General features: G+C 53.4%; 5 protein-coding genes across 9 annotated transcripts; 3 read left to right on the forward strand and 2 right to left on the reverse strand.

The window, feature by feature from the left end:
• Positions 1-227: 227 nt before the first annotated feature.
• LOC122394434 lies at positions 228-19,422 on the reverse strand. Of its 3 annotated transcripts, XM_043391307.1 has the most exons (12): positions 19,374-19,393; positions 17,371-17,556; positions 16,945-17,049; positions 16,573-16,646; positions 16,091-16,542; positions 4,621-4,763; positions 3,810-3,964; positions 3,291-3,465; positions 2,850-2,992; positions 2,361-2,477; positions 1,844-2,036; positions 228-1,382 (listed from the first exon to the last, which is right to left on the reverse strand). In XM_043391307.1, exons 2-12 carry the CDS (start codon positions 17,545-17,547, stop codon positions 915-917), a joined length of 2,202 nt encoding a protein of 733 aa, XP_043247242.1. In that variant the 5' UTR covers positions 17,548-17,556; positions 19,374-19,393; the 3' UTR covers positions 228-914. The 3 variants fall into 3 exon arrangements, with proteins under 3 accessions (XP_043247242.1, XP_043247244.1, XP_043247243.1); XM_043391309.1 differs by having other exon boundaries at positions 16,091-16,646; positions 19,374-19,422; XM_043391308.1 differs by having other exon boundaries at positions 16,091-16,646; positions 19,369-19,419.
• On the forward strand, positions 11,411-15,216 carry LOC122394435 (CLIP domain-containing serine protease 14D-like). The gene is made up of 7 exons (XM_043391310.1): positions 11,411-11,595; positions 11,853-12,067; positions 12,350-12,600; positions 12,955-13,133; positions 13,549-13,641; positions 14,031-14,248; positions 14,539-15,216. The coding sequence occupies exons 1-7, from the start codon at positions 11,523-11,525 to the stop codon at positions 14,722-14,724; spliced, it is 1,215 nt and encodes a 404-aa protein (XP_043247245.1). The 5' UTR covers positions 11,411-11,522; the 3' UTR covers positions 14,725-15,216.
• A 343-nt stretch (positions 19,423-19,765) lies between the features above and the next one.
• LOC122394436 (zinc finger MYND domain-containing protein 19-like) lies at positions 19,766-42,113 on the forward strand. Of its 2 annotated transcripts, XM_043391311.1 has the most exons (6): positions 19,774-20,139; positions 37,765-37,931; positions 38,266-38,497; positions 39,623-39,766; positions 39,962-40,081; positions 40,224-42,113. In XM_043391311.1, the coding sequence occupies exons 1-5, from the start codon at positions 20,041-20,043 to the stop codon at positions 40,070-40,072; spliced, it is 753 nt and encodes a 250-aa protein (XP_043247246.1). In that variant the 5' UTR covers positions 19,774-20,040; the 3' UTR covers positions 40,073-40,081; positions 40,224-42,113. The 2 variants fall into 2 exon arrangements, with proteins under 2 accessions (XP_043247247.1, XP_043247246.1); XM_043391312.1 differs by having other exon boundaries at positions 19,766-20,139; positions 39,962-42,113.
• A 608-nt stretch (positions 42,114-42,721) lies between these two features.
• Positions 42,722-47,166, forward strand: LOC122394437 (protein disulfide-isomerase A6 homolog). Its single transcript, XM_043391313.1, has 6 exons — positions 42,722-42,886; positions 43,875-44,074; positions 44,581-44,787; positions 45,223-45,426; positions 45,745-45,954; positions 46,209-47,166. The coding sequence occupies exons 1-6, from the start codon at positions 42,874-42,876 to the stop codon at positions 46,695-46,697; spliced, it is 1,323 nt and encodes a 440-aa protein (XP_043247248.1). The 5' UTR covers positions 42,722-42,873; the 3' UTR covers positions 46,698-47,166.
• Positions 47,167-48,244: 1,078 nt separating this feature from the next.
• Positions 48,245-51,949, reverse strand: LOC122394438 (pyroglutamyl-peptidase 1-like). Of its 2 annotated transcripts, XR_006258865.1 has the most exons (4): positions 51,743-51,909; positions 50,417-50,818; positions 49,112-50,141; positions 48,245-48,957 (listed from the first exon to the last, which is right to left on the reverse strand). XR_006258865.1 is itself a non-coding variant. In XM_043391314.1 (3 exons), the coding sequence occupies exons 2-3, from the start codon at positions 50,804-50,806 to the stop codon at positions 49,626-49,628; spliced, it is 906 nt and encodes a 301-aa protein (XP_043247249.1). In that variant the 5' UTR covers positions 50,807-50,818; positions 51,743-51,949; the 3' UTR covers positions 48,245-49,625. The 2 variants fall into 2 exon arrangements, 1 of the variants encoding a protein (XP_043247249.1); XM_043391314.1 differs by having other exon boundaries at positions 48,245-50,141; positions 51,743-51,949.
• Positions 51,950-53,816: the final 1,867 nt, after the last annotated feature.

The following is a 53,816-nucleotide window of genomic DNA, read 5'->3' on the forward strand; positions in this document are numbered from 1 at the left end:
TTTTTCGGGACGAGAAATAGAATATCTTTGCCTAGGGTGATCGTTGGGCTGTAAAAGCTCCTGATTTATGCTCGTCTCAGCCCAAGCTACGGAACTGCTATTCCAGTTCAAAACCCATGTTAAAAAGTGAACTATTTCCTTTAAGGTAAGGTAAGGTAAGGAGTGCTGAACCTAAGCCAGCACGTGCCCTCCCGTTGTGGGCATCACGCTGCACACTGAAAAGATACTTAATATCGGTGCAGTTTATTACCAAAACGAGGCGGGATGATGGTGATGCCGTATAAATGTCTGCAGTAATGTTTTACATCAATGATTAAATTACACAAAAGCTAGCTAAATGTCAGGCTCCAGTCGCCAGCTAACCTTGAAATGCAACCTGAAAATGCAGCTGCAACCACAGTCTTGGCAAAAGCCAGACGAATCGCAACCACGGCAGGTTCCATAACCTCCATATCCTAGGAACACCGCAACCTATACTAAAATTCGTTGAACAAGTATGCCAGTCCACCATTTCATGAATGCTGTCATCAAAGTTCAAAACAGCAATCGTTGGTTCAATGAAGTTCACGCTCAAATTAACTTATCGACATCGATCAATCACGCAATCAAAGTCAATAATGCACCCTGACGTACTCACGTCCTGCACCAAGTCCAATTCATTCATAAAACGCAGGGCAATCAGTAAACATCGTTGGTCAGATTTTGTGCATAGCCCACGAGTCGGATTGTATGGTCCGGGATCGGCCGCTGATACGATTACGAACCCGAGCAATTATCGCTCAAATCGACACACGACATGTCCTACAGGCTACAAGCAACATAAAGCTTACCTAACAAGTCACTTTCTAACTAAGCACTACCGCACAAATTACTTTGGTCCTATGTTCCGCGTCCAACGCTGAGCAAACATCGCATCATATCCTGAAGAAATCCCTAATGCTCTTCTGGCCCTGAACCTGTTTGATCTGCTTCCCCTTAGCCTTCTTCTCTGCTATAGCTGACGCCTTGCGTCCCGGGGCCGGGTGCTGAGACTTTGGTTTGGTGACGTCAGACGAAACGGAGACATTCTCCTGATCCAGCGCGGCCTCAGTTTTCCGCTTCTTTGCCGCTGGCTTGGTGTTTTTACTGTCATCTTCAAGGATCAGCGTTTTGGCTGCTAGTGGCTGATCAGACGCTGATTTGGAAGGCGCATTTTCTTGGTCCTGGGCTGCTTCAGTCTTCCTCTTCCTCGCAGTTGCTTTGGTTGCGTCGCTCTTTGTCTTAGACGCGTCGCTCGCCTTGGTTTTCGGCCCGCTGGTCTTAGCGTTTTGTGCCGAGTCAAAGAGGGAGCGCTTGGGCTTCTTCGGAGCCCTAGAGGTCTTCGGAGACATAATCTCACTTTCCTGAAAAGTCGAGAGTTTCAGGAAATTCAAAAATGATACGTTTTCCTTGCGCCTGTTTCGAAATCGTGAACAAGGAAAACTTTTCTATGGAACCCTTGACATGCAAAAAATTAACTTCCCAGATTTCCACGTTTCATCAAATATCATCACCTATTTTTCCCCGGTGAAAACATGGCTGTGCACTACAACCCATGGCATCCGAACAAATAATTTCATCAACGCAATCTGCAATTGTTAAAATTAATGAAAGCCAAGTTACATTGTATGATGCACTAACAAAAGAACCACCCAATCCACATCATAAAGTGCTACCCGGACAGATCAGAGACCTGTCTTTCATACTGCACAAATCACACCAATCAACTTTAGTTCCCCCGTCATTCTCCTCTGCGGTACCCCGTCCCCTCTCCGCCCTCCCGAATAACCCCCGTCCCTTCCCTTCTGCCCGCTCTCAGCGTTACCTTCTGCCTGGCCCGGTCGGCGGCCTGCAGCTCCCGGAGCGCGCGCACCCCCTCTCCCTCGGCGTACTTGGTGCCCGACCGAGAGCAGACCAGGGTGGGCCCGGCCACCAGGGGCGGGGTGGGCTCCAGGGGCGAGCCGCCGCCTCCGGCCGGCCGGTCCTCCGCCGCCAGCCAGCCCAGCGAGGCGCCGAACCTGCGGCAGGGCGGGGAACAAGGTCAGAGGCGAATCAGCAATTCGGCGGACCAGGAGGCCCAGTTTAAGACACATTCACTAGTGGAACAGAGATTTATTACAAAGTCAGTACCAGGGACAGACCTGATGCCGATTCAAATGAGAAGCAATGCGATCGACAATATTCGGCGATGTCTGAGACTCTGATTACTGATATAGTTCGCGTATGAGATGCGGTGCTCATGTGCAAGCTATCTTAAATCCATTAACTACGGTCCATGGAACATGGCCCTTATCGTTTGGCGTCTCAACCTACCGTTTGGCGTTTTTAACTCTCCAACCTACCGTTTGGTGGAGGTGGGCGTCTCGCCGGTGCGCGAGATGCCCTTCCTTCTGAGTCGCTCCTCGAGCGAGAGGCCGACGCCGTCATTACTCTCATCCCCGTCCACCTCCGGCGGAGTCCTGACACAGAGAGATGAATGAATGAATGAAAAATAAAGTAATTCATGGACTAATTCATGAATGAAGTAGTTGATTACTGAATTCATTCATTCTTTCATTGAAATAATACCTAACCAAATGAATGAATGAATGAATGAATGAATGAATGAATGAATGAATGAATGAATGAATGAATGAATGAATACAATAACGAAAACAAACGAGCAGTTCAGCGTCCAGAGGAAGGACGTTAAAATTACACAATGGCTACGATCCATTGCTCTTAATTGCTGTATCGTTAGATTGACACTCCGGAAAATATCAGCTCATTATAATAAAAACATATATGGCTGTTGACCCCATTAAGCATGCCTCCAAACGGGCAGCACTGACCTGAAGAGGGACACGACTGAGGGCAGTGCGGCGGGCCGCCGTCCGGGGGTACCCGGACTGGTGACACCGTCCTCCAGAACGCTGAGGTAGTCGGTGACGGGGGGAGCGGCGCACGACAGACGGTCACACAGCCGGCGCACCAGCTGTGAAGAGAGGGTCACACGGGGAGTTAGAGACGCTGAGAGTGGCGGGCAGATAGCACAATTGGTGAGTGATCGCTGCCGATCGCCTGTTGGAAACTGGGCTTAAAATCCAATTGGCAAATGATGCTTCAGACACATTATTGTCCATGGTTGTGTAGAATAGCCCATAGATCTTACAAATAACGCATGCAGGATATCCGATATAATGCATGGAAGAACATTCTATACGTACTACCTAATTCGGTCTGTCCGTAGTCGCCGCCCACCCGCCCAGCACTCTGTCCGTGCTCCTACACACCTGCACGGCCGGTCCTCCGACCACGGCGGTGTCCGTGTCGCCGCTGCCGTCCGCGGCCAGCCGTCCGACCAGCTCCTTCAGTTCAGCGGCCGCCCGGTCCACGGCAGACTGTCTGAGGCGCGCGCCGCGGGACACGCAACCCTTCATGGCGGAGAGCAGACGCTGGCAGCACTTACTGCCGGTGGGCGGAGAGACGGGGGGGGGAGGAGTTCAGGGTCAGTGGTGGGGGCGGTAAACAGTACCAGCAGAGTGACAGCAGAAAATACAGCAGCTCAAAATCAGAAGAGGAAAAACAGTAGCTGGAGGCCCAGCTGCATGAAAATGGAATCGGAATCGATAATGCACATCCCTTTAAAAATGGGCTCCAAGCAAGCGGATGTCTTCTTTATAAGGCTCAACAGCATAAGGCGCAAAGAGCGCAAAACACGAGCTTAACCAGGCGTCCCCGCCTCATCCAGGGATCGGCCAATGTGTCTATCGGTCCGCCCGCCGACCCGCCTCCCCTCTGACCGCCCTGACCTCGGGTCGGCCTCCTCCTCCAGCAGGTCGTGCAGTTTGTGTACGAGCCGCACGAGCGCCTTCAGAGGCGGTGTGCAGCCGTGCAGAGGACAGTCGGCCGGCGGCTGGTAGTTGGCGCCGCCCAGCTCCACACGACGCACGTGAGACACCACCGTCTGACGGGGAGGGGGGGGGGGGGGCGAGACGTTAGAGGAATAATACCTCTCCGGGCGCAGTGAGCACCTCCCCCTGACAACGACATCCATCACTCTCACTGCCGTCCCATGTCCCACCCTATAGATAGATGAATTTGATACCTGGTACATGGGCAGGGCTCTGATACCTTATGCATAGACGAGCTCTGCGATACCTGATGCACAGACAGTCGCTGAAATCCGATACTATGACCCCTGTTACATGGAGTCGCTAATATCTGATACTATGATACCTGATACACGGGAACTGGGAAGTCGCTGATCTTTGATACTATGATACGTGATACCTAGAAAGTCGCTGATATCCGATGCTGTGATGCCTGATACATGGACAGAACGTTGATATCTGATACATTGGTTGAGCTCTACTGATAAAAGGACAGGACGATGATACATGGACTGGAGAGGTATCCACGGGCATAGGAACGTCATGAAGTGGGTGGGCCACCCAGTCAAGGGGCCTCCTTTTCCAGGGGGCCACCTATTTTCAGGGGTCTCTAACCTTTTCCAGAGGTCTCTAACTTTTACCTTGCAATACGCCCCCCGGAAAAGGAGGCCCCTTGACAGGCTGGCCCACCCACTTCATGACGTCCCTACGCCCGTGGAGGCATCTGTACCTGATACATGGGCAGCGCCCTGTGCCGCGCCGTGCGTCGGATGGCCAGGAAGTCGGGCGCGGCCAGCTCGAGCCCCGGAGCCTGGCAGACGGCCGCCAGAGCCAGCTCGTCCCGAGAGTTGATCAGCAGGCGGAACATGGCGCCTGCCGGTACGGAGACATGGGTTATCGGTGGGCTGCGGCACAGACGGTCAGCAACACAGCGGGTCAGCACCCTACGCAGTTCCGCACATGCAGGGCTCACTTTGTCGCTCGCTCGTTTGTCGCCCCAGAAGGCGTCTTACTGTTACATATCAATGTCTTACCTTTGCACCATACAGGCAAATAGATCAAGTTTATAATCAAGTTTATAATTTGATTAGAGAATTACGATGCTTCGAAATAAAGAGCCCTTCAAAACCTAAGGAACTTATCACGGTAACAACTATCTCAACAATCTTAATCAACCACTCACCAACTTGCATAATGGGTGCCGTCCGAAACCTCGGACCAAAGATCAACAGAAATATTATGCCGGCTCCCTTGGATGCTAAAGAAATGAGCGAATCAGTTACCAACAGCCCAGGGTGAGACGATGGTGCATGTATCACAGGTATTCTTCCCGACTGCCCCCCACTGGTATTACTCATCTGAATGACGCCAGCAACTAACGTAAGCGGCTTCACCATACTCCGAATAGCAAATATAGGTACCCTATCACCTGACGTGTTCGCTACAAATATGTCATACCACACACTCAACACACAGTAAATCCTTTCCATCAGCTATACTCTTTTCCGTCAGATACTGCACTGCAGGCCTCATCATTGTTTTCCCCTGAGTCACGTATTATAGGATGACGTTATGTCAGCACAACGACCCCATGTGAGCACGTTTAGTGGCGGGATTTCCCGCCTCCCGGGCGCGTGTCACGAGCTGCTGGCCGCATTAATGACCGCCCGGGGCACCTTTGGCAGGTGTGGGTATCTGAACTCCAGCGGCCTGCCCCACAGCTGGCAGCTGCTCAGACCGACGGAAAACAAGGCTGAGCGCAGGCAGACAGACAGCCAGGCAGACGGACGGACGAGAGACATGACGTATGTCCATGTGGCCGCGGATTTTCCTGACCCCCCCCCCCCCCCCGGTGAAGTCGAGGGGAGTCACCACCTTGTTATAGCTAACCGCAGTTTGTGGTGCAGGGTGTGCAACCGTTCCGGGTGGAACGCCACGGCGGCACTGCCCTTCTTGTACTCTCTGCAGGAACACGGCGGGCAGGGTAATCGCTCGGATTTTTCGGAGGGGGAGACAGCGCGGTTGGCCAACAGAGCTGCGCAAACATGAGGTGCCAGGAGGTGGTCATGGTCAGATAAATATGTATTTGTATTTGTATTTGACAGTTAAAACACTCTCCACAGTAAAGTGGCTATTCCGAGTGTCGCGTCACGGTTAAAAGGAAAAACAAGTTAAGATACACTCATCAATCACATCAAACAGAACACAATTCAAATCACACATTCATCCTTAAACACGCAGATACAACTCGGAAACAGAGCGTTTAAAAGCTCCCAGAGGGAGATGTCTAATGTCATGGGGCAGACGGTTGTACAACTGGGCTATGCTGTAGAGCAGGCGCCGCCTCCCTGCTTCGGTTCTCACGCGTGGGAGAGACAGATCAGTGTCCCGCCGGGTTGAGCGTGAGCGAAGGGAAGAGTTGGCCAGGATTTGGGAGAACATAGTATCCGGCTCTTCGGTGCAGCGTATTTTGTGGAGGAAGTTAAGAGAGTGGATTTCGTACAACTGACGGGCGGTAGGCCAGCCCAGTTCCTCTCGCACGTCCGATATGTGGTCAAATTTTCTTCGGCCGGACACAACGCGCAGCGCAAAATTGAGAACTTTTTGGAGGCGTTGTGTGTTTTTGTCCGACCCGTTTCCATAGACCGAGAGACAATATCGGACGTGCGAGAGGACCAAGGCGCTGACCACAGTAGGCAGAAGTTCACAAGGGATGTGGTGACGCACGTGGGACAGCCCAATGAGGATACCGTTGCATTTTTGGACGAGGGCCGATACGTGAGCGTCCCAGGTGAGGTGCTTGTCGAAAACCACGCCAAGGTTCCTCACCGTGGGGCCCTCACGGATCGTGTCCTCACGGAACCGAATTGAGATGGGATCCAGGCTGCGGCAATTTTGGCGCGAGCCAAAAACTATGAGCTCAGTTTTAGCTGTGTTAACTTTTAAGCCGTTGGTATGAAACCAGGCATCAAAAGAGTCCAAAATTTGTTCTAAAGTGGCGATGAGATGAGGGAGGGAATCTTTTTTGCCAGAAAGTAGAATTTGGGTATCATCAGCGTACTGCACCACGTGCGCCCCGGGAGCGAAAAGAGGGAGGTCATTGGCAAATATTTGGAACAGGAGCGGGCCCAGCGAGGATCCTTGGAACACGCCGATAGGATTGGGTAGAGGATCGGAGAGGACTCGGTTTCCTCGCCCGTCAGTTGTGCAAACTGATTGGGAATGGCCACGGAGGTAAGAGGAAAACCAGGTCGGATCGATAGAATAGGTTTGAAGTTTGGATAGTAGCTTTGAGTGGTCGATGACGTCAAAGCATTTGGAGAGATCGAGGAGACATAGGAGAGTGAGTTCCTGACGGTCGGTGGCAGAGAGGATGTGATCGGATACGGTGGCGAGCGCGGTTTCTGTGGAGAGACAAGAGCGGAAACCGTGCTGGGATGAGGAAAATAGATGGTTGCCAGACATGTAGGTGTACAGCTGCTGCTGAGCAACTTTTTCTACAAGTTTGGCAAAGGCAGGAACAATTGAGATAGGTCGATAGTTGGATGGATCAGTAGGATTGCCCGCTTTGTGGATGGGGTGGACGATAGAGTGCTTCCAGGACGCGGGAAATTCACAGGTTGTGAGACAGGTGTTGACAAAGTAGAGAAAGACGTGACCGATGGAGTCGAAACAGAGGCGTAGGATCCGGATGCTGACACCGTCGGAGCCGGAAGAAGAGGAATTTTTCATGGAAAAAAGGACACATCGGAGAGAGTGAAGGGAAATAGGTTGTAAGGTGAGTGCACAGGCGCCTACTCTAGGTAGTCTGCAAGGAAGAGGAAGGGGCTCCCCCCTGTCTCGGACCTCAGCCGCGACCCGAGGGCCGACCCCCACAAAGTAATCGTTCAGCTCGTTGGGGGTGGCCTCAGGCACGACTCGCTGAGTGGACCTCTTGCCCTCGATCACCTGCCGAAGGTTGCGGAAGGTGGAGGCCGGACCCTGCCTCCTCACCCGGCTAGCAATGTCGTTTTTAACGTCACGACGTATAGCAGATTTTACTTGTTTGTCCAGGGTGAGGAAGGCAGGAGTCCGGCCCTCTCGGGCAAGAAGTCCACGGCGCCGTGCCATGAGTCGCAGGGTGGTGTCCGAGGCAGGGGGTGCAGAGGGGTTGCGAAATTTGAGACACCGTAAGGGAGCATGAAAGTCCAGGATAGGTAAGAGTAGCTCAGTAAAGGCAGCCCACTGATCCGTCAATCCCACACGCGAGAAAACCGGGCTCCAGTCGGTGTGACAGAGCGGATATGAAGTGGATGTCTCAGACGGGTAATCCCCCGTCGGCCGTCGGGTGCTTTCAACATATTTACCACAAAGAAGGTAGGAAGGTACATAAAAACAGCTAAAATAGAGCAAGTGAAACTTCGGAGATTTCAGAGATAACCTGCGTTTTATTATTATCCCGGACCGTTGCCATTTTTCCTTGACCTTGACACACGGAAAGGCATATCTTCTTAGGTTGGTAACTATTCTCACGCTTTTATATTTTGCTGTTGAATTCGATACCTAACGGTTTCAAAATATATTTACGCGTCCTCTTTCATGCATTGCGTTGTTGTTACTTGTCGTACATGTCTCCTGCCAATTTTAGTGCGTTTGACCCCACTAATAATTGAACTGGAAGATCTCTGTCTCGAACCAAGGCCATATATAGTTCTCGAACGGTATGCACGGAGAAAAGTGGACGGGGCAAAGTGGACACTCAGGACAGCATCCACCATAAGCTCTTTCCCCCTGGACAACAAACATTATTTGATGTTAAAATGTATCGTCATCCGTTCATTTCGGGCACTTTTTGGTTACCCGAAAATGCAATTCAATGTTTTTCCATGATTGTCCTTGCATTGCTTATCGGTGGGAAGATGACAAAATGAGAATCTATCCTCGTTTAAACCTCTTTACCATCAAAAACTCTAGTTGTACATGAGACAAGTATCCTGTTCCTCATATCGAGGTAAGTGGTTACCAGTGTCCGCTTTGCCCCGGGGTTGAGGCAAAGTGAACAAAATACACATGCTTTAAGTTTTGTCAATATCTCCTATACATGAACGTCTTCAGAAATGAAACGAAGTTTAACCCGCGCCCTGATGGGGGGGGCCATTTTGGCCCCCCCTGTGGTTTTTCTTAAATAGCGAGAAAACGGCGGCGCGCAGCGCCGCCAAATTTTGGGTACCTTACCGGGCATCAATTTGACACCTTCACACAAAATTTCAAGTCACAGGTCACCTCAGGTCAGGAGTTATTGAGGTCAAACTGAGGTCATGTTTGAGCAAAAATGAGCAAAAAACATGACATCTTGAAACGCTCACCAATTCTACAGTTAACAAGCAATTTTAAAGTTCTTTATGTGGTTGTGTAGAGAAAAGACGGCGCTACAAAACTGCTATCTCTGATTTTCGAAATTTTGGGATTTTGACCCCCAAAAATAAAAAAACTGATTTTTTAGAAAAACTCAAAAAATTTCCAAAACATTTTCGAATTTCGAAAAAACCGGAACATATGTGATAGTCCCTGCGCTCTTTGATATACATACCAAATTTCAGATCGATACCTCTTTTTTTGGCCAAGTTATAGCGAAAAAACTGTTAAAAATTGATGACGTCAAATTTTTGAACTCAATTTTTAGCAGTTCTAGACCTCGTAGCGCAAAACGGAGACCACCATTGAACTCCCCGTGACGAGCTGCATCGAATCGATACCCATTTTATGCAAAAATATCAACTTTGAAATTTGACCTAATTTGACCTGAGCTTGACCTGACCTTGACCAAAACGTGACCTAAGCTGGCCCTAAAGTCTGTCTGACCCACATAATCGCATTTGTCATGTAAAATGGACCATAAAACATGTATCACACGACACTTTCATATTGTGACCCCCCAGTGACCTGACCTCTGTGACCTGACCTGGTATCAGTGACCTCAAATAGCAAAATATGTGTTTGAAGAACATTTCTCCATCGATGATTTTCAATGAAATGCATTTTACTCGATTTTACAACGCATTTCTTGAAATGCCTGTAAACGGTGAAAATTCGACCTTTGACCTGACCTGTGACGTCATCGGTTTGACCGAGGTCAATGAAATTGGGTCACAAGGTAGTTCCCCGCTGGGGCTATCCAACACCGTTTACCGCTTGTCGCTATGTTGCGTGGTTCTCGAGATCTGAGGGGGGGGGGCAAAATGCCCCCCCCCCCATCAGACCGCGTTGCTCGGCAGACCCCATCTGGGCGCGGGTTAAATGAAAGACAATTTAACAGAGATCATATTGGCATTGAAGGAATCTTTCCAAGTTAAAAAATGAAGAGTCAGCACCGAAGTGTTAGGGTGAAGTGTCAGGATGTCCACTTTGCCCTACTCTCCCTGCACCACGTACACACGTCATTCATCCCCTTTGAGTTCGGTGCCGCCGGCGAACCCCCCCCCCCCCCCCGTGGGGGAAGTGTGACGTCACGGCGCTGATATCACATCCGCCGGCTATTGCTGCTCCGGCGGTACGTATGTATGTGTGTCTGTGTACTGTGTATGTATAGACGGCGCCGGTACCGGTAGCGCGAAATCTGTCTGCGCAGTTTGTCCGTCTGGACAGGCCGGGCTCTGCAGCGCAGTGAAGGGGTCAGTTTCTAGGTACCGCGGCGGTCTGAAAAGGAACAGGAAGGGAGATGATGGGTGAATTCACGGAATGTGTTTCGTGGGGACGACACGGCCTGGGGTGTCCTGGTGATAACTACTAATTCCACGATTCGTTATGGTTCAGTTACATGAGAAAATGGATGGCAAGAATTTGTGTCATGTGCGCCTATACGTCCGGTGGACTTCCATAGCTCGACCCGCCCCCTCCGGGGTATTCAGCAGAACACGCCGTTGTGAGAGGGCAGGCGGTTTTACCTCCGAACGATGATCGTAAAGAGACGGAGAAAACGGTAATCGAATGCTCTCAACAAAACAAATCTTGATAGCTCAAAACTTTTCGGAATCTTGGTCAAAGGTCAGATCAAGGTCAGGTCAATCAAAACCACACGCTTCAACATTGTTGACTTCAGTATCCAGTCCAGCTGGCGAGGTTGATCACAAAAAGTCCGTTTGCAGGCTACCAGGACAGGCTGCTTGCAGGAGTATATGCAATTACGAATACAATACTACGTTTCAGTATTCAATAGGCATTGAACTTTGAATAGGCAATAGGCAAATTTTATCAACATATGCGAAACAGGTGGATCATAAGGCGAATAAAAAACTTGAGATACATAGGTATATCGGAAAATAAGGGGAGTAAAAACGTCTTGCGCCACGGCGCGCGATGGGTATCGTTGTCCGTGTATCGGCTATTTTCCCTGATGTCTACCTGCGTACCCGTGCACTGTGGAGTGTGGACGCACTCGGTTACGTGGGGCGTGTATCCGAGCCTCTCTGTCTGTGACGTGAATCACCCACCGCTCGCTAGCAGAGCGTCACGGCTGGGCGGGGGCGGGGGCGGGGGCGGCTATATACGTCGGCCGGGGCGGCGGCCACCTCACACAGTCGCTCCAGCGAGCAGCGGAAGGCAGTCTGATAGTGCTATTACAGGGCGACAGACGTGAGACGGTACAGGGACGGGATGACGACTGCACGGAGGCTGGTGGCGTGTCTCGCCGTGCTACTGTGTGCTGCAGCCGACACACGAGCCAACAGTGAGTGCCTCTGCTCGACTGGGCGCTATTTCTAAACAGTCTCAATTTACCTATTTATCGATGCTTAATGATTTGAGTAATGAGATACGCTTGCAGCAAAAACCGTAAACATCAGTTTGACTTTCGCGTGCATGTAAGAACGAATATAATCATTTCGGCTTTTGTCTGCTCATGTTATCTAAATAGCGATTCAATTTTAATGAAGTACGAAACAATTATGCTCCCTCTCTATCTGAATTTTGCCCGGTCTCTGGCAGTCGTTTTCGGCGGACCTCAGACGCCTCGGCAGCCGCCCCGAGGACTAGGCCCGCCGCACTCTGCCCTGGGAGCACACTGCTCCATGCCGGCTGGAGCGCCGGGCCTCTGCAAAAGGATCCAGGATTGTCCCTCGCTGATGGGCCATCTCAGGAGCGGCAACATCCAGCTCCTAAAGCAGCTGGTGTGCGGCAAGGCCAGGTCACAGACCTTGCTGGTAAGAGATCTGCCAACGTTTTCGATAGGGATGTGTGGACTGCTCACTTGTGGCATGTTGTGGTAACGCAGTCTTTTATGCATGTTCCAAACAATGAGTTAAGATGGAATTTATGCGTTCATATTTATACCAAATATGGTGAAATTGACGAAGAGTAAATTTTTTATGAAACGAGACACTAATTAGTGAAAGGCGACATTACCAACATCTATGAATTTTATGTCTCTCTGGACTCTCACGTCCCTCTCCCCGCGTCTGACCCCCCCTCCCGTTCACCCCCAGTGCTGTCCGGACGGGGTGGCCCCTCCCCCTCCCACTGCCGCGCCGTCCCCCACTGCGGACACATGCGGCATCACGACCAAGTACCAGCCGCCGCGCGTGGTGGGCGGGGAGCCGGTGCAGGCGGTCGGCACGTTCCCCTGGATGGTGGCCCTGAGGTACGACCTGCGCAAGATGTTCCAGTGCGGCGCGGCAGTGATCGGCAGGAGGTGGCTGCTCACCGCGGCACACTGTGTCAACATCCCCGGAGGACCGTGAGTTCGGGGGGGGGGGTGAGTTGGGGGTGAGTTGGGGAGGGGTAGGCTGGGCTTGGAACAGTAGGCTGGGTGGGAAGGGGAACGTTTTATTAGTTCAGTTTATGCAGTCCATTATCAGCTGTCTTCCTAAACTTGCCTGCCGCATCCTCATCAAATGGCATGCTCCTTTCACAACTCCTCTCCTCTCCTTCTCTCCAGGCTCCAGCATGCCTCCTCTTTGCTCCTCTACGCAGTTCCTTTTTCGCACATCCACCATCATTCCCCTTTTTGTTCAAATATTATCCCCGGACACACGACCTCCAAACCTCGTCACCGTCTCTGTCTAAACGGCGTCTGGTGTCACCGTTTCAGGGTGGGGGCTCGTATCGGCGACCTCAACTTGTACACGACCACCGACGACGACGTGGCGCACCCGCCTCAGGACATAGAGGTGGAGCGGCTGATCCGGCACCCGGGCTACCGCCGCACCTTCCGCGGCCTCAACAACGACGTGGCGCTCGTCAAGCTCAGGAGCGACATCGAGTACTCCGGTGAGCGGCGGGCTTTTGTGACGCCCTTTCGTCTTTCATGGTTCATTGCTGCATTAGGTGTTTGGTGCTTAAGAAAAATGGAAAAGGTACGAAGACATCAGTCATCAATAATAGTGAAACATTTTCAATTCTGCAGACACAGCGTGACTTGAGCTTGATTACAATTTGTACTTGATAATAAGCAATGCATTTCCCTAAACAGGGATGGATTTGGTCAGAAATAGCGCATATAACACCAATGACTACTTTTAGGTATTTACTAGTCGATATTAAATCACCGATCATCAAATTAATCCATCGGTCAATCACTTGGTCAAAACATTTGAGTCATGGGGTTTCTTTAATTTCCAGCCTTGCATCTACATAAAATTTCAGACCGACTGCTCCTTTTTCACGTCTGACTACTCCGTTACAGATATTGTCCGGCCCATCTGTTTGCCCACCAAGAAGTCGGAGGTTCAGCCATCGGGAAAGACGGTGATCGCCGGATGGGGCCTGACCGAACATGGTGGGTTTATAGGACGGTATCGAGCTCACTGCTCAGCAAGGATTACAAATGATTTCAACATACCTGAGCTTCACCCTGAACCAATTTGTCATAGCAAATAAAGGAAAGCATGCATAAAAATCGCTGTAGGCCTCGCGTTTGTATGAGGCGTAAATAGACATAACCACCTTCCGCCTGCGCAATGCACATAAACGTTCAACTTGTTAGTGTTAGATGCATCCAGAACTATAAGCCCGCGCACTAATAGGTACTAATTCATAAAAAAATGTTCACTTACCAATCATTAAACCAAAAAGGCATTATTCACTTATACCGACTGAGGAATAGCTCGTCGTTTGTGCGCCAGAATTGTCTGTTTGCCGCTACCAGTTGCGCACATCTCTCCACAGGTGGAAGGGACGGCACCAACGTGATGCACTACGCGGAGCTGAACATCACCGACGTCCGCACGTGTCAGAGCAACTACCTGAGGTCGCGCAACCACCACGTGGACCCGGAGCAGCACCTGTGTGCCACGGGCAATGTGACCGCCAGGGGACACGTGCTGTCCGGCTGCCAGCCCGGAGACGACAGCCTAGACTGCCAGGGAGGCGTCGATACATGCAAGGTGCGAATACCGGCCGGTTGGGGAGATGGATTAGCTGCGGGTGGCTTATGGTACCGTAATCCACGCCATTTAACTACAGATGCACTGCCATCATAATGTTATTTGTGAAAGATTGATGCAACACCTTAGGGGAACATGGCAATTTGGGGTCAAAGTGATAAATTACTGTGGATTTATTCACACTGTTTGGCGCTTGTGGATATCCTTTCCTCCGTTCATCACTACGAGTGTCTTGCACTGCTGGTAGACGCAACACCTCGCCCCTGACCGCCCCCGTTCGCTGGTTTCAGGGTGACAGCGGCGGACCGCTGATGAGCTACGAGAAGCTGCCGCAGGGGGTGGTGCGTCTCACTGCTGTGGGCGTGGTCTCGTTCGCCATCGGCTGCGGCAGCCCGCTGCTGCCGGGGGTGTACACCCGCGTGGACTCGTACATCGACTGGATACAGGAGACGATGGCTGCGCACGGCGGCCGGTAGGGGGCGGAGCGGAGCGAAGGGAGGGAGAGGGGGCAGATCGTGAAGGAAAGCTTGATATTAGGAAATTGACTGAAGACTCTGAGAGAAGAAGACTATAAGTTTAAGTGAGTTTGAATAATGGTGAATGAAAGAATGAAGGGGCCAGTAGAGGTGAAAGAGAGAGTGTAAGAAAGACAGAGGCTGGCCTGTTACTTATTGTCAAGAAATAAGTGTTGTTTCAGACGACGGTTGATTACGAGCAAGCGAAGTCTTACGCAGAGTAGCAGAAATTCCTGAGCATGAGCGGCCGGCCGGCCAGCCGTGCGGACGCTTTTGCGAAACCTATGTCTCCGCAACCACTAGACCGGTTTACTTGCGGTAATGTTTTTTTTTTTTTTTAGGGTAGCTTCATTCCTTCGACCATGTGTTGGACTATTTCCCATGCATGTGGGTGGCCCCTTATGCACGTGCCACGTGGAAAATGAAAAGGTGTGTAATATAGTTCGTTTGATAGTCTAGTGTTTGCGTTGTAAAAAAAAAAAAAAACGCTGTTGACCACTTCACGGTACATTGTCCAAACCAGAGCTGCGGAATCGATGGATTTTCGGTGGAAACGTGACTGCATTGCCGGGGACTGCACCCGCTCCGGCTCGGACGGCGCTTAGACACACAGGGGGTTTTTGGGCGCCCGGACTACAGTGGTCATCGGCGGCTTAGGCACACAGTACGTCAAGCATACATATACGTCATATCCCACAGGCTAATGGAAATTATAGGACCATTTAAGGAAACGAAGTAGGGAGCTCTGTGACAAGCAGATCGAACAAGGAAGCGAAAGGGTCGGGCTCATTTTAAACTTCATTACAAGGTATCAGTTTTGTAGCAACTGCAATATATCGGTAATTACTGGGCCGATTGCGCTGTAACTTGGCAAGTAGGTAGGCATCCACCAGGTAATACATTCCCATGTGTCACGGTTGGGGTGCTGCTGCACGCGCGCACGTGCAGGGGTCGCTTCCAGATCTCGAGAACGGCTGAACCGATTGCGCCTAAATTTGGTACACGGTTAGGGACCGATTAGTAAGGTGCCGTGCAAAAGTCAGTTGGGATTCAGTTTGCACGTCCGCACGTGCAGGGTGCAGCTATCAGATCTCGAGAACGGCTGGGCCGATTGCACAAAAATTTGGCATACCGATAGAGACCGGTTGGGTAGGGTGCCGTGCACAAGTCAGTTTAAAGAATCCCTCGCAATACGAGACTCTCGCTCGCACATTTGTCGCCCCCAAAAGGCGTTTTACTGGTTTCTAATAATCAATTAAACATGTTAAGCCGAATAGCCAGCAAACAGTGAGCGAGCCGCACTAGCTCAGTGGCTGTCGGTACTCACCGATCATGTTCCTGACGTGGCCGTCGGTAGCCGAGGCCGGCTCCTGCTCCTGCCGCGCCGGCTGCACGTCCACACAGTGCCACACGGTCCGCACCAGCTCCAGCTGCCCAGTCCGCCCGGCTGCGCTCGGCTCCCCCTCCGCCGGCTCTCGGCTCTCTCCACCCTCCTCCTCCGGCCCGGCTGTCGATTCCTCCCCTCCCGTCACCGGCCGGACGGCCACCGGCTCCTCACCAGTCAGCAGGGCGGCCAGGGCGCGCTCCAGCAGGCTGGGCGGACGGCCGAGCACCACCGCCGGCCGCTGCCAGTCGGGCACACCGTCCGCCGCGGCGCGGAGTCGGCGCAACGCGCGCACCACCGCCGGTCCGTCCACCAGGTGACTGGCGGCCAGGTAGCGCGCGTAGGCGGCCGAGTCGGGGTCGCCGCCGGAGGGCTCGGCCGAGTCGGGGTCGCCGCCGGAGGGCTCGGCCGAGTCGGAGCCGTCGTAGATGGCGTTGTTGTTGAGCCGCTGGTGGACGGCCAGCACGTCGCTGGCCTGGGCGCAGAACTCGCCGCACTCCTGAGAGGAGAACGGGGTGGTAATGGTGAGGATCCACAGCTCATACGACGACACATGTCGCAAAAATGGACAATGCCGTGCCCGACGAGGTCACTCTACGATTAACTCAAGAAACTGTCAACACAAGGTGACCTTAAACTTACACTCAGACACTCATGCAGCTGGGGGTGCCAGAGAATCGCAATATGCTCAACATTTATGAAACGTTTGCCACATTCTGAAGAATCTCACTGCACCCAAAAGACGCTTTTTTATATATGTGGTAGCTGTAGGTGCGCACGGGACGTTGGAGACCGACCTGCTTCATCCGTTCGCCGATGCAGAGCTGTATTGTCCTGAGCGAGTCTGCCTCACTAATATGGAGCACATTCCACTTAGCAAACGATCCGTGCTGACGGCAAATCTGTAAAAAGAGGTTGCATCAGATGGCAGAAATTGCAGGATTACAATCAACATCACCATTCTGAAAACTAGATGCCTATTCACAAAACCATACGAGAAACCCCGTAAAAAGTATGCTTTTAAATGCCACCCAATGGCTTTGCAATGTTATTTTGATGTCTGCCAGTACTTGCCATGTCAATGCCATGTCAAAATGAAGACAGCCAGGATTCCTTCCTGGAGCTCATTCTAAATCTCAGCTGTATGATGCTTCAGGTATAAGTGCTGATGTGTCAGCATCAGTGTGATAAACTGGGCCACAGCAAAATTATCCAGTACCCACCTGCAGAGCTCTCTCCATGACCGTCGGAAAACTGCTGGTGGGACATGTGGAGAACCTGAACTGGAGCAGGGGCTGCTCTCCACTGTGCTGCAATTCTCCTGCCTCCGTTGACAGAATGTGTTCCACAGCAGCTTCACTGATACTCTCATCCTCAACTAGGTAACACAGTGGTGACATAGTTGAGGTCTGAAAACAGGAAAGAGAACACCTTCAAACATTCATCGTTTTATTTTGATTTGGGTTAATATATGATGATAATGTTGCAAAGGATAGCTATTTCTATTCCTAGGTACAGAACAGCTCCAGCCCAGCCTGGAAAAATACATGTTATGCCGAATATGTCCGGCGTACTGGCGGGATTGCCCCGATTGCGCTGGTGTAACTTCACGTGCGCCAAATTCAGCGCATGGCGGCGGCTGAATTTTTCGGCGCAGGGCGGCCACATAATTTTTTTTCGCGAAAGACGGTCACCGAATAGTCGGCACACTAGTCAATCTAGCGGCAGATTCCCCTTGGGTTTTGGGATGAGACGTCCCCCCCCCCCCGACCCGATCGTCGCGTGCTCGAACTGACGAGCCGCCATGGCCCATGAGTCTACTCATCGGAGGAGCGGCCGCCAGGTGAGGCCTCAACCCTCGGCCTCGGCGTGGAAACAGGTATGGAAGACCTTGTTGAACATCGCCGAGCGTCATGAAATAATACTGCAGTGGATTCCTGCCCACTGCGGTATCGAGGGGAAAGAGGGCGCGGACGACCTGGCAAAACAAGCGGCCGCCCTGCCCTCAAACGCCCGCTTGCTGACCATGGCCATTAATTATGCGGCCTCGCATCAATGGCGCGACAACTGGTTAGTCATTATTCAAGCCACTCCTCGGGAGCACGCCACTGCTCCATATCCCCGGAGAGGGCCGAGAGGACGCCGTTTCAAAGCATCAGATGAGGGCGGACCTCTGGGGCCGCTCGCTCCAGTATGTGCACCGAATCGGCTGTCTCCACTCCGCGGCGTGCCAGCATTGCCCAGACAAGCGGTGCCTCGCGCCTCGCGGTGCTTTGCGCCGTGTGCCAATTTAGCCAAAAGAGGCTGATGTGCCGGAGTACGTGCTGCTCCGCTGCCCGGCCATCGCTGGCTCCCGCCAGTCTCGAACACACCGCTCCACCGATTTTAGCGTAGATTTTTGTGGCCGCGGAACTTTCGGCTCCGGTCTTGTTTTATGGCACACCGCTACAGCGCTCTAGCGTAACAATATTGAGATATTGGTTTTCCGTAGAAATAAAAACTTGTTTCGAGTTTCGACTCTCAAACATGGGAGAGCATCCAAGGCTCCAGGAACACTCTGGTTGATATAGCCTTGCTCAGTAGATGCAAACATGTGCTTTATATAAAAGTGGCTTGATTTCAGCACAAAAAGGCATCCAATTTTTGGCACACATGCAGAAATTTCAGTGCAAAAGCACTTGCGCCAAATTTCAGCGCAAGAGGGTCTCACAGGCGTCCGGCATAGGGTATGGATGTTTTCCAATCTGGGCTCAAGCATCAAATTAAAAAAACATCAAATTTCAATGTTTGATTCTGATTCATGTCTCGAACAGCCTAAGCAGGTAACTACCTGGGTACCTGGGGCCGTATTCACGTCGATCATTATCGTAAGAATTTTCTTAAGTTTGACCTACTTCTTAAGTAAATTTTTTTAATCACGTGAACTCCGTCGATAAAAACTTACGAAGTGTCGACGTGAATACCAAATTATACTTACGAAAGAAAATCGACTTACGAAGTCGACGTGAATACGGCCCCTGTTTTTGCTGGTACGAGCCTTATCAATTATCATAAAATGAAAAGCCCTTCTCATCCTAATTTGAATTAGAGTGATGAAGCTTTATAGGCTGGATTTAATGAAAAAAAACTTATAAAACAAACAACAAAGTCCCACCGTGATTTTGGGCTCCAGACTTGGAATCAAAATAAAAAATCCTACCAAAATATCCGGATATACCTACCCTACCCTTCGTCCGATTCGTCCGACTCTTGGTGTCCGACTCAATCCGAACCAACCGAACGGGCGCGCGCGCGACGCGGCGGATCAAAGGCCATGCGCAATAAATGAATCAAGTGCGCTATCATTGTATGATTTTTCTTAAGTAGAATATGACGTCATCAAAAATTATTTTTTGAATCATTTCAAACGTAAAAAATGGTTAAAAAGTTACAGTATCGCTTTTTGCTTGTTTTTTTTCTTCAATGGAACCTTATATCGATCCTGATCTGTGAGAATTGTGCATTTTTAAAGACAGGAAATCGTAATAAGTCAAGCTGAGACTTGTGACGTACCAATAGGTTTTTAACGAAGATAAGATACCATTACCGAAATTGGAGTACCCTTGGCAAAATTATTTATTGCAGTTCGTTGTCGGAGGTCGTAGGAGCAGGGCGTGCATCTGGCCCTCTCCTGTTGTGTTTCTGTAGCATTTTCTTTGTTATTTTGCTTAGCCTTCTGTTCTTCCTGGACTTTGGAAGCGTGCAAGGACTTTCTTTAATAATAATTGATTGAAAGACCTTATTCCTGAGGGCGTAGGTCAAGGTGGACTTTTAGCAGCCTCAGTCTGAGTCGCCTTGCTGCACTACGCATATCATACTTTTTAGTATCCGGCTCCCCTTCGACTCAGTGCATCATGAAGTACATCCCAGATCTATCACACCTGCACACAGCCGAGAATACTGGCGCAGGACTGAAGCTTGGGATAGTCAGACTTGGCAGAGCAGCAGGAAAGGTGGGTAATTTAAGTTCTTTTTGTCTTATTCATGTTGATGAAGGATTTTGATTCTGATCTCATTCTTATGCTATTCATTGCCATGTATTTGTGTTTGATCTTATGTATAGGTTTTGAACAAAGCTGAATGCAAGCTGTACCTATGTCTCTGCGGGTTTCTGACCTGGTTTTACAAATCATTGAACATTGAATGCTATACGGACGGCACAGAAAGATGATAACCCTTCAAATGTGTATCTGGGTAGGTGCATATTGAGCTTGGAGAGAGTGTGTGTTTTTTGTAGTTTGGAATTTTGGAGCCTTAATTACTAATTGTTCAATTGTTTTGTTTTGCATTGGCTTGTTTTAGAATATGAGGGATGTGCTAAGGCTGTTAAAATACCCATTTCCCATGTTCACATTATGCCCTTTTTCCCCAGTGTACCATGTGACATTATTTTAACCCAGGGTTTATTGTATTAGATTGATAATCAGTTTCATTTTAAGATAATTTACTGACTACAGCGTAACACCAGTACTGGTACTTAAGTTTGGCATGTGTACTTGTAAATACAAGATAAGCTAGATGATTTAGGCTATCAAGCTTAGACCTCAGTCTTTGCTACAAGTTCAAAGACTGAAGTGGACAAGTGATATTGACATCTTTTGGGGATGGCTTTGCTGAGTACATGTTACAAAACTCTTCAAAACATAGTTTCATCACTGGTTAATGTGAAGTTCAAAGAGAGTCAGCATACAACAAAACAACTGTTAATTGCACTTGCAGATTATTTTCCTAGTCATTCTCCCGGTGTGGTGTGTGAGTGGGAAGCTCGGCTGGCCGGCCGGCTCGTACCGCTCGGCGCCGGTCCGTGCTCGGCCCGCTGGGCGGCGGTGAGCGCCGTTCGCCGTACCCGGCGCCTGCAGTCGCCGCGCGCCGGAGGCTGCTTCCGATGGTGTGCTGACGGCCGGGGTGAGTGGACGCTGCTTCCTGTGGCCCGCAGCCGTGACCGGACCGGAACCGGCCGCGCCGCCGACGGCCGCCGCAGGGCAGCCGGCCGGCACACAGCGCGGACGGACGGAGCAGAGCCGTGTCAGGAGTAGCGGATAATTCAACTTGGGACACGTCGTGGACACTGGGCACTGGGCAATCATGATACATCGCTCAAAAGCTGTTAACCGTGTATCTGGTATCATACACGGTATACATACTGATGTGACCGTGTTTGGTCAGTCTTGAGGAGTGACTAGGTCCGTGTGAGCGAGGCGTGGAAGCTGGACATTCACCGCTGTAAGCGGCCTCCGCGCACCGGTTTGTGGGCCCGCGGACCATCCGAGCTGAGCCCGCTCTGATCCTCTGATGGCTCTGTCGCGGCCCGTAATCTGGAGCCGTGGATCAGCCGGCCCGGGCCGCTGACACGACTCGTCACGGTCATGGGCTTCCCGTCGGCGGCTGCTCGCGCTGGCCTTGTCCGGACGTTGGCTGGCCCCGCGGCGCAGCTGGGAAATCGGCCGGCCGGCGCCTCCTGCCGCGGCCTGGCGACGCGGTGGCCCTGTCGTTCAGGGCCAGTTTCACACCGCTCGGATCGGACCGGTGCCACCGCCGGGGTATCCAGAACGCTCTTCGGTGGAGAAGTATTTATGATAACGGGCACCGAACTTTGAAATCTCAGTTTGAGAACATTGCCATTTGCCTCTTGGAGTGGGTCTGTGGGACAGTCCGTAGTTTCGAGACATGTCTCAAATAATGTCTTTAGATTGCATTGTTCTCTATATTTTATTTTTAGTGGCCAAGTTCAGTGGTAGAAGCGATTGTCCAGTTTCGAGCTTCCATTGCTGATGATATTGACGGCGATTTCTTTGGATACTGTACTCTTCTTTCTGTTTTGACACTTTTCGAGACACATCGTCACTTTTCTCCTGCCAACCTTTTGCTCTCCTTTGAGTGAGTGAGTGCCGTATTCTCTGTACCTCGGCCTTTAGGCGGCCGTCGGCGCTGTGCGGGGGCGGCTGCCGGCGTCCGTCAATTATCGATTAGCGGCCGTAGTGGCGAGCGCGTCTCCCGAGTTCGTCCGCTCGTCCGCACTTGTGTGTCTGTCTGTGCCCGGCCTCCCGACCCTCTCAGTGGCGGCCAAACACGCAGGGGTGCCCATTGGGCAGAAATTCCGGGCCGCCGGCGCTGGGACCGGCGGTCTGGCGGCAATTTCGCTGTGTTTTACGGTAGCCGTGTTTCTGGCACTGTCATGCCCCGTGTCCTTGGTGTGGCCGGTGCGGTGGTTTCCCAGTTCCCCGGTTGGTCTGGTGTCTGTGGCTACGGTTAGGCGTTGCTGGGCGGCCTTACTTGCTGGCCTGCCGCCTTCTTTGTGCGCGCTCTGCGCTGACCGGCGGGTCCGCCGGCCGGCGCGGCGCGGCACCGCGCTCCCACGGAGCTGGCGGGCCGCCGGCTCCGGCCGCCGCCGCGCTGCCGCGTGCTGCAGCTGACCAGTTTTTGTGCGCCGTGCCGGAGCTCCGCAGACGGCCCGGTCCGGACCGCCGCGGCCCTCCCGGCTCGGGGTCCCTCGTGCCCCTCAGACCGGCCTTTCACCCTCCTCCGACTGCCTACGGCCTGCCCCAGAAACAAACCCCCTCTCTCTCCCTGGGATCGCTCCGATTCCCGGTGGTCCGCTCCGTTCACGGCCGGTCGCCGCCCGCTCCAGCCGCGTTCCATTCGCTTCAGTCCGTCCAAATCGCACAGTGCCGCTCTGATCAGTCCTTTGTGTATGGCCGGCATGCGTCCCGGCCCCGCTGCTGGAACGCACTGCTCGGCGGCACGCTGCCAGCGAGACAAGGACACCGGTCACGAACAAAAAATCGCCGCCACCGGACCGCAGCCGGTCGCCCGGCTTTGCCAGGCATAGCTCAGAGGTTTACCGAGCCGGAGATTGTCACTACCTCTCAGAGAACCGTCGGACGCACGCGTCGCGTGGGCGTCAGCAGTAGCGTCCTCTGTCCTCGCCCGGCGAGTTTTGGCTTTGTTCTTGGGCTAAGTAGAAGTTGATTGTCATGAGTGACACGGTCGTGATGCTCGCAATCCCGAAGGACGGCTAAGTTGTGAAATGACAGAATTTGCTTTCTTATGTTTGAAAAGTATGGCGAAGTTTGTCACCAAATTTGTTCTTCCTGAATAGTTTGAGTAGATTGCACACGAGCTTCGTCTGGTAGCGCCGAGTTCATTGACCTTCATGGCTCTGAAGTTATAGGGTTTGTGTTATATCCAGGACAAGTTGTCCGGTGTGTGCGGCTCTGACCCGCGATATTCAGTCGCTCCGTCTGTCTGCCGGTCGGTGCTCCGCGCGGCTGCCATTGTGCCCCGCCGGCCCTCCCGCTCTCCTGGCGCACTGGGTCTAGGGCACGGGCGCGCGCGGCGATCTCTCCCTCCTCGCGCGGCCGGGCGGCTGCCGCCGGTTGTTGGTCGGCTCGGCGCGGCTGCGTGCCGGTCGGAGCTGCCGTAATTACCCCTCCCTCCCCGCCTCTGCCGGTGCCGGTCGGGCCGCGGGCCAGTGCCGCGCCGGTATGGCCGCGCTGGGAGCCGGACGGCGCGGCGGCGGCCTCCCCCGCTCCGGCCGCGTGCCGCGCCGCCCCGCTGCCACAAACAGCAGGTCGGGACGGACGGGCGGACGGACGGACGGGATGGAATGGTGGCAGGGAGGGTGCGGGCCGAGCCGGCTCCGGGTACGGCCCCGCCGCCCCGCTACCACGGGAAAATCGCCACGTGGCCGCCGGCTACGCGCTCCACCGGAGCGGGGAGACCGAACGCGGAAAACGAGGGGGAAATGTGTGACAAAATGACATTGAACTGGGCTGGTCACATCTCGAGCTTCGGGTGGAGATCATGTTCGTGTAGGATGTTTACACGGCGGAAAAAAGTTTACACATGGGCAAATAAGTGTTCCCCTTTTCCGCCAGGCTTAGTGGCTACTGGCTACTGTATTGCCGGGTAACCTACTAAGCTAAGCTGTTAACAGCTATTTATTCAGCAGGATGCTAATAGCCGTTCAAGGTCAACCTGCTTCACGCTGTGTCCCGTTCCGTTTGTGGATATTTCGGAACGTCCGGCGGATCTGGACAAATGATCTGCGGCGTGTCACCTCGGGTCGTGACGGATCAGAGCTGTGTGCGGACTCACACGGTGCTGTTTAGTCTGTGCCGAGGTGTTGTGCCCGCCACCCGCTCCGTCACTGGGGACTGCGGACCTGCCCGTGCTCCTGCCGCGCCGACCTCCCCTCGGCGTGGCCGGCCGGCGCCGCTCTCCCCGGCCGGCGCCGGCGCCACAGCTGATCGATACCCCTCCCGTGCCGTCCCCTCGGCCGCCCTCCCCGCCCGCAGCCTCCCCGGCCGGCCGGCTCCCCGGCTCGACAGTTTCCTCCCGGCCTGATGGCGGCGCGAGGCGGGGGACCGGACGGGCGGACCCGGGGCCGGGCCACGCGCCGGGGGGATGCTGCGCGGGGTGGGGCGCCGGGCGACCCGTCACCCTGTCACGGGACGGGTCACGCAAGGGGCGGCGGGGTCACTGTGGGGTGTGGTCACCGTTTGTAAGATGTGGTCACTTTTTGTGGGATGGGTTTACTGGATGGTGGAGACTAGACGCAACTATATGAAAATGCTTTGAGAAACTTTCGTGGAAATGCACCCGATATAATCAGCCTGTCTTCACTGACGTCTCTGACCTTTTTGCTTAGTAGGTACGCATTTTAATAACGAATTTTTCATTCCTAAGCGGCCTGCCGCCTCGTCTCGACCCGCTACATCTCGACCCGCTCTCCAGAAGAGTGTCGCCGGGACACGCAGATCGTGTCACTGAACTCAGTTTATCTTCCTGACACAATCAGTCGGTACACGGCGAGTCTCTCCAGCCTTATGGGCGCAGCTGCTCGCGGAATGCAGCCGCGGACGGCCGGCGCGTATCTTGATCAGCTGGTGCTGAGCACCGGCCGGTGCTGGTGCCTGTGTGGAATGGCGTCGCCCGGCCCTCTGGTGCTCGGCCCGCCGATCTATGTCCCGTCTGTCGGGAGAGGTCTGCAGGAGCGGTCGGTTCGATCTGTTCGGTCTGTAGGATGGCGGACAAGTGCGACGGGCCTCGTGCCGCCTCTCACGGGTGATTTTCTGTTGTGCTTTCGAGTGTCCGGTCAAAGTCCAATTTCTCTACGGACACTTTGTAAGAAATTTTAATTTAGGAGCTTGGATGAGATGTTAGTTGTTACGTGCATTACACATACCTACTCTTAATTCATCCCCCCCCCAAAAAAAATATTTTGAACCTGCACCGAAAGAAAAGTTGTGTGCGCCATTTAAATTTTTCATTTGCACAAGGATCGTTTCACTACCACTGAGGGTCATTGTCACCATGTATCTTTTATACGTTATCCGTGTTTCCCATCGTCCCGCGGTTTTATGGCCCGGTCGAAGCGATGTAATGTCTTACTTTGTATTCAGACCCTCGCCGCCAGTCTGGTGGATCTATCTCACGCAAAGGAAACCGGTTTGATAAGGGCTCGTTTTTCTTGGACTATCTACTTCTCCGTTTCCGTTTTGCTGTTCTTTCCTTCGCTGTCGTCGTGTCTGCGACATGTTATCTTATCGCGGACCTTTCGCAAGTGGGTGCCGACCGGCGTGGTGCGTGGTTGTGGCGTTTGTCCGGCGGCTCCGGGTCGGTTCCGGCCGGCTCTGACGGGCGGGAGAGCCAGAGCTCTCCGGGGACGGCCACCAGACGCCGGCCGCAGTCCGCAGTCGCAGCCCCGAACTTCTGATTGTGGCCGCGCCGCAGTGCGGCAGACGGCCCCGAATGGGCCGGCCGCGGGCGCCGCTCAGCCTTTGTGCGCCTGCACGCCGTATTATGGGCCCGTGTGTTGGGCCCGGTCCGCCGCCCGCCAGCCGGCGACCGTCCGACCATCCGGGCCGTCCCTAGTCCCCTGCTGTCGTGTCCTCTCGGGCCGACGACCCCCGCTGTTCAGTGGGTTTCGCGGGATGGGACGGAGGACCGGTCCGGGTTCCCCCTCAGCTGACTCAACTGGTTATATGGCTCAGCTGACTGGCTGTATGGCTCTGCAGTCTGCATGGTGAAAGATGTAGCTCAGCCGACCAACTGTATGACTCAACTTCTGTTTATATAGCTCAGCTGACCGACTGTACGACTCAACTGACTGTAAAGCTCAGCTGCATAGGACGCATTTGACTGACTGTATGGATTGACTTATGTGCTCTGCCGTGCTGACGCTATCACGTCGGCCAGGGGACCTTGGCCCTGGTATTCTTGGGGCTCGCCAAGGAACGAACGGTGGGACTACCCATGCGCTCGTTTCGCTGCAGTCATATCATCCCTCCTCTCATGGTTTCTCCGCTCGGCCCGTCTCCGTTCGTCCGCTGCCCAGATGAGCTCAGTGTGTGCCCGTCTGGCGGTGTCCAGAACAGGTGGCTGCCACGCCGCCACGCCGCCGGCCGCCGGACAGACGGGCGGACGGACGGACGGGTCTACCATCTGCCGGTGCGCCGCCCCAGATAGCGGCCTGCGGCGGCGCGGTCCGAGCCGCGGGACGGCGCGGTCCGAGCCGCGGGACGGTGCAGGCTGAGGGCTGAGGCTACCATGTGGCACAGTCTGCTCGGGACTGGGAGGCTCTCAATCCCAGTTTTAGGGACCATTCAGTGGGAGGTGCCTGGGGGCTCTGGGGCAGTCAGCAGATGCACCGGCGTTAGCAACTTGGGTGGCGATTGACGACTGACAGAAGCATCCTCAAGAAGGGGTGGGATAAGTTTCTGACGTTGCCAGCGGCCAAGGGTGGTCAGATCTCTGAGCATTCCGCAGTGCTCGGCGGCGTATCGTGCGCCAACCTCGCGCCGGACCGCGCGCCGGTGATAGGCTATCGCGGCGCCGAGATAGCGGCATGGTGCCCCGGGTGGCGCGGCCCTGCCTGAGACACAGCTCAGCACGTGCTCCAACTGCTGGAACACTCCGACCACTTCCGCTGGTGTTTTTCAGCTCGGACAAAAGGAATGGGGTAGATAACATGGAGGTTACATGTGCTCGAAGTCTGCCGATAGGATGTCGTGACGCGTGGGCGGGCTATCCCGACCGTTCGGGCAGCGCGGCTGCCTGTCTGACTCGCTGCCCCCGGCACTCGCACGTCCTCTCACAATGGTGAACCGGTGCTGGAGAGTATCGGAAGACCGATGCTGCATGGCGATGACTGCAGTCCGCTGCACAAATTCGCTGAGCTGTGATAGGTGAGGAGTCCGCGCCGCAGCGGCGCCAGTCTTTAAACCGGAGGGTCAGGCGAGATCGGTCACGTCCTTTCAGTAGCACGTCAGCGCCCGATAGTCCCCGTGTCATTGCCGTCGAACGCTCGCCAAGCCGGGCCAATCAGTCGGCTCATTAACTAGTCTCCGGAGTACGTGCCCGTAGCGCTATCGCTGGTTCGTCCAGCGCTGAACGGTCAAGGTTCGGCCGCTCGGGACGTCCGTGCCGCCTCGTGCGGGGTATTTACGACCGCCGCGGTCAGCCGGCGGGCGGTGAGCTGGCGTCGGCAGACGGTCACGCGGCACCGTCCACGGCCGGCCGCCGCTCCATAGGGCCGACCGCTGGCCTCGGGGACACCGCCGGCGGCCACGGGTCCGTCGTGGACCAGCCGGCTCACCAAGGCCGGAACAGAGCCTCGCCGCCGCCTCAGAACGGGACGGCAGCCGGCGGGGCTAGGAGGCCTACCGTTGGCCCTCAAAGCGTCCCGTGGCCGAACCAGCCATCACTAGCATCCTCAGCACGGTGATGACGGTGATGGCGCGGTGTCCACCACCCGCGGCGGTGCCCGACTCGATTGGTCAGGTGGCCGGTCTGATAGAAACTCCGCCCGCTGCCCGGGGAGGAAATGGGGTAGATTGGGAGGGCGGGGCATCCGGCATGAGCGCTGAGGTAAACATGTCAAATGGGAGTCTGCGCAGTGAAGGGACTGATGTAGTTTGATGGGGATTATCTGAGCTCTGAAAGGAATAGAAACTGCTGTAGACGGCAAGGGTTTGAGCTGACCAATGAATGAGTGGAAAAGGGTTTGGTTTTGGGTAAACTGAGGAAGTGTGGTCTTGACAAATATGTAAATCATCTGACGTCAAATGTTTGTGCCAGGGTTGATGAATGCCTGACGTTTCGCCAGCGTGCGATCGTACCTAAAGCTCGCCTAACGAGGCACGGGGTACCGGTCCGCTACACCGGTGCCTTTCGTGTTTATTCAAAACAGCTGATACACGCCCAAGCCCTCCAGTTTTTATCACACGCAGGGTTTACAGCTGTAATCTAATGCCAACGAACTCCTTAGCACCCTATCTGTGTTTTTCCTCTTTTGGCAGAGGAATGTGGCAGAATGTGTTGTGAAGTAACTGCTGATAAAAGATAGCCAAAACAAAGTCACGACTGCCTGACTGTACAGGCTGGAGCTCGAAACAATTGTATGAATGTCTGCAATATCCAGCTCTTGCCCAAAATCGGACGTGTCTGTTGACTGTACTAGTGTACTGTATATGCAGACTCAGTCACTTTATCCGTCCGGGCGAAGACCGGCATAATCACCTCTTAGATGCCACGATCTCAGAGTACAAGTTGATTTATCGGAACCTTCTTCCGGTCGTCGCACCGTTCTGTTGCGGGATGGGCTCTCGGCTGCCGCTGTGTCTGCCTCCCAAGTCTGCCCCATGTCGAGCGCCGGAGCAGTGCCGGTCCCTGGGTCGGGGAGGGAAGACCCGGCGGCGGGCGGCGCGCGCTGCTATTGTGCCGGCTCTGGCCGGACCGCCGGCGGCGCACTGTAGGCCGGCAGCCTGAAAAAGCGCTAGAAATTCCCCCAAACTGACTGTCCGCAATATGAACAAAATAGGTATCATTTAATCCCAAATTGATCGAAGAATACGATTCCGATGCTAGTTTTGCCCTAAGGTCAAAATTGAGGTCGTCAGTTGTCACCAAACACAAGACAATTTAGACTCTCTATAGGCCACAACATTTACCGATTTTAATGATGAACTTTAGTGGTAATTTATTAGTTGACCAATCGTCGTTTTGAACGAAATTTCCTGTCAGACTAGTTCAGGGCACTGTTGTTTACTGTGCCAACATCATTCTGACATATTGCATCGCTTTTCTGCAAGATAAGCTAGCTGTTTGCAAGCAGCTGCAAGACGTAATTTAAAATCATATCCAATTTTTTAATTAGACTTTTATAAAAACGTTATTTCGAGCAGCTAAAAAGGAACATTTCATACTAGCCTCTGATTACTCATCTTTTGTTCCATATAGGTGCTTTGCTGCTTTTCCCTGCTACTTTTCGAGATATGCGCCAGTAAACCACATGATGTAGGGGCAATTGTCACCTCGCCGCTCTACTGAAGGCCCGGCGCTCTTTAAAACGCTGGAAGTTGTGAAAAACAAACGCTTATAATCTAAATGAAATATATGTCCCTGAGCTCAGAATTGATCAACGCACACAATGCTGTCAACATTTCTGGGCCAAACTCAAAAATTCAGTCATTATTAACCCCTAAACACAAGTCAGTGATAATCAACAACAACTTGCTCTTTAGTTAGACTTTTTGAGAAATGTTATTTCGAGCCGTTAAAAATGGCCATGCCATACAAACCACCAAACATCTTTCTGTCATGCCCTACTCGCACTTTTTGCTAATGCCTGCTACTCTTCGAGGTCACGTGACCTCACCATTAAAAGTGAATGGGGAAATAAGGAAACTGTTGTTTTTGCACATGGAATGATTTCAAACTATCTCAAGCACACGGAATCGTGATTTCGTGCACTCCTTGCAAGATCCGATGCTTTACTTTTGCATTTTTTGACCTTCCGTGACGTCATTTATGACGTCACACCGCTCATAGGAGTTTCTCGTCAATAACTCATGATCAAATTGAGCCAGCGACTCGGGAAAGCCACCAATGGACTCGGGAAGACCTCCCGAATCGAATGATATGCGATACGACCTCCTTCGATTAAGTTCGTGGCCTGATGGGCTCTGAACTGACCTTGACTCGAGGTCAATACCTTAAGTTGACCTCACCCGAACAAAAAGTATACCATTCGACGCGCCTGAGCCAGACGAACACGATGGTGCCAAAATCGCTGCTCTGCGGCCATTTTTTGCGAAATTATTTGCCAAAAACCAAACCCTACCTTGGGCTTTTTGACTTCACCTCAGAGGTTACCGGTTGACCTGGAACCTTAAAATCGGGTATCAATCGTTCCGCCTTGAAACGGCGCACACGCTTGTTTTTTCCGCGAGGCTCTAGCTCCATTAGGGGCGAAACGGCAAAAAGGGGTCGTACCAACCCTCCCCCCCCCTCGGCCGGCCGAGGGGGTGGGGGTCCGACAATAGGTCCGGCGAGGGTTAAGCAGCCCCACTTCGTTTTTAGCATGTTTGCTTGTCACTGAGATCAACAACTCAATCACAAATAATTTCTAGCACTTTTCCGGACCCCCGGCCCAGTGTGCGGCGGGCGGCGGCAGCTGGGAGCGCCGGAGCGGCGGCAGCGCGCGGTCGACGGCCGCCAGTCAGCTGCTGCCGCCGCGCGCCGGCCCGCAGCGGCACCAGGTGGTGGCAGAGGGCTCCCCCCGGCCCGGGCCGCACGCACTGAGCGGCGCGGCGACACCTGCCGACCCGCCGGCCACAGCTGCCGACCAACCGGCCGACCGCGCCGCGCGGCCCAGCTCGTCCGCCGCCGCCGTACCGTCAGCGCGTGCTGCTCCGCCGCCGCACTATGGTTGGAAACGGCCTCACGGATGGCCGTGGGCAATTTCGGAATTTATGTATATTTGGGGTGTCATTCTGTTGGAAATTGATGAAATGTTTTGAATTGGGCAGAAAAAATTATTTAGTTGCGCATTTAGTCTCCATTATTGTACGTGGAATCGGGAGTTTCTGATAGTGGCTTTTTTGGTGCGCCGTCAAAGGTTTAAACAACCGCGCTGGTGATAGCATGTGGAGTACCTCCATGACGTTGTAAAGCTGGATTATTATATATCAAAATAATCCTTGTTATGCTGGCTATCGAGTGGAGTGACTCTTTTTCCCATGCGTGTTCAAAATCAGGAACGGCATTGCATTCTGTTTGCAGTGTCACCACAGCAATATTTGCAAAATTACGTTTATGTTTCATTGGACATACAAAAAGTTCTCCATCGACCTCCATTGAGCTTTTTGGCAGAATAAATCTCTGTTCAATTCTGCGTAAGGGGAACGTAAAAGCAGACTGCGCACTTGTGCGCAAAATCGTCCGTGAAGCTTCATCTCCCGAGGCGTACCTACCCGTCGCTTCGTTAGCACCAGGTCGGCTCGTCAGTCTTGCAATCGCTTATCCTTATAAATGATGGTAAGAAGCAGGTTTGCGGAGTCGTGGTGGCGCCAAATCCGACTCCGACTACGACTCCGACTCCTGACTCGTTGCCATGACTCCGGCCGACTCTGTCTCCGACTCCGGACCCCTGCCAGTGTTTCGGAGTCGTGATGGAGCTGTTCCGATTCGGACCGACTCCGACTTCCACTGCGGGCTCCTGACCGACCCCGACTCCGACTCCGACTCCTGGCTCGTTGCCACGACTCTGGGCGACTCTGACTCCGACTCCGACTCTGACTCCGACTCTGACTTCGACTCCGCACCCCTCGTAAGAAGTAACTGCTCGCCCCTGCACCTGGAGTATGGATATCGTGCAAACGTGTATGGATATCCTGGAGTATGGATATGGATATCCACCGACAGAGCAGACATACAGACATGCTGTAAACGCCATTACACTGCCAATAAATACCATGGCAAATCAAATGGTTAACTATGGTTTTTGATCATCGTTCTAAATTTTCCAAAATCTTGAACTGAATGTTGGCAATTTCTCGTGACTACTTCACGACCATGATGCATGCATTTCTGAAATTGATCTTTTTCAACCAGCCACGTACTCGTATGAGAAAATGAATGTCACCATCGTGTTCTACGCCCAAAAGTACCCATAAAACATGTGTCATGCATGGGCTGCGAATAGGTACCAGTTTTAATTTTCGGGGTTATGTGCTTACCTGATTGACCTGACTTTGACCCTGGCCAGTGGCCTATGTTTGACTGACCCCTACCAGCATCTGCGATGCTGGGCTCCGCATCGCGGGACCGCAGGTTGTTTGAGCAAGCACCTTTGAAAACGCAGCAAAAACGCCCGCCGCCAAACGAGGGGATGAGCCTTGCACGTGCACACGGGAGTCGGTGTGCTACAAACACTGCCGCAAAAAACGCACGCCGTCCGTTAAACTAAACACTGACGCATTAAGACAAATATGGCGCCTTGCGGCAAGTGTGGTGAATTCATATCTGCCGTTTAAGCAGCCATCCCTCAATCAAAGCGCATCCTAATCGTCCCATGTTCGATAAAGTTAGGCACATTCTGTGATTTGCGGCAAAAATGGCGCTTTGAGACAAACGTGGCGCACTGCAACAAACGTGGCGCATTCGTTCCTGTCGCTTAACAATTTTATCCACCCACTAAAATCTAGCCCAATTGGACTTAAACTGACAAAGTTATGTTTATTTCAATATTTCACTATAAAATATCTCCGCAACGGAGGTGCACAAATTTGCGCGTGTGCCACGTGACCGCCGGTGGTGTAAGCAGGACTTGTCCGCTCACTGATTGCACCATTTCAGTGTTCCTGGCTTGTGCTGTTTTCGTGCTATAAGGCCACAAATCGGCAAACACACGATAATCTGGGAGGTACGGGACTCAAACACGTGGCCACGTGGCACGTGCCGGACCTCTGGTAGCTTCACCGTTCACGCCACGTGATGACCCATCGACGTGGCCATCAGCATGTAAAAGATGACCCCGGCCGGTGTCACCGTCTCCGAACAGTGGACGGCTAAACTCGAAAAACGGGAAAATTTAGGGAAATTTCACCTTTCGAATATATAACTTCCCCAGAATTTTAAATTTTTCATTTTACAAAAAATCCGAGATAGCAGTTTTTTAGACGTCTTCATTCTGTGCCTAAACCCGTTTTCAGATCGACCCTATCATAAAAACTGACGGCCTGACGGCTATTTCCCCCACTCCTTGCATTTCACAATGCTAGTATATTTAAGCACCAAAATTGACCCCCTGCCACGGCACGTGCAATAGCACGTGCGACACGTGACCACTAGTGCGACAAGCTGGACTCATCTGCTCACCGGCTGCACTGATTTGGTGTCGCTAGTTGAAGTCGTTTCCACGCCAGAGGACCCCGAGTAGGCCAATGTCGGATTTTCCCGGAGGTTACCCCATCAAACACGTTTGCACGTGGCACGTGCTTTTCAATCGCCCCATATCTGACCCATACCATGTGGTAGCCGACACCCTGGGGCACAACATATTGGAACATTTTCAAAATCTAACGTGGAAATTTTTGACAAAATCGATTTGAAAATAATTTTTCGAAATCGCCATAGGCTCAACATGGGGTAACTGTTTGTGACGATTACCCGAAATTTTGTCAATTATATTTTAAGTAGTTACCACCGTCAGTTGGGGTGCCAGCCCGAGATCCGACCCTAAAAATATCAGCAAATATAATTGACGAAATTTTTCGCAAATCGCATTTTAATTTTTTCCCATGTTAACCCTATGGGAAAATGCACGTGCCGATTACCCCAAAACGGGCCATTATATTTCATAACGAAGCATAACAACATGTTCTATGGTCGTTTCTCAACAGGTCCTGAAAGTTTAAACAAAATCGTATCATATAATTTTGTGCAATGAACGAATGAAAATGTCTCTGCAAAAACGTCCATTGACTTAGCATGGGGAGCAAAAAAAGTTCAACTTCAAACTCGTGCAACTCAAGTTAACGAATTCTGACGGGTATACGGCGCCCACGGGCGTGTACCTGAACGTGTCGGTCATAAAATGGGGTGCAGCAAACCCTACCTTGATCGGCGATTTTTTCCGCTATTCGCGATCGCGCAAAAAGTGTCCAAAACCCCGTTGACTTAACATGGGGAAAATGGAATCGCACGTGCCACGCGCAAAAGAATTCTGAGCGAGTAGCGACCGGTGCCATCAGGTAGATCGCCTGCGGGAGCTCATACCCTGAACTTTTTACGGAAATTGAGCGATTCGTCTAGGCCCCCGTCAAGTTGTACTGATTCGCTGCCAACCATGCAAAACATAGCCCGGAGAAGGACCGCTCCGGTTGTTTTTCAATAGAAAAACACAATTCTAACGAATAGTGTTTGTCAATGAAGAAACAACCTGCGGTTACATTGATCTGACACTCTTTTAGCACTTATATGAAGGGTTGTGACAGTTGTGACAGTTGTGACAGATTGTTTAGGACCAACTGATGACTGAATTTATTTAGGACCAACTGATGACGATATAATCGAAACGCGAAACGCGAGGCACCGATTGCGAGGTTCTAAAGTCCACGCTACTGAAATCCCGATTTCAAGTGTTTGACCTGACCTTGACCCGACCTGTGACCTCGAAATTCAACTTTAAAGTATTCATGTGAATCGTCTCGTTGCGTTCTTCTTTCGTTTGCCGCGCCTCGTGCGTTTCGCTGCGCCTATTTGTTCGCGAGTTATCGGCTGGGGGCGTTGAACGCCCCCCCCCCCCCGGCAAACGGCGGATGGGGAAATACCCCAGCAACTGCCGGGTTAATTTGACGCATGTTTTGTCATTTGATCGTCATTTTATTTCTTACTTTTTTGCCCAATCTAAAAAAAATCATAAATACTCTTTCTCCAAATTTTTGACCCTTTATGACCAATAGTAAGACACTGTGCGTCACTACGTTGATATTTCTCGCCCTAAAGCATAACAACAATATCCATTCAGTAATAGCAGTATTCAAAACATGTTCAAAATGCCTAACGATATCGATAACATAACGAAAGACATAGGCGACTTATAGCATACTTGCAATGATGACGTCACACACGCGTGACGTGACCTCGTCATTTCTGAGTTACTGTATGATGCACGAAAGACACTGGTATACCTATGCAAAGTTTCATCGCAGTCGGTCTACGCATTAACAAGTTATGGGCAAAACATTTTTTTCGCGTTGACCCCCGGCCATCCGTGAGGCCGTTTCCAACCATAGTGCGCCGGGCCGCTAATTGGAACACGGGGGATGGCTGCTCCGGCATCACGCCGTGCTGCTGATGACACGTCTATCTGACACCGTCCGACACGACTGACACCGTCTGACACAGCGGCCTCCGGCGATAGTGGCACGGCCGGTGACGTTACCCGACAGCGCAGCTGACACGTCACGCATTATGTGGGGCAGCGGGCTGCATCGCAGGGAAGCAAGCAGAGCAGACCATTTAGTGACAACAAGATACGCGACATGTTCACTGAATGCTGGCAAATTGCTAGTCAGTTCCATAATGAGGCGGTTTTGACTTGTCATTAGTGAACGTTTATTGTGTAGGTGATCTCATTTTGGGTTTGTGTAGCCGGCACAATCCATAGAACCACGGATGTAAACGATCCAATTATGGTTGAACTTTCCCTGACGAAACATACCAACCATGTCACATTGTCACGGGTATTTCTGCTCTCAGAGCTACCGAGGGGTATGGCGCAAGGTGTCATCGTTTCGGGCTGCCTGCCATCACCGATTCGTGGGTTCTCTTTGTCGGTGTTACGGCTGCGGCGGCTGTAACCACGAGTGCCGTCCACACCGACCGTGAACACATTATTCCCTGTCCCGGCGATCGGTGATCGGTCGACGGCGAGGTAGCTTTGTTTTCCGATCGGTGGCGAGCTCACGGCATGCTGCTGTGGTAGGCTGAGTTGTCATGGTTACCGTCGACGGCAACTTTGTGACCCAAATGGATCGGGAGCGCGTGGACCGATACAAGGTAAAAGGTGACTGGTTTCTTTCCGAGGAACCGTTCGCATTGGGCGATGTATGGACATATTGCCGTCGATATTTTTGGGTGTGAGACCGCACATCTGAGAACTGCCTGGGAATGTGATCATTGATCGGTGACCGTGTCCGGGGTGTCGGCTGTCCGGGCAGCGGCAGTGCGAAGGGCTGACGGCTGGCGCTCGCCGCCGCCAGCTCGTGATGGCCAGCCACCGTGGCGGGCCGGGCCGCCGCGGCGCGGGGAGCCGTGTGCGCGGTCGACGCCCGACACGCGGCGTTCGTGCTCGGTCGGCGCTTCACACGGCCGGCTGGCGGTGCGCCGGAGCCGTGACGCCGCGTGACAACGGCCGGAGAGCGACGGCCGCCTCCCCGAGACAGCACACTGCACAGTGCACAGCAGCGGACAGTGGCCGGCCGGAGAGCGACGGCCGCCTCCCCGAGACAGCACACTGCACACTGCACGGGGCACGGCGCACAGCAGCGGACAGTGGCCGGCCGCGGAGCGACGGCCGCCTTCCCGAGACAGCACACTGCACAGTGCACAGCAGCGGACAGTGGCCGGCCGGAGAGCGACGGCCGCCTCCCCGAGACAGCACACAGCACAGTGCACAGCAGCGGACAGTGGCCGGCCGGAGAGCGACGGCCGCCTCCCCGAGACAGCACACTGCACACTGCACGGCGCACAGCAGCGGACAGTGGCCGGCCGCGGAGCGACGGCCGCCTCCCCGAGACAGCACACTGCACGGCGCACAGCAGCGGACAGTGGCCGGCCGGAGAGCGGTGGCCGCCTGCCCGAGACGGCCGCCTCTGCCGCGCCGGCGCACACTGCACAGCGGCAGACGGCCGCCGGCCGCACCTTTTCACGCCCGGCTTGCGGCTCATCCCAAGACAGTCCACTCCACCGACCACCACAGTCTGTTCCATCGCAGTCTGTCCAAGTTCCAGACTCCATCAGTGGGGTCCGACACAGCCCCCCACCGGTCAGTCGGTGGCCTGTCGTCGGTGACCGTCGGCTGCGCCTTGTCCGCGGACGGCGGCTTCCCCCACGGACCTGTCAGCGCGCTCACACCGGTCGGCAGAGCCGTCTTTGTGGCCCCGTCACCATTGTTCGATATTGAGTCACCTTTTTAGCGGCGGGGCGGTGCAGCGGCCGTGGACCGAGTTCCCACCAATGCAGGACGATGGAAGCGAAGGGTGGCCATTGTCCACGTCGATATGGCATGTTTTAGCGCTTCTACAAGCCAGGAATGGTTGTTACATGGCGTCTTGTTCTTCGGTAGTTACTTATTTTCCGATAATCTGATATTTCCCTCACTGACACTCCCAACACGTATTAGGCGCAAATGAAACGCTATTGTTCTATTGCTTCCCTACAAGGCCACCGCTCACCGCTGCCATGTTTTGTTATGTCAGTGGCTCGGAGTTGCTGCGCCCGAGTCGGCAGCCCGCTGTTCGGCCGGCAGCAAAACAGCCCCTCCCGCGCGGCGCTGCCGGCGATAAGCGCCTCCTGCACCGCCGCGGCGCGCGGCCGACCTGTATTTATAGCCGGGTGACGAGCGCTGACCTCGCCGTGCCGTCACACCCGTGACCCCGACCCGGCGCGGCGCGCGCGCCCGTGACCCGCCCGTGACCCGGCCGCAGTGTAGCCGCTGACCCGTGTGACCCGCCGCCGTGGGACCGCCGACCCTGACCGCCCCGTGCCCCTCCCTCCGTGTGCCGCAGGTCAAGTTCTCGCTGCTCGATGAGCGCGATATCAACCTGGTGCAGCAGTATGCGTTCGAGGCGCGGCTGGAAATCGATCGGAACGGCAACGGCGCGGCGGTGTATGCCTGGTGCTTCGACATCAACCGCGGGCGCAGCTCGGGACAGTTCGTGCACTCGATGCTGTGGTGAGTGGCGAGCCTCGCCCGGCTGGACGGGCGGCGGTGGCGGTGCTGGGTCAGAGAGGGGCACCACAGCGACTCGAAATGTCACCGGCGTCTGTCACCAAATGTCACTGTGTGTGATAGACTGGCACAGTCACATTGGGAGCGGGGTCACTCTGATAGTGATGGCTCGAAGGGAAAGGTTGCTACTAACGTTTTCCATATGTTTTCTTCGCCATACCGTCTCTTAGGTGACAACCGGGAATAGAAGTCACTTGTCATTTTGCTGTGGGGTTAAGTTCACCTCACCCCGCTATCCCAGTACCAACTTTTAACCCTCTCTCTCCCCCTTCCGCAGGGAGCGATACTGCGGCGGGGTGGCGCCCGGCTGGCGCATCATCCACATGAACGGCATCACGGTCGACAATCGGATCGAGAACCTGGCGCTGGTGCCGGACCGGCCGCGCGGCCAGGGCCCGCCCACGCCTGTCGAGCTGGAGGCCGAGCGCGAGACCCGCGAGCGTGACCGCGACCCGGCCACCTCCATCTACTGGCGCGCCATGCAGCAGCTGCCCGCCGACAACGTCGAGGTGGGTGCAGGTCGGAGTGGGGGAGGGTAGGGGAAGGGAGACTGTTGTAATGTACGAGGGATGTTTATTTAGCGTAGTGTTGTGCGTACAGAGCAAGTTGCAGTTTGTTCAAGTGATGTTTTAACCGAAGGTTTGTTGTCAATAGTTAAAACACTATTCTTTAGAATTGTGTTTTTCTATTGAAAAACAAATCTGAGTTCCCTGACAATTTGGCAAAAGCTGCCTGAGATCAGTAAGCTAAGATGAAATTCGTTATCAGCATTCCCGTGGTTGAACTTTTCGCTTGGAACGGAGCTTAGGAACAACAAATTTAGAAGAAGTCCAAAGTGCTATGGTAATCATCAATCCGCCTATACAGGCTCATTTTGATTGTGGTCCACACATTGTCCGAACTCTGGATATCCAAAGTCGAGTCGCGGTGACCGTCTGGTGTGCAAATCGACTTTTTCTGTTTAACTTTGTGCGCGGTGGCTAAGTGACTCATCTCTGCCGAGGCCCGAGCTGTCTCCTGGCCTCTGCAGCTCTGCTCTCCTGCCCTCTGCTCTGCTCTGCTCTGCTCTTTCTGCTGTACTCTGTTCTGTCCTCTGCTCTGTGTAACTGAGGCTCCAGACTGCTCGCTGTCTCTACCTTGTTTTTAACGCTCGCCACAATCAACTGTTTGCTCCCTGACCAGCGCTGGAGTGTACTGAGTCACTGACGGAACTATTCGCCGCAGATGTAAGCACTGCGTTACGTTCCGTCTGATATTGTCCACTCGGACAGTTTTGTGCAGCGGCGCTCGTTTTTGTTCGTGCCGCTGTTTAGAGAATCTCTGGGCGACTCTCTGATGCCTTTCCGCCGACTCTGGATCGGGTGCAAGCTGAACTTGGCTTGCTGTTGTTAAGCTGTGCTGTTATTGAAACGGTGACGAATTCGTGTCGAAATGCTCAGTCCTTTCGTTTTTTGCCGCCTTGGTTCGTCTTCGGTACGTTCATTTAGCCTCCCCGTGGTCCCATTTCAGTACGTCTCAGTGCTGCAACCATCCCTGTGATGCCTGAAAAGAGTTGTTATTGTTTCCTGACCATCGCCTCCCTCAGGGTACCCCATTATCCCACCCAGTGCTGACCCTCATGTGCTGGCCCACAGAGCACCAGCACCATCATCCGCGTGCCTCTGGACGGCATTGGTGACCTGAGCGAGGACGAGTGCATCTACTTCGAGTGCCGCAACCCGCCGTGCACGCGCATCGAGCGAGAGCTGCGCGAATTCAGCATCTGCGGACGCTGCCAGGTGAGACACCGCGGGCTATTGTCGTTTTGACCAACAACCGTAATCGTGAGGTGAATTGCATTTTTTTTACCACTGTATCATGCCGTTGCTGTTATTGCCATGTTATTGCTATACATTCTGTGAATTGCGGAACTACACGCACTTTTTGCTGTCACTGACGTGGTCTGACCCTCGCTGCTCTCCGTGTGCCACCAGACTGCCCGCTACTGCGGCACCTCCTGCCAGCAGCGCGACTGGCCCGTCCACAAGAAGTCCTGCCGCGAGCGCAAGCGTTTCATGCTCGGCGAGCGGCCGCCGGAGCGCTAGGACCGCCTTGGTGCGGCGCCCCTCTGCGGCCTGCGGGTCGGTCCTCCGGCCGGTCCCCGATCTCAGCCGCGGCCGCACCGCGCCGCCGCCGCCGGCCGGCGCCGCCCGCTCAGCCCAAGACACGGCGCCGGCCGCGGAGTGGCGGCGGCGCGGTGCGGCCGCGCGCGACCCGCCGCAGAGGGCGCCACCGAGCCGCCGAGCGCCGCAGCCAGCGGGGCACCGGACGGCGCGGAGTGGCTGGACGTGGGGCGAACTGCCGAGCTGGAGCGAATGGAGTGAGGGACTGGTGGAGACTGAGAGTCCGTGAGGGAATTGGGGCCGCTGATCATTTCCCGTACCTCTGAGGAATGGTCATTCCGTTTATGGGAGACCCTTGCAAGAGGTGATGGGGGAGCAGCCTGGTATCAGGAGATGGATAAATCGACAGCCTCGCGGTGTAACGGCTGCGTTGTCAGCTAGGACAGTGTTGGTGAAAGGGACGCATTCCCACCATGCGGGCGATCTGCCCCGCCGTCCGCGCGTGCTGTGTGGGGGTACCGCCAGGTATCGGGTTCCAGTGTGGGCGACCCGCAGCTGGGGAGTCCGGCCGACCCGGGCCGCCGCTCCTCGGGAGGCGGCGCAGCGGCGGAGGGTGCCCTCAGCCGCCAGCGCCGAGTGTATGTATGTGTGTGTGGCGTTGCATATAGGGTTCACGGGTGTGTATTGTATAGTGTGTGGGGCATCATGACATTCCATGCATCGTGCGGCGCGTTTCGCCGTTTTCCATCGCTCTTGCCATGACTGACCGACGCACGAACGCCTTCACCGGCACTGCTGCCTGCTCACCGCGAATCGAATCGAATCGATGCACGTCGGCGCGGTCGCACCGACCGCCCGGCCTGCCTAACCAGTGTCACGTGTGGGTGTTTTGTGTGCGCTGTATACCTCATTAAGCATTCCCTGGTGGGGCCCAAAGAACGACATAGGCATAAGGAGGCTTTTCACTGCACATGTGTGGAACACGGCATCAAAGGGAGGCTGCATGCATATTTAGGGTTTTGTGTGCTATCTGTACAGTGTGCGTCTGTACACTGCCAAGGGCGAGCCTGCTCTCTGTCAAAGCTGCAGCGGATGATCGTCGATACTTTCTGGCATATCTTGCACGGTGGCACATTTGAATGGCGAGTTCTATTAAGCACATCGATGGCTAATGCGAAAAGCATTCCACCGACGCGCAAGCTCAACGCTCTTTCTGTTGGCATTACTAACGGGGTAACTGTTATCCGACTGTGTACTCTTTACCTGGCCGTTGGGGTGTGTTCCCAATCTCTGGTGTCGCGTGTAGCAGTGTGAATTTGGCTCCAGTATCCTTTGGGTGTGTTTGTGGAGGTAGATCTCCGAGTACCACCGCCGTCGCTTGCCTGTCGCGGGCCCTGGGATAGCGCTGAGCTCGCGCCGCGCTGCGTCACTGCTCGCCTCGCCTGCGTCGCTGCTCGCCTCGCCCGCGTCGATCTCTCGCCGTGGTGCGGCGCCCTGGCCCGGCCGTCCGGCCGCGCGGCACACATGCTCAAGTTCCGTGTGTCGCGCGGGCTGTCCGAGACGCCGGGCGGTGGTCGGTGGACGGCCCCGGCAGTGTCCGTGTGCGCCGAGGCGGTGGTAGAGTAACCGCGCGGTGACCGGTGACGGACCGAAACCTCCGCCCTCCGTGGCCGGTGCCGACCAGCGGCGGCGCGCGGACCGCGGTCGGCCCGGTCCGCACACCGGCGCCTGTACAAACGAGAAACTCAGTGTGTGCTCTCTGTGTGCTGTATGCGTGGGTGCGGTACGTAGGGGGCTCCGGGGGACGTCGGAAGGCGTCTCGGGTGACGCGCCCGACCCGACGACCGAGCCGAGCGGATGTGTGAATGTCGTGAGTCCTCCTCTCTGCCGTTGTGCTTTCTTTTGTTTGTACTCGTGTACGCACTGGTTCCGATGTGGGTGGTACATTATCTAGTCGACTAACCAAGGATTCCCAGTTTTTACTAACATTGTACATGCATCTACAATATAGGTATTTATATGAGCCGTGTGTTTTTGCTTGGACGAGCTGCTGCCCGTCCGTCGCCCTTTGGGACTGAAAATCGTACTGCAGATGGGCGACAAGGGTTCCGAACGAGCTGAATTGAACCATCCTATTGCTATGTCGTGTCCAAAATAGGACTTGAGGAATAGTCTCCTCAACCGTCTGACCTCTAGGCTGGGTGGGTCAAGAGGCCCATCCCAGGGGTCCTGGCAGGGCCGACTGTTAGTGGATTACTAAGATCGCCGGATGGTTGGGCAGGGATTGTGTCGTGACTGTGGCCTCATGCCCTCCGTGGCGCTTCGGCGCCACCCTGCGGCATGCTGATGAGGCCCCAGGTGCTTACAATGGGAATACTTGGATACCTATGTATTCACCAGCATTATTCAGCCAGCAACAGAACCGACGAGGGATTTTGGGATGGGAATAGAGAACCGTACGGAAATGATCGAAATGATGTTGCAATAAGCCGTCAAGAGCTTTTTATACTGCATGACGTCATTTTACTACATTCTGACCAATCAACAGCTGCCAAGTTAGTTAGGGTCACGTGATTCACGGGGACTAGTGACACGTTATCGTGTGACGTCATGCCGTCGCAGTAGCAGAGTTCACGACATTTTTGGTGCATTTGCGGCGATATTCTCGGGGGCCCGGCTTTTGTGTGGATGGTTCTCAAAATCGAAAAAAGCTATTTTTAGACATATATTACTGAATCAAGATACAGTAAAAACTGCAAAAGCAGTATAATTGAAATTATAGAATGTTAAATACGGGTAAGTACCTAATGTATCTCAGAAAATGGGTTGCAATCAAGGGATGGTTTCAACAGTTCCTTTTCATTTTTAAAAATACCACTGGTTTGAATTTAGAATTAAATTCAGTATCACCTTTCATCATTGACAATGATTATATTTTGGTAATTCTTCAGGATGTAGATGGGTACGCATGTCGCATTGCATTGTCATTGTGGAATAGGTAATGCTTGCACGTTAACATTGACAATGGACCCGTCAGTTATGGTTGAGCTTGTTATATAATAATACTTCTGACGACTTCCTTATTTTCTTTGGAAAATGAGTCAGCTAGAATAATGGCTATGCGAATACAAGCATGTTCTTCCAGCCTTCAAGAGGGGAGCATGTGCTATCAGAATAATGTTTTCAATCTTCATGAAATCTGAGGGCTGTTCACAGGCCCTGTGTGCGATAGGACCGCACACATGCTGTAATCTCCGCCCACTGCATCCCTACGTCATCCTTCAGTCACTGCACATAGTGTGGTTGGCCTACCCATCCCCTACCCCTGCACACACCGCACTCAGCAGCTTGCGGAACCCATGAACACCCCTCTGGGGTGTCTCCCATAGGCAAATACTTACCACTTAAACTTGAAAATTGTTGAATAGTGAAATGTATGTTATAAGGATTCCAAATGACAATTACTATGGATATAAGTCTTTCAAGTTTCAACTGCCACACCCTCCAAAGTGAGAGATTCTGTTTCAGCTGACAAGTGGCAACAGTCTGAGGGATTCTTTGTATTTCCCTTTTAAAAGATCAAGCATTTGCCATTGCTGAATGTTTCCTGGTATTAATTAACGGAAGTTTTGGCTTCTTTCCTTTGAGGTTTAATAATATGCATTCAGTTGAAAGAGGAACTGATGCTTTTAGGCCTGCCCATTTATATTAAATCAGTAGGCATTCATTTTTAGTAGAGGGCTATTATTTCCCTATCAAGCACCATCTGTTCCTGTCTTTGCAGTGGTATTACTGCTCGGCGTGGTCACAGCCGGCCAGTGCCTCTACACATCCAGGGATGATGTTGTCGAGCTGACACCAAGCAACTTCAACAGAGAAGTCATCGACAGTGACAGCATCTGGATTGTGGAGTTTTATGCACCATGGTGTGGTCACTGCAAAAACCTGGTGCCAGAGTACAAAAAGGCTGCCACTGCACTAAAGGTAGGTCCATCTTTCAGCATTTAGTGTCTACTGAATATCACATCTTTGCAGTGAAATGTTATACTTAACTTTGTTATATTTTGTTTGATAGAAAAATCCGTGAATTATTGACTGCTATGTAGACTGATTTTTTCCTTTTATTTAGTGCCATCCAAATGCTCAAAATGGTGGCTGTCCTGGCAGTGAAACTGTGTGTGCCAGTCGGTCTGAGTTGGAGTGTTTGGCATGACTGCCTATTTCAGATTGTCTGCCTGACAACCCATCTCTAACAAACATCCTTTTGCGCCTGCTCGTCCTTTGACTGCCTCGTCTCTGACTACCCATTCGTCTGACGGTCCGACCGGTCCGACGGCCGTCTCCGAGTCTCCGACCATTAGCCCCTGATCCCCCCTCCTCCTTGGACTGTGGGCTTCTGTCGCTGACCTCCAGCCTGTGTGACCGTCCTTCCCGTCCCTGACCGCCCCCCAGTCTGTGACCGCCGCCGTCTGACCTCCCACGGTCCGCAGGGCGTGGTGAAAGTCGGCGCCGTGGACGCCGACCAGCACCAGTCGCTGGCCGGACAGTTCGGCGTGCGCGGCTTCCCCACCATCAAGGTGTTCGGCGCCAACAAGAAGAAGCCCGAGGATTACAACGGGGCGCGCTCAGCCCAGGGGCTGACGGAGGCCGGTCTGCGCGCCGCCAAGGACATGGTGAACGCGCGCATCGGCGGGAAGGTGAGACCGAGGGCGGATAGGCAGGACTGCGCCACTGATCAGTGAATTATTCGGGGACTGTTAAGGTGGACTGTTACGGTATTGGAAAAGATTAGGGATGTTTCATGGGAACTGGTTTATTTCTGAATGAATTGAATTTAGGCGGGCAAAACAAATCTGTTTTGCCTAATCGTTTTTGGAAGGCCGTGGAAGTATCGAAGTATTGGAAGTATCGTGCGATTAGTTCGAAAACTGCGAGATTTTATGGCGAATCGGTTCAGTTGGCGTTATGTTAGGTTTACTTTTTGGTTTTAACTGGCAATGATACAGGTGCCTTACATCTTGAGCAAGAGCATGCCGTTTTTATGGCCCAGAAAATAATCTGGTCAGCACAAGAAACGTTGTCCACTGAGACATTCAGCACAGACTGAGCACACATATGTCCTTTCCCCTCAGTCGAGTGGCGGTGGTAGCGGTGGCGGCGGCGGCGGCGGCGGCGGCAGTGACAAAGACGTGATCGAGCTGACGGACAGCAACTTCGACAAGATGGTGATCGAGTCGGACGATATCTGGCTGGTGGAGTTCTTCGCGCCCTGGTGCGGCCACTGCAAGAACCTGGCGCCGCACTGGGCAGAGGCCGCCACCCGGCTCAAGGGCAAGGTCCGTGCCAGGGGCTTCAGAGCGGGACTGTCTGGGGAGGGGGGTTACATAATTGATCTGTGGGTCTCTGTACCAGGGAATAGGGATGTAGACGTCAGTCATCGTCGTTGTGCATTTTCAGACCTGATTTGCAATGGTCAATTGTCATTATTTTGTAATCACCCATCTGTTTATCTCTTCTCCGCTTGACTGGTGCGGTGAACGTGTCATAATAAACATTTGGTGGATGTCTAGACAGACAGCAGGGCGCCGAGCACCCATGTTCACCCCCGTGTCGTCCCCGTATCCCGTCCCTCACCAGTTCACGTCCCGCCGCAGGTGAAGCTGGGAGCGCTGGACGCCACCGCTCACCAGTCCAAGGCCAGCGAGTACGGTGTGCGCGGATACCCCACCATCAAGTTCTTCGGCGCCGGCTCCAAGAGCCGCGGCAGCGCCGACGAGTACGACGGCGGCAGGACGGCGGACGACATCGTCCGCTGGGCAGAGGAGAAGGCGGTCGCCTCGCTGCCGCCACCAGAGATCAAACAGGTGCGTGGGGAGGGGGAGAGGGAGAGGGAGGGAGATGGTAGTGCTGTTGTTTTCCAGGGGATTATTGTATTTACGAGGCGTGAAGTTAAGGGGGTATCATTGCCACGTTTGGTTAGGGAGGACTGATTGACTTTGGTTGCAGCGTTGCAGATTGTGCTGCATTGTGCTGCAGGCTGATCACGTGGTAGGTTGATCACGTCTTCCAATGTGCTGCGCTGGGTGAGTGTTACCTGACGCCCCTCGCTCCCCGGCAGATCACGTCAGACAAGGTGCTGAAGGAGGCCTGCGAGGAGCACGGACTGTGCGTGATCGCCTTCCTGCCGCACATCCTCGACTGCCAGTCCGAGTGTCGTAACGGCCACCTGTCCGACCTGGGACGGCTCGGCGACCGCTTCAAACAGAAGCAGTGGGGCTGGCTGTGGTCGGAGGCGGTCGCGCAGCCCGAGCTCGAGACGGCCGTCGATATCGGCGGCTTCGGCTACCCGGCCATGGTGGTGGTGAACAAGAAGAAGGGCTCGTTCGCCACGCTGCGCGGACCGTTCAACTTTGACGGCATCAACGAGTTCCTGCGGGAGCTGTCGTACGGCCGCGGCTCGACGAGCGCCATCCGCGGCGCCACGCTGCCGGCCGCCGCCGACGTGCCCGCCTGGGACGGAAAGGACGGAGAGTTGCCGGAGGAGGAGGACATTGACCTCAGCGACGTCGAGCTCGACGACCTGCCCGAGAAGAAGGACGAGCTCTAGGCGGCAGGCGAGGGCGTGAGCGCCACGGACAGACACTGGGCGCCGGGGACACGCACTGACGAGTGGGGGCACGGAACGGACCGACAATCCCAGACGCCTCGCGATAGTGGCGGGTTCTGAGTGGGGACGCGCAGGGGTGCAAACAAGGGGCGCGAGCTGTCGACAGACTGATGCTCAAGGGCGGAGCGCCCCCTGCATCCGACTCCTTCCCAGTGGGCTCTTCCCATCGAGAACGACACTCGGCGCGCACGAGCAACTCACAAAAACATTGTCTCTTTTCGTGCTGTGCATTTTGTTTAGTTATGTGTTGAATTAGTTTTCAACTAAACCATGGCCATTAACTGACATGGCGCGGAGCTGTGGACGGCTTGTTAACGGTTAGAGGTGATAATGCATTCCATTGTGATAACTTTTCTGAACTAAAATTCGCCGGTACGTCATGCTACAAATACAGTCAGCCGGGGAAAGACCGCCTGTTTTGCTGAGTCGTTAGCTGATTGGTTTCATAATGACCACATGCCGGCGGTAGTGTCGTTTCTGAACCATCGCCGGTTGGAGCGACGGCTGGAGTCCTGTGTAGATAAGTACAGAGGCAGCCACTGGCACATTCATCACCAATCCGGTTCTCGTTTTGCAGGCGGGTCGAAATGAATCAGAAATCTGGGCATCGTTTCATAAAGCTAGTCCGTAACTTACGCCGGCTTTTGGTCTTGTATTGTAAGTGCATGTGAAGCGATGATAGAATGAAACGTTGAATTTATTTATCTTGCAAGCAAGAACAGGAGAGAGAGGGGAAATAAATTTATCGGTTCACATGCGCTTGCAATACAAGCCCAAAAACCGGCGTACTAGTTACGGACTCGCTTTATGAAACGAGGCCCTAGTTACATTCATAAACCGGCAGTCTCCAAGCAGGCTCGTCCGTCATGAAGGGTCTCAGACTAGGTGCGGTCCGGATCATTACAGACGGTCGACGGCATCCCGTTCCGATTCGTTTACAGACGACTCGGGACCCCTTCCTGCATCCGCCTCTGGCACGGCCACTACTGCTGCTGAGATTTTCACGGAAATCATGCGCTTGTATCCATGCAGATTGTCAAGACGATTGGCCAGCACCCGGAAGGAAAAAGCGCTATAAATCGGGAACCCGTTTAGTCGGCACTCTTGCATCGGGGTTTAGATGCCAGCCAAGGCGACAATAACGGAATCGTTCCCGTTTTCATCCTTCACGGCCAGATGGCCAGTTACAATCCACGCTGTACCGCAGGGCACTCAATGCTTGAGCCGACGCTAGGCCGGGACAGATTTTGCCGTGAACTTTGCCGTGACTACATTGAACGTTCCAACGAATACAAGTCGGGTCACAGAACAGTTGCGTCACAGTATCAACCTAATCATGCTTTGTGTTTGTGACTGCTTTGACTGCCCAATAAGCGGCGTTTTTTTCACTCCCAGAGAGGAGCGATCAGCGCCGACCCCGAGCGAGCGGCGCCATACCTGAAGGACCGCTGCCAACCCTGAAAATCGCCGGCGGCAGAAACTCGGGGTTTAAAAGACCGTTTATTGGTTCCTGCCACATCACAGTCGGCTGCACGGCTGATGCCGCGGAATAATCGCTCCGCGGGCCGGCACAGCGCGTCTCATCGCCGCACCCCAGGCCCGCGAGGGTCCTGTCCCGAGCGACCAGCGGGCACAGACGGCACTGGAATGGCCTTCAGGGCACTACGATAACACCGCACAGGCAACTATTATGGCTACATTGTCATGCGCATATTGCACCGCTATAAAAATAGATGCAATATTTGGGCGACATACGACCCTTGGAAGGGTGCAACGGGTGGGGAAAGACAAAGCAGAGTAACAATATTATGAGAACAATCGGTTTTGGTTTCATCGCGGCAATGGTGGATTTGTTTCTCGCTGCCAGGCGCATAAACTTGCCACGTCTTCATACAGGTCAGAGACGGTTGAAAATCGCGTCCCACTTTTGGATGAGCACATTCTCCTAAAGAGAGATAAACGATTATGTTCTCTTCCAGTTCAGTAAAGCTGCTGGTCACCAGTCAGATTGGCCCTACAGTGGTGCCACGTTGCACTGGAGTCTCCGTTAACGTCCAGCTCACGGCAGCTGTTGGCAATATCAGGCACGGTCACGACCCACTCGTTACAACACAGTAGACCGGCGTCGAAAGCACAGAGCTAAAACCAGCTGCCGCCAGGCGGGCGCGCCGGGCCAGGTCGGCGCGGGCAGCTGAGGCCCAGCTGAGGCACAGAGCTAAAACCAGCTGCCGCCCAGGCGGGCGCGCCGGGCCAGGTCCGGGCGGGCAGCTGAGGCCCAGCTGAGGCACAGAGCTAAAACCAGCTGCCGCCCAGGCGGGCGCGCCGGGCCAGGTCCGGGCGGGCAGCGGAGGCCCTCCCGTCAGACGGTCAGCCCCAGATCAGGCGGCCAGCAGACACCCCAGTCACTCCCACAGCCAGCTCAGTCATCGGAGCACGCACACAGACGACATCGCTCAATCCCCCACGCAGTACAATGGCTCTCTGGGTATTCCAGACCCCTTCACTCAGATCTCTGTCGTCAACGGTTCACCTTTCGAGGCAATCTAGCGGGGCGGTTCGCAAATAAGTCGGCCCTATCCTCACTCACTCATTGACACTCGCACTCACATTTCGTCCTCTTAGCTGCTGCCAGGAACAATTTAGTGACACTTCCCGGCGCCATCTCTGTGAGGGAAATGTGCCGGTTTGATGGCCTAGTGGTCAGCTGTCCCCCACAGCACTGGCCGCGTCTCCTCCCCCACTAGTCTACACACAGCGTCTCCGGACCCAGTGCAGTATGTTGTCGGCCGCAGCCGGGACCAGCCGCCCCGGTCCGCGGTCCGCCCGGTCTCCGGCGGCAGACTGGCGGCGCGCCGAGCGGCCGGCCGCTCACGGGCGCTGCTGGTCCGAGCAGGAGAGGTCGAGCGGCCGCGGCGGCGGCTGGTCCAGCTGCAGCACCTGGTGCCACAGGTCCCGCACCACCTCAGCCAGACCGGTGGCCATCTGGTTGGCGGTGTACGGCATGCCCAGCGGCGGCACGTGCACGAACACAGTGCGCGCCGGGTCCTGCGCCAGAGACATAAAGTAGATGAAGCCGCACAGGTAGTTTCCCGGGTCGTCGGAGACGGTGGCGTCGATAGCGGACGCGCTGCCGCCGATAGCGCGGCAGGTGCGCGCCAGGTCGAGCCGGCAGCAGAGCGTGCTCGGCTGACCCGACAGGCAGCGCTGCTCGGGCGGTGTCTGCTGCAGCACGTCGCCGCGACAATACGGACCGTTGTGCGCCACGCGCTCCAGCTGCAGCGTCATCGTGTACGAAGACACGCCCACGTGCACCACCAGCCGCGGCCGCAGCTGCTTCCAGCGCCGAGGGATCTCGCGCATCACGTACTCGTATTTGACCGGCACCTGCATGGGAAAGACGGCGATATTTTGGTACGAGCAGTGACTGGTTAAAACGAAACGCTACAGCGGTGGCCGGTGGGAAACACTCGAGGCTCAAATACAATATGTGCCAAAGGGTTATCAAAATAAACAGAGAGAATCTGAAACTTGATTTAAAATGTTGTCTTTTAAAACGCCAATGCACTGTTATGAAAACAAAAGCAGCAAATTAACAAAAACAATGATCGCTCTACCACAACCCACGAGACATTCTGGTCTGTCGTATCTACCCCTCTCACCTCTTCGATGATGAGTTTGGCGCCGAGCTGTTCGCCCACGCCCATGGAGTGCAGTCGGCTCACGGCCTGCCAGCTGGCGTTCACCTCGTGGTGGCCGAACGGGCCGAACCCCGTCACGAAGATGACGTCGTCGGGGCCCGGCTCGCGCGTCACGGAGAGCGGGTGTCGCGGCACCGCGCCGGTGGCGGCCGACTTGGGCGGCAGCGCTGCCGTCTGCGCGGCCGGCGAGCTCGGTGACAGCTTGTGGGTGTCGCCGTCGGTGTGGGGTGAGCCCGCGGGCGGCGTCGTGTTGCCGGCCGGCGGCGGGCTCGGCTCGGCCGGCGACTCTGGGCCGCTGCTGTCAGTGGCCGCCTGCTGACTAGTCTGCTCCAGAGCCACCGAGAGGTCCATGCTGGCCAGCAGCTGAAAACACAACACTCAGGTCAAACAGAATTTGCAGAGCCACTGCAGAACCCATGCTGAATCTTTCCTGCTGAATGGATTACCTTTTTGAACATAGAAAGGTATGAAATAAGCAATAGATATAAATTATTACATGAAACACCATTGGTACCATAAACACTTGTCACCATCTGTATTCATGCCCAGCCAGCACCTTTTCTTCAAGAATGAGAAATCAATGTCAGTGCACTGATATCTATTTTGTCAACTCTAGAGCCAGCATACAGAGATTCCCCTCAGAAATATTCTAGTAATGACCCAAAAGCAGCTCTCCTCCAATCTTATTGAAGCCAAAGCCCCTCTCAGATTTCTTGGGAGCAGTAGCAGAAAGAAACCCAATGTCAATGCCATTGTTTTATTACTGGTTTGAGGTTTACAAGCAAGACATTGCTTATATTAATTTAAAACAATTAATCATAGTTACTAGGCAAAGTGCAAAATGAGCATGTCAATGGACAATGCTTTTGCAGTAGTAAACTATGTTCCAAAAAAAATCAATATCTTGAGAGTTGACACTTGTACACTCATATTCAGCAGACATTTCAACTTGACCTGATGCCATTAAGTAAGGCCCTCCAGGGTATTATGCAGTTGGTTGCCAGCATCACAATAAATGATCTGCATTGATAAATGATTAATATTGAATATGTATTAGGGTTGTTGAAAACCGTTGCTTCGGTGTCCACACAAACCCACTTCTCATTTCTGTTGCCATTTTACAGCTGGAAGTGGAGTGTGTGTCTGTGTGTCTCTCATTCAAAGTTATTGTACTAAAAACAAAATAGCTGAACAGCCACTCTTTAGCTGGATGGCTGTACCCAAGGCCTAAATAAGGAAATTTAGAAGAAAAAAAACATAAAAAACAACCAAAACCAGTTTGTTTACCTGATGAAGAATAGTGAAATTTTGCACTCGAATTAAACCAAAAACAATGCAGTAAAAGTAAGTGAGTGTTAAAAAAGCCCAGCTTATCAGGTTTTGAGCAAAATTATAATCATGGCCGAGAAAAATACGAGTCACAAACCAATAAAAACACGAAAAATCACGGTATGTCCAAGGCTATAGAACTCCAGGTAAGGACACCAGCCGTTTGACCTTGAACGCCGCCGGCCGGCCGATGACGTCATTGGAGGCAAGCCGGCTCGGCGGACACATAGGGCGAATGCATAACAGAGGGGCGTTGGAACGCGGCGGGAGCGGGGGAGATATTTTGATGTGGTTGCATACCACCATTGTTATGTTGATTGATCTACAGACTGCATTCTTTTAAACCTCGATGCATCCTAGGCCCATGGATGGTGCGCACATTGTAGAAAGATCACCCCGTCCGAACACATGTTGTAGGTACTCATGGGCGTATAACCATCAGAGGTAATGCCTGAACGTACTATGCGTTTCAGACCCTGTGGAACAGTCCTTTTCGGCTATTTCTCGTTGTATATGCGTTTGATTTTAACCAAACTTTGGCATTGGTAGTTTGAGATCCCTACCTAATTTTTATCAATATGGTCTATTAACGAAAAATGAAAAATAAAGGCACTTGTCATTGACTGATAATGTTAAGGTCGTCAGAGCCCTGCTTAGAGGCTGACACAGGCTGGACGCTGTCTCCCCTCTGATTGGTCGAGACGCACTAGCACACTGCGGCTTGGCTCCGCCCACTTGCGGTCCAGCCTCGGGTCATGTCGGCGGCAGTCGCAGTCCGGCCGGCCGGCGTGCGGGCCGCGCACGCAGCGGAGTGGAGCACTTGTTTGCATGTCATGAACTTTTAATAAGTTGTTCTACGACAAATAAGGACGGAGGAAGAAAGAGAAAGGAAAAGGAGACAAAGTGACAATGAGACGAACGGTAAACGTTGGCTAGTGGACAACAAACAATATGCATATAGCCGCTAGAGCAGAGACAGGAGACGAAGACGGTAGACCAGCGACAAGTGACGAAGATAGAGATTAGGCTATAGACGAGAGACAATATACTATAAACGTATAGACGAGAGACTGACAAGGGGGAGTGAAGGACGGGAGATCATGAACTCTCGATATTGCATATCTACATTTTCAGATTGAGTCATCCTATATTTTCCCCTGTTTTATTGTTTTTCGGGCCTAAGATCTATCAACAACATTCTGAAAGCATTGTGGAAATGTCATAGAAAGATTTAGCTATTATTTTCACCCCCCCCCCCCAAAAAAAAAATTATTCTTTTAAACAAAAAAAAAAAAACGAAATACCTACAAGTATCTATGTGGATATCTTCAATTAAATAAGGCCGTTGAATGCAAAGACAGTCCGGTGAATTCTGTCCCGTTACTCCTTAAATGCACAATAGCCTGTAGGAAAACGGCTGCGGAGAGGCTCGCTATAAATTATTGAAAATAAGATTATTTTAAGTCTGCATAGGGAATAACATTCTGTAGCTAGGAGTGCTTATTGTTTTATACATACATACACCGTCGCGATCTGCATTGAATTCTTCATCCTTATTCTCTCCGCGCGAGATACGACATTTACAATATTCACGCAATGATGCCTGCGTTAGCGTGTGTCTCGTTCCAGTCCGTCAGAGCTCCGCACCGCTCTGACCCCGAGCGGCGAATGACCGGTCCCGGTGTCGCGGCACAGTGGGCGGAGCTTAGCTGCGGCGCAACAGCTGACGCTGCAACGCCATGCTAGCCTCTACCACGGTGCAGAGTTTTCCGATCAATTTTTACCATTACAAGTCAACGACAAGTGCCTTTCATTTTGACATTTTGTTAAAAGACCATATTAGTAAAAATTAGGTAGGCCCTTGAAACACATTGTGTCAAAGTTTGGTTGAAATCAAGCGTATAGGTAACGAGAAAGGGCCAAAAAGGACTGTTCCAGAGGGTCTGAAATGCGTAGTAGGTAAGCATAATTGGTCTGTCATATTGCTTAGGAATATAAAATCTTAATGGCGATTATTGAGGATATGATCTCT

The sequence above is a fragment of the Amphibalanus amphitrite genome, unplaced genomic scaffold (genome assembly GCF_019059575.1).
Source record: "Amphibalanus amphitrite isolate SeventyFive unplaced genomic scaffold, NRLGWU_Aamphi_draft 000591F_arrow, whole genome shotgun sequence".
Taxonomy (NCBI): Eukaryota; Metazoa; Arthropoda; class Thecostraca; order Balanomorpha; family Balanidae; genus Amphibalanus; species Amphibalanus amphitrite.

What these genes read in the sequence shown, in the direction of transcription:
- LOC122394435 (XM_043391310.1), top strand. Translation starts at nt 11,523, where the DNA reads ATGACGACTGCACGGAGGCTGGTGGCGTGTCTCGCCGTGCTACTGTGT. An exon ending in CCAGGTCACAGACCTTGCTG is followed by an intron (nt 12,068 to 12,349) that starts GTAAGAGATCTG and finishes GTTCACCCCCAG; the next exon opens with TGCTGTCCGGACGGGGTGGC. An exon ending in GTCAACATCCCCGGAGGACC is followed by an intron (nt 12,601 to 12,954) that starts GTGAGTTCGGGG and finishes TCACCGTTTCAG; the next exon opens with GGTGGGGGCTCGTATCGGCG.
- LOC122394434 (XM_043391309.1), bottom strand. Translation starts at nt 17,547, where the DNA reads ATGTCACCACTGTGTTACCTAGTTGAGGATGAGAGTATCAGTGAAGCT. An exon ending in TCAGTCGTGTCCCTCTTCAG is followed by an intron (nt 2,478 to 2,849) that starts GTCAGTGCTGCC and finishes TCTCTGTGTCAG; the next exon opens with GACTCCGCCGGAGGTGGACG. An exon ending in CCGACCGGGCCAGGCAGAAG is followed by an intron (nt 1,383 to 1,843) that starts GTAACGCTGAGA and finishes TCGACTTTTCAG; the next exon opens with GAAAGTGAGATTATGTCTCC.
- LOC122394436 (XM_043391312.1), top strand. Translation starts at nt 20,041, where the DNA reads ATGAAGTACATCCCAGATCTATCACACCTGCACACAGCCGAGAATACT. An exon ending in TTGGCAGAGCAGCAGGAAAG is followed by an intron (nt 20,140 to 37,764) that starts GTGGGTAATTTA and finishes CGTGTGCCGCAG; the next exon opens with GTCAAGTTCTCGCTGCTCGA. An exon ending in GCATCTGCGGACGCTGCCAG is followed by an intron (nt 39,767 to 39,961) that starts GTGAGACACCGC and finishes GTGTGCCACCAG; the next exon opens with ACTGCCCGCTACTGCGGCAC.
- LOC122394437 (XM_043391313.1), top strand. An exon ending in AGGCTGCCACTGCACTAAAG is followed by an intron (nt 44,075 to 44,580) that starts GTAGGTCCATCT and finishes CACGGTCCGCAG; the next exon opens with GGCGTGGTGAAAGTCGGCGC. An exon ending in CCACCCGGCTCAAGGGCAAG is followed by an intron (nt 45,427 to 45,744) that starts GTCCGTGCCAGG and finishes GTCCCGCCGCAG; the next exon opens with GTGAAGCTGGGAGCGCTGGA.
- LOC122394438 (XM_043391314.1), bottom strand. Translation starts at nt 50,806, where the DNA reads ATGGACCTCTCGGTGGCTCTGGAGCAGACTAGTCAGCAGGCGGCCACT. An exon ending in CCAAACTCATCATCGAAGAG is followed by an intron (nt 50,142 to 50,416) that starts GTGAGAGGGGTA and finishes TTTCCCATGCAG; the next exon opens with GTGCCGGTCAAATACGAGTA.